The sequence below is a fragment of the Primulina eburnea genome, chromosome 7, assembly GCF_022965805.1.
Source record: "Primulina eburnea isolate SZY01 chromosome 7, ASM2296580v1, whole genome shotgun sequence".
NCBI classification, from domain to species: domain Eukaryota; kingdom Viridiplantae; phylum Streptophyta; class Magnoliopsida; order Lamiales; family Gesneriaceae; genus Primulina; species Primulina eburnea.
In genome coordinates this window covers 29,957,133-30,029,221 of record NC_133107.1, presented here as the reverse complement: position 1 = coordinate 30,029,221, position 72,089 = coordinate 29,957,133, and the positions used below count along the sequence as shown (strand labels likewise).

Sequence of the window (72,089 nt, the reverse complement as noted above, 5' to 3'; positions counted from 1 at the left end):
GCTAGTCGTCCTGATATTGTGTTTGCTGTCTGTATGTGTGCTAGATTTCAGGCAAATCCTAAGCAATCACATTTTGCTGCTGCCAAACGTATTTTGAAATATCTTAAAGGCACACAAAATGTTGGGTTATGGTATTCTAAAGACTCATCTTTCAATTTAGTTGGTTATTCAGATGCAGACTATGCAGGATGTAAACTTGATCGAAAAAGTACAAGTGGATCATGTCAGTTTCTAGGAGACCGACTGATTTCTTGGTTCAGCAAAAAGCAAACATCCATAGCAACTTCCACAACTGAAGCAGAATATCTTGCTGCTGGAAGCTGTTGTGCCCAACTGCTCTGGATTCAGCAACAACTGAGAGATTATGGAGTTGATGCTAAAGAATCACCTATATTTTGTGACAACACAAGCACAATTGCTATAACCTACAATCCAGTTCTTCACTCTCGAACCAAACACATAGATGTCAGACATCACTTCATCAGAGATCATGCTCTCAAGAAGGAAATCAGACTGGAATACGTCTCAACTGAACAACAAGCAGCTGATATCTTCACCAAACCGCTACCCGAGACTAAGTTTTCTCATTTTAGAAATATACTTGGTTTAATTGAGTTATCTTAAATCAGTTCAATGGACGTACATCAGCTGTTCATTTTTTTTTTTTTTTTCGCTTATTAGTTTTGTTTTGTTCTGTTTTAGCATCTTATCAATTTCTGAGACTGATAAAACTGATCGTTGCATATTATAACAAAACTAAAAATACTAGCTTTTCATTAATAACTGTTAAAATTGTTTTTGATTACATCCTTCAGTTCTTGATCAACAGACTCCTTCCAGTTCTTTAACCATGCTCCCAAGTCTTCAACCTGAATGGAAACAAAGCTGGGTGATGCAGCTACACTCTCCAGGAGTTTCTTCTCTTTACGGAGCATTAACTCGTAAAGATTGTCAGGTCTGAAAACGTCTTCCACGTTGAACTCATGCAGTCGGGCTCGATACTTCTCGAGCTTTCTCTGTTGTTTAGGAGTGGTAGCCATTTCATTCTCCCAGAGGACATGGAGCCCCTGGAGATTTTCTTGATATTGAAGGATATACTGGAAAACTTCGTCTTCTACTTGCATCTTCATGCGCTCCAAAGCTGTCTTCATTATCTCTTCTACCTTCATCAAAGTTTTAGAAGTACCAGCGTCTGCCATTTTATTCTAACCTTGTTTCTTAAAGATATTTGTTACTAACCGCTTCAATCTTATTTATAGAACAGGATGAGGAAGACGAAAGGACGCTACTTTTTCAACGTCGATCAATCTTCTATATTTCAGGATTTATTTAATCTGGTCTTTAGTGTTATCTTTCTTATTAATGCTTGTATTCAGGGGGAACATTAAGGGTTACGAAATTAACTGACAAGACAGCAGTTGATAAATAAGAAACAAGATTCATTCATTAACAGGATCTGAAGAAATTCTCTCTGATTACATCAAGATATTTTTGTTCCATATAGATCATCCATATGGACACCCATCCTCTTATTGCTGGAGTAGAACTCTTGCCATAGCTGTGTGAGCGGATGAGCTTCCTCAAAGCTCCTCTTTCTTTGTACACCATCAACTGATAGATATGCGGGTCATCAAAGAAATCAAAAGTTTCGGAAACGTGCAAACGTTCCCGGTACTTGCTTATTTTGGCCATCAGTCGTGGAGTATTCACCTCTCCACTATAGTACAGCACCTGAAGTTCCTGCAGTCTTTCCCAAAGGCCTAGCACCTCATCATATATCTGCTCTTCTATAGCAGATCTCATTTTGGCCTCAGCTGCTTCCATGAAAGTCGTAGCATCGTCAGGAACTCTTGAACTTCCAGCTCTTGCCATTTGTGTTTGTTGATTAAATGATATATGTTTAAATCTAACTGATTTACTTGTATTTATAGCACAGGATGACGCAAGATAAATTGATGACATCAGCCGACGATTAATCTCCTAAGCAATAAGATTTTCTTCTGTTTTAATGCTTCAACCTTCAGTTCCAGCATGTTTTAAGGGGGAATAATCTGATTTAAAATGATAACTGAGAAGTCAGTTGTTAGCAAAGTCTCGACTGAACTCGCTCAATTTTTATTAATTGACAGTTCAGTTGAGAATTTTTCTAATCTTCTCACATACGTTATTCATTTAATCATATTTTATTCAGATATACCAGCGTGACTGATTTACCAGCATTAAATGCTCTCTGACAACCACTCAGAGGTTGCAGCGTGACACTTTCCCAATCATTTGAATTATCCACTTGCTTAGTACACACATACACACGTTTTTTTTTAAATTTTTCATGGACTGACACGTGTCCGATAATTCAAACAGTCACACATTTCATTACTTTACCCGCTTCAATTCAGTTCATCGTCCTTACGCTTTCAGCTATTTCTAAGTTCTCAGAGTTTATCACCAAAACTTATTCTCTCTTCGTTTCAGGAATCTACGCATCTTCAGAAATGGCGAATCAAACACCAGCATACATAATGAATGCAATGGCGATAAATTTTGGATCCATTCTATCCTTTGGGGACACTGAAGTAAAGAAAGTATTTCAGAAACTAGATACAGCTGGATTGAAGAAATTCTTGGGCCAATATTCTCAGGAAATATACGTAAAGGAGATTCAAGAATTCTATTCTTCTGGGCAAATCAATGATGCTGGAGAAATTGTTTCAATAATCAACAACCAACAACTGATCATATCCGAGGATTCATTCGGAGAAGCCTTTCTACTGCCATCTGATGGCATGACACTTCTATCAGAGGTAAAAGCATCAGACATAGAGGAAATGCAAACTAAACAGTCAACTGATGGGCAGAAGATTAAAGTCTCAGACCCAAAGAAGGAACTCAAGCAAGAGGTACAGTTGTTAGCAGATGTTGTTGCAAAGGGTCTTCTCGCTAAAGCAGGTTCTTTCGCTGCTTTGACCCTTGAGAAATTTCAAGCCATGGCGATCATCATGACGGAACGGAAGTTTAACTGGAAACATTTTCTGTTTACAATTTTGAAGAATATGTTTGTCTCACCGAAACAGTCTAAAGGATTTGCTGTGCAGATCAGTTATTTGATGAAAGTCAAAAGTTTGGTGGGTAATGATTCTGAGACAACGGCAAAGTTCAAGGTCTTTAATGCCAAAAACACCCAGCCCATCAAAATCAAATTGGATATCTCCCCTGTTAACTTTATTGCAGTAAAGAAGGAGATAGGAGATCAACAGACTGCTCCAAAATCAGTTAAGAAGGCCAAGTCTTTGGCTCAATCGAAATCAGTTAAGAGAAAACTGATAATAACTGAATCTGAGTCCGAGGAAACTCCTTCACCTACAATATCAAAGAAACCAAGGACTCGTAAGTCCAAACCAGCAAAATTTCAGGTCAATATTCTTGCTGAAAAGGCTCCCTCTTCCAGTACTCAAAAGCCCATTGAAGCAGTGCCCTTAAAAGTGGTTATTCCGGGCCAAACTGAAAAATCAGTCTTGATCAAAGCTCCTCTGACTAAGGTCAAGACCCCTGCTGTATTAGCCCAGGCTAGGCCAAAGGGTATTTCAATTATTGAAAGAGTTGAAACAACGAATACTGGACTTGATATTCCTCATATATTAAGTTCAGACAAGGGAAAAGAGAAGCTGATTGAAGAACCCAGACCCACCAACTCCATTCAAACTCACATTGATCTTGTATGGGAACAAGTCAATGATTTTGCTGCTACACAACTTGTGGCATATGATAGCTGGACAGCCTTCAGGACAGAAGTTTTTGCTAAACAACTGAAGAAAAAGTCCCAACTGGACAAATTTATTAAGTTGGAAAACATCGTTCTCAAAACTGTCAAGGCAGCTACAATTGTCCAGGCTCTGCATCGCAGAAATTATTTCTTTGATCAAGTAAGGGCCAAGAAGTTGGCTCAGATTTTGGAATCTCTGAAAACGAACTACACTCCCACTGATCCAACTGCTTATTCCGATAGAGCCGTGATCACTCAGCTGGATACTGATCTAATCGGAATTCAATCACAAATCAAATTTTGGGAATTAGATCAGGAATTGGTATTTCACAAAGGCACGTCTGCTGATAATGAAAGCAATACAGAGATGGTGACTGCGGAACCACAGCAGCAAACTATAAACACTGAACAGGTTTTTCCTTCAACTGAACTGCCAGTTCAGACTTCACCAACTGCTGAAAAACAACTATACTCTGAGGCTGATCTCTCTTTTGCCACCATCGATGAAATAATCCAGACAGTATTGCAAGAATCTCCGAAGGATGCTCTTAGAACTGATTCAGTTGATCACTCCGTTGATCACTCTATTCCACAAGATTCTACATTAGCTCAGCTAGATGTATCTGCTGAGAAGTTGTCTCCAACTGAAGTGCCAGTGACCGAAACTGATCAATCTAAAGAGGTACCAGTTGTAGAGACCACTGGATCGCCTACTCTTCACATTCTCTCTTCACCTCATTCAGTACAGGCAGAGATTGTTACAACTGATGTCAACATTTCTCATGAGATGGACAAGACTGATAAATCGTTGATCATTTTTGATCAAACTACAAAAGGATCAGATTTCTCTCATCCTCCAGAAGTCTCAGACATGGATCTAGTTCTTAAAGAGATCCAAAATATGCAGAATAACATGAACACAATGGTGACAGCAATGACGAATATGCAAAACACTCAGCTGTCCCACACCTTGAAACAAGATCAGTCTCATGAATTCACTAAAGAGCAGTTGACTGTAATACAGACGGACATTCGTTTATTAACTGCAGCAGTCCTCGAAGTTCAAAAATTCAAAGGAATAGCTGCTTGTATTACTACTTCTCAGAAGTCTTCTAACAGTAAAGTTGATGAAGTTCAGACACTTATGTCCTGGAAAATGGATGCGCTACAGCTGCTCATCCAGACTTCAATCGAAAATTTTTCTACCTCCATCTCCGTTCTATCAAATCACGTGCAGAAATTATCAGTTCAAGTAGCCCTGTTTGACAAAAAGGGGGAAGAACTGAAAGAGCTAATCAGGGATGAACTGAAAGAACTACTGAAGAAACAGAGAGAAGCCTAAATCTCTTGTTTATTGTATGATTCAGTTGACTAGTGAATATTTTATCTGAAATGAGAATCTTTTCAGTTTATGTTATCTACAATGGAGTCAGTTACTATTTCCTATGTTACTAAGTTTTGTCAAACACCATAAAGGGGGAAATTGTTGGAAATCTTATTCCGGAGTTTGACAAATTAACCAACTGAACCAAGTAACTGAATCAAGCAACTGATTTACGCATCGAAGTTACTAACTGGTTACGTAACTGATCATTCAGCTACTATTTAAGCGCCTCAACCATCGATCAGTAAAGTGTGTTCCTAACTGAACACGTCATCAATTGATTGCAACAACCGACATATAGTACAGTCTAACTGCAACAGTAGTAGTGGAACGCCGCATATCAGAAAGTTGCAGTGTACGATCTGTCAGAGAATATCGACGTGGCAAACAACGGCTGTTATTCAAATAAATGTTACCGTTGAAACAGAAGCCTATAAATAGTCGAAGAGAGCAGCTGAAGAACTACCGATTTTCTGAACTACTCATTTTACTTGCTGTTACTCTGCGAAAATATTCTCTCAACTTCAAATCAAAGCTCAAGCTTATCAGTTTTATCAGTAGCATTCAGGCTACGTTTTGAGCTAGAAAAAGCACTTTGTAACCTTTGATAAATTGTACAAGTTGTGCTAAGATCAGTTGTGATCTGTAAAAGAATTGTTAACTAAGAGTTTCAGTTTTGGCAATAGATAAGTCCAAACTGAAGTGGGTCAGTACACGTTACTGTATTTGATCAAAGTCTTTTAGTGTATATCCTATCTTTGTGATAGAAGGGGTGACGTAGGAGTTATTCAAGTCTCCGAACATCCAGAAACATTTCCTGTGTTATTTACTTTCAGTTATTCATTCTATCTTTCAGTCAGTTAGTTTTCCGCAACTGTTTTATTCAGTTTAACTGATTGATATCGACCGACGAGATACTTGAGTCAGTTTGTAACAAAACTGAACCCAACCTTTCGAAGAAGTTTTAATCTAGCAAGTGTTTATTCAACCCCCCCCCTTCTAAACACTTTCACCTTGAGTTAACCGATCCTATCAAAAACTCTGAACTGTTTTCCGCACAACCAGTAGTTCTAGTTTTCAACCGTTTGAGAAAATATTTTTCAACCGCCTAAAAACGGTTGATATCAAAATTTCAAAAACAATAAAATTTGAAAGATTTTATTCACCCCCTCTAAACTCTTTCCCGATCCTAACATAAATATCATATCAAATAACAATCTTTCTTTGGGCCGATTTATTATTCACATGAAAAACCGAACAACTATCACATATTCACCACCACAAGTGCATATGTAATTATATTAAATATTAATCTTCCTTTGGGCCGATCAATATTCATATAAACCACATATACCTAAAACCATTTTGTATTTCAAAATAAAATTAATTTCCATAAAAAAGGTCACGACATTTTTTTTCAATTAACCAATTTTAAAAATACATATAACCTTATCATTATTTGAATTAATGAATATTTAACCTTAACCGAATAAACCTGAATCGAAAAATGTTTTTTTAAAAAAAATTCGGAAATTCCGTACGGTCGGGTCGACCCAGTTCCATACGACCCGATCCGAATCCGTAAGGGTCGGGTCGGGTCCGTACGACCCGGCCCAAATTCGTACCTTTTTTTAAAAAAAACTTTAATCCGAATTTTCGATTTTCCTCTAAATTATTTTGTTGAACAAAACTAGAAGGAAAATCAAAATCTTATACCAAATCTTTAAAATTTACAACCAAATCTTTTTACCAAGCCTGAAACTTTAAAAGATTTGGTTTTTTTAACCAAAATATTTTCCAGATCTGAAGCCATAATCCTGAATTGTTTAGAACGTGTCTTGATTTTCCAGATCTACGCGTTCTTTCCTTGAGAGAATCCTTTAGTTTCTCTTCAGAACTATTTTCTTAATGGAGGAGAGAATAGTGAAAGTGACAACACGAGATCTGGGGACCATGGTCCCATATTTATAGATAATGTTTATCAATATCTTCTGATATTTTCGTTTTAGCCTATCAAAAAAACAGAAATTACACTTATGTCTCTACACATTAAAGGCCCACAACCCATTAGATACATTAAAGCCCAATAACCCAAAACATTAATTGATCACTTTATTTTGGGCTTAACTTAATAGACAACCCACACACATAATTATTCACATATAAGCCCATATAAATAAAATTGATCTAACATATGATTCTTCAATGCTCCAAAACATCTAAATTTTGATAATATACAAATTCAAGCTTTGGCTCCCCCAAATAAAGATCTAATTCAGATTTTCCTGCACTTCTAATGGTTTGACTCTCATATGCCATGATTTCCTACATCAATTAACTTATGGTAAAACATTATATACATAAAGAGTGGGTCTTATGTGAGACCGTCTAACGGATCCTAATATGTGAGACGGGTCAACCCTACCCATATTCACAATAAAAAATAAAACTCTTAGCATAAAAGGTAATACTTTTTCATTAGTGACCCAAATAAGAGATCCGTCTCACAAATACGACCCGTGAGACCGTCTCACACAAGATTTTGCCATACGTAAAACCAAACCAAAGAGTGAATATAAGAAATAGAAAAGAAATAAATCATTTTAATACTTGAATCATAGATTCTTTTGCCTTTATTTTTAATTTCTCTTCCACTTTGAGTATATGAAATTGTAACAAAAGATGTTCTTGGTTGTGAAGAACTTGTCTGATTGGTGTTAGAATACTGCTCAAAAACTTATACAACTTTGTCTTCACAATCAACATCTTGTCTTGGCATTTGATAAGATCATCATCAAGCTTCGAATAAAAAAACTCTAACATAGAAAGCTTTATTCGTGGGTCAAGAATAGCCCAAAATGCAAGCATCACGCTATATTGATTCCAATACTTATCAAACTTCTCTTTCATCCTTTTACACATATCACTTATCTCCAAATCTTCATTTGAAAAGTTCTCATTTAACAAAACCTCAATCTTCCAAACTTGCATGAAGTACAAATTTTATGTAGGATAAGAAGAACCCGAGATTAAATTAGTAGTATCATAAAATGGCTCAAGAAATTCACATATATTTTCTCCTCTTTTCCACTCTTCAATTGAAGGACGATATTTATAATTATAATCATTCAATTGAAGAGAAGAAAATACATTTTTATGTTTGATGGCACTATCTAACATCAAATATTTTGAATTCCAACGAGTAGGCACATCCAATCTCAAGTCAATACCACTGTCAATGTTACCAACTACTCTCACAAATTCTTCAAATTTTCTCATCCTACCCTCCGAGCCTTTCACATACTTGACAGATTCTCTAATTTTATTCAAAGCTACATTAGCTATTTTGAGACCTTCTTGGACAATGAGATTCAATATATGAGCAGAACAACGAACATGAAAAAATTCACCATCACAGAACAAGCTATCATGCAACAAGAGTCGTTCTTTCAAAATGGCTTGCATATTATCATTACTTGATGCATTATCCAATGTCAAAGAGAAAATTTTTTTCTCAATCCGCCATTCCTTCAAAAATCCAAACAAATTTTTATGCCAATTCGACTCCTGAGTGTGGAGGAGGCATATGAGCAAAGCTAAATATTTTACTATTCAATTTCCAATCATCATCAACAAAGTGGGCACTCAAGCAAATGTAGCATTCACTAGTGCATGCAGTCCATACATCTGAAGTTAAACAAATTCTATTTTTTATGTTAGCCAAAGTTTGCCTAAGTTTCTCTTTCTCTCTCATGTAGATTCTTGAAATGTCAGAAACAAGAGTATTTCAGGAAATACAAAGCACGTCAAGATTTATATATTTAACCCAAGCTCTAATACCATCATACTCGATAAAAGAAAATGGCAAATCATGCTTAAAAACGGCAACAGCTAATAACTCATGTGAAATTTTTTGATCTATTTTTTTGACCTCATGTTCCCATCATGATCAATAATCATTTGTCCAACATCATGAAATTTTACCATTTTGCAATTTTGAAGATGACGCCTTAATGTAGAAGTCCCATATTGTTTTCCCCCACATTTATACTCTTTCTTGCATGCGTTACATTCGGCTCTTTGTATACCATCTTGAACAATCTCTTTTTTCGTAATATAATTCCAGACATTAGATTATTCTTTAGGCTTTTTTGATGTAGTCTTCTCCTGACCATGCTTGTTGTTTTCAATTTTCTCATATTCATCTATGTTAATATTTTGGTTTATGGCAGAATCCATAATCTACAAAGACAATAGTGAAAAATATTAATAATTTCAGTCATTTCAATCAAAACATTCTCCAAGAAATCTTCATTCACACCTTTTAGATCAAAAAATTATTTTCAGATTACAAGATTGAGACAAGGAAGCAAACCATATATAGACAGAATTACTACATATTTTGATAGGTCATCAACAGAATGATACTTGTCACAGCCATGGAAATAGTGGATGTGATTAGCATCCTGTGGCACAAGACGAAAACAAAGCCATATAAACTAGGATGACAAGCTGCCATTAGCTCAACTAATAGGCTATAAGGTCCTTTGCAAGTCGTTGCGAAAATTACTGCTATAAAAAAATCAGAATCTTGAATTTGAAAGGCCCGATGGACTTTGAAAGCGAGCTCATAAAGGGAGGAGATTTTAATTCGAGTTAAACATTACAGAAACTAAGAAAAGGGATGAGAGAAAAAGGAGGAAGAAATTAAATAAGAGAGACAAGAGTGATGTACTGATGGAGCCGCAGGAGAGTGATGGAGCCGCGCAGGAGAGTGATGGTCTGATGGAGCGAGGCGCAAAAAAATAAGGAAAAATAATTTTAAGTAACCGGCCCGACGGGCCTAACCCAATTTGACAAGTCTAATCTGAACTGATCTTGAGTGAGGCTGGTGAAATCAGTTGACTCGTCAGTTGAACTGATTTCACTCTTTCAGTTAAACTGTTCAGCTGGGTTCTTAATCAGTTGAACTCTTCATCAGCTGGGCTGGCTTCTGAAGATCTTCTGCTGAATCATCCATCATTTGGACACTCAGTTAAACTGTTTTTTTATATGTCAGTTGAACTGATTCAGTTTGGTCGATCAGTTGATCTTTTCAGTTAGCGTCTCAATAGCTTCATTTTTACTTCGTTTAACTGATTAGTTCGAAGCCTGATCAGTTTCAGCTACCTGCGCACTAATGTAAATCATTAGAAACAAAATAGCAAGTTTTGTTAACATCAAAATCAAGATTGCGAACATGAAATTTTCCAACAATCTCCCTCTTTTTGATGATTACAAAACTTGGACAGTTAAAACAATTTTAAAAGAAAATGTTAAGAGAAAATTCTTCAGTTTATGGGATAGCAGAAATAGAATCTCCCCTCAACAACTGAATGAAAAGATTTGAAAACAGTTTTTCAGTTCGAGGGATAATTCTAAACAAAACTCCCCCTCAGAAACTGAATTAAAAACTCTCCTTCAAAAATATAATCATTTATGCGATTAATGAAGTTTTAGTATCAGTCAAGCACTTTGGGCAACAAATCTTAAGATAGCAGTTCAGTTATGTAAAGACTAACTGAATGAACAAGATGTTTATTTAATCAAATAAGCGTCACTTGTATTATACTTCTGCGCATATCAACAAATGTAAGGGAAATTGCTACTCCACTAGCAGACTTTAAAACATCAAACATCAGTTAGTTTACACATAATAGAACTGAATATACTAACAACTGGTCGCCTTGAATGCTTTGAATGTTGCAAAGATTTCGAGTCTCTTTTGCCAGAAGATCAGCTAATTTGCCTTGTACTTGATCTCTGTGCTGGCTAACTGATCGAGCTGGCTCAAACTGGACTCAACTGGTGCTAAACCGCATTGATCATCTATATTTGATCTGATATGGCAATGAAGCGACGACACTTCTGATGATTAAGTTTCACTTAACTCATCAGTTTTAGCTGGTAGTTGGGTTTCGTCTGTTGATCAGTTGGACTGGTAGACTTGCAACTGAAATTTTGTCCGTTGAGCAATTTAGTTGAACTGCTATCAGTTGAACTCAAAGCCCAGCAACCACTTAAAACAACAAAGTTAATGAATCGAGAGAAGTGGCTACATTGTTAGTTGCTTAGCCAAGAACCTTCTTTCTCCTCATGACAAACACATAAAATATTTAAGAAGATTTTGAAATCCATTTCAAATAACATTTTGAAACATATTTAAAAATATCAGTTTTCAAATGTCCTTCTTAGAACAGCTAGCTCTGATACCAAGAGCACCTTGAGGTGCTTCAAACAAAATATTCTCCAAGAGCTGCAATAGCTCGTGTTCTAAGAATTTATACATAGATGAATTAGATCGAGTTTGGAATAGAACCAAGCGGAAAAAACTCAAAATAATCATTCCTTAAGAAACACTGGTATATTTTGTATATCCTGTGTAACTGAATAACTGAAAAACGGTATATTAGTTTTTGCATTCATCAATTTAGTTATGGTGAGAACTGAACTGACACATGCTCTTACTGGTTAAATCAGTTTGAAAATAATAGTTAAACAATTAAATACACAAGATATGTTTATGGATGTTCGGAGACTTCAACTGCTCCTACGTCACCCCTTCTACCACTTCGGGTAGGATTCACTAGGAGACTTTGATTAATTACAGCAAGTGTAATATCCCACCCAGCTTAGGACTTACCCACTGTCTAACTGAACTCCTAGACTAGACTGAATTTAGCACCTTCCAGTCAACACTTGTTAAACGTCTATGTGAGAAAGACTAAATACACAAGTTTATTGTCTTTGTGCAAGACTGTATTTGAGTGGTGGTGGTGTGTGTGTGTGTGTGTGAGGACTGATATCTGAAAACTACCCGAAAGTATTCTCACACACTGAGGGAAATATTCTTCTAAACTAAGCTGATATGTCTGAGTACTCCCTCTGGGCAAAATGCTTCTTGTAGGCTGATAAGTAAATTGGTGTGACCTTTTTTTTTATCTTCACACACTCTAGTATGTGCTCTCTCTCTCTCTCTCTCTCTGCTGATGATCTTGAGCTTGTATATATAGAGGCATTGAGACCGTACTTCAAGACTCATTACATGTGATCATTGCAGCTTTGAATTCGTTCCTTGGTATATGTGTCTTGACTTTTCTGACATGCCTTCAGGAATCTCTCAGCTTTAATCTTTGCTTGCAACGTCCATTATTGTACCTTTGATCATACAGAAGTTTGTATCTTTGTGCGTAGCTAGAAAACACTAAGATAAGCTTGTCTTGATCTGCAATTAAATGACTAATGTTCCTAACTGGTCATCTGAACTGATCCTCAGTTGGGCTGGTGAAATCAGTTGACTCGTCAGTTGAAGCGATTCACTCTTTCAGTTGAACTGGTCAGCTTGGGTTCTTCATCAGTTGAACTCTTCATCAGTTGGCCGGGCTTCTAAAGATCTTCTGCTGAATCATCCATCAGCTGGACAGTCAGTTAAACTGTTCTTTGATATGTCAGTTGAACTGATTCAGTTTGGTTGATCAGTTGATCTTTTCAGTTAACGTCTCGATAGCTTCAATTTTACCTCGCTTAACTTATCAGTTCGAATCCTGATCAGTTCCAGCTACCTGCGCACTAATGTAAATCAAGATTGCAAACATGAAATAACAAGTTTTGTTAATATTAAAATCAAGATTGTGAACATGAAATATTCCAACAGATTTTCTATGCTAATCCTGACATAGTTTGTTGTACAATGTCTTAGAACGGAAAAATAATAATAAACATCATATGCATGAATCATACGACACCCAAAAATATTTTGATTGTTAAAAACAAAAATTTCTTTAAAAATTTAAACATGCGACGTCTGGGGTGCAAGGAAACGGTACTTAAACAATGATATCAGAACCTTGGTTCTTGTATCATATGATTCGTTGTTTATTATTTAAATTATGTTGAGAATTTTTGTTACTAACCGCTGAAGAATTCTAAAAATAGCAAGCCATCAAATTAGATTTTGAAATTATAATAAAAAGCTTTGGGGCACGCGTTTGCTGGAGGCAGTTGAGATTGCCCAAAAGGTTTTCTAAATTAAAAAAAGTTTTATGTTCAGCTGCTCGATACAGTTCCGGGCAGCGCATGCACACAACAGCAATTTCCCAAATGATTTTTTATTAAAAAAAAATTAGTACCCTACACGAATCAAGGGATGCCCGAGAAATTCGGGCAGCGGTTGGCCCACAGGCTAGGTGCCCGAGATGGTCTTGGGTGGCCTTGGCCCATGGGTCGGAATTGTTTGGGCCACAATGCGATTTTTCTTTTTTTAAAATATTTTGTGTTAAGTTGATATTTCTCGAAAATTTGACTAATGTACTCAGTAAAATAAAGTGTTGATAAAATTATGTAATTTCTTATGAAACAAATAATTGAAATATGCTTTTTATTATTTACGGATGAAAGGTGTTTCACAAAGAATTTTAAGAAATTTATTGGATAATAAATATAAGTGTTTATTTAATTTATTAGTTTATTTTTATTTATGACCGTTAATGATAAATTTACAAGATACGTGATTTAAGTGATGATATTATGTTTTATATAATATGTGATATTATATGATAGAAAGATAATCGAGAGTTATGATCAAACTGTTAGGTGCATGTTAAGATATTTTACATTGTTATTTTTAAATATTTGAAATTATCAATTTAAGTTTGATTTATGGTCTGTTCCCACCGCTTATAATTGTATTACAATTTGCCATGTAAATATAATGAAAATATTATATTTTATAGTGTTAAAAAATCAATACACGTAAAACTCATGCATAATTATTAATTTAATTAATTAATTAATGATTTAAAAGGTGCATGCTACACAATTAAATTATTTTAAAGGTTTATATGTTTATTTTATGCAATTTAAAATATTTTCGCGAGTTTTAGCTTTTCAGACGAATATTCGATGTCAGAAAAAGGAGATCGGAGTCGACTAATGTGCTAAGATTAAATGTTATATTTTTATTTTAAGCCAAGAAATTATTTATTTTAAATGATTTGTGAACTTTAACATTTTAAATTCTAATTTAATCTACTAGAAGATTTAAAAGATTTTAAGCGTTTAAAATGTAAATTTCTGAAAATTAAGGATTTAATCCTTGAACTTGTTTTGAAATATTTTATAATGATTTATATTCCTTAATTAATTTATATAATTAGTATTTAAGTTGAATTTAAGATTTTTAGTATTTTAAATGGCAATTTTTGAAAACTTAATATTTTATATTGGAATTTATCCTGATCATGGTATTTAAATTTTAAATAAAAGTTGTTGGTTAATTTGATTACCTAACTAATGTTTAAATGAAAGCAAAAACTTGTGTGAGACGGTCTCAAGGACTGTATTTGTGAGACAGATCTCTTATTTGGGTCACTCATGAAAAAGTATTACTTTTTATGCTAAGAGTATTACTTTTTATTATGAATATGGGTAGGGTTGACCCGTCTCACAGATTATAATCCGTGAGACGGTCTTACATGAGACTAACTCTTAAATGAATTATTAGAGATTTATTTAATCCTAAACTAACCTAAAGTAATCACAAGAAAAACTCATGCACTCAATCGCGCCCACACCGTTGAACCATGATCTGCAAGTTTATTGTTATATGCTCGCATCTATATAGATAAACTGTAGAGAAAGTTTGTGAAAATAATAAATGCTACTGACATTCATATGCACATACAAGAGTTGTACAATGCTCAAACTCGTATAGTGATGTATACTACTAACAAGAAGCTCATGAATACATGCATGTAAGATGTGGCCTTGACCTATGATAAAATTGGATCCACTGAAATTGAAATGTGTTTTTTCGGATATTATTCTACCAAGAAGGGATATAAATGCTTTAATCCTTGAACAAATAATCTTTTCGTGTCAATGGACACAACTTTATTTGAGTCTCATGCCTATTTTACTCCTCTTAAGGGGTAGAATATACTTAAAGACTCGTTTCCTGGCTTTGATTCTCTTAATAAGAGCCCTTCTGATGTCATACAAATGAGCCTAGAGACATTAGCAACAACACCAGAGTTAGCTTCCACTAGTGATAGTGAAAATGCAACAGAAAAATGACAGTGAACGCCTGTTTGGTCAAGTCTATGCGAGATATTACAACCTCAGAGCAGGAAAGATCCAATGATGACACACGACCATGAGTCAGAATCGAGAAAAAAATCTGATGTCACAACTCTTTCAAGCATGGGTAATGAATCTGAGCCATCTCTAGATCTCCCCACCATTCATATAAAGGGCACTAGATCGTGTACTCAACATCCATTATATAATCATTTATCCTACAATAATATTTATAAGTCCTATTTCAGCTCATCTCCCAGTTACACAGTGTGGAAGTTCCTAAGTCTATGTATGAGGCTCTATTTGTGCAAAATTGGACGGAGGCTGTTCTCGAGGAAATGCATGCCATAAAAAGAATAAAATATGAGAGATAGTATTATTGCCAAGAGGAAAGAAAACAATAGGCAGAAAATGGGTATTCAACGTGAAGCTTGACTCTAATGGGTCCCTGGAGCGATATAAAACCAGACTTGTTGCAAAGGAATTCACTCAAACATATGTTATTGATTATCAAAAAACTTTTGCTCATGTGAAAAAGCTGAATACATTTGGAATAGCAGCGAACTTGGATTGGCACCTACACCAATTAGATGTGAAAAATACTTTTCTCAATGGGAATTTGGCAGAGGAAGTGTACTTGAATATGCTCCCCTTGGTTTTGAGGAGCAATTTGGAGAGATAATTTGAAAATTTAAAAAGTTACTTTATGGACTATAACAGTCCCACAAGCATGGTTTGAAACATTTTCCAGATTGGTAAAAAAAGCAAGGCTATAGTACTTGAAGGACAATCAGTTCACATAGTGTGTGTGAAAAATACCAAGGATGAAAAGGAGGTTGTCCTAATTGTGTATGTTGATGACAATTTTGAAGAAATAGTATTGAACAAACAAGACTGAAAGTATGTCTTACATAAGAGTTTGAGGTCAATGACTTGGGTCCCTTGCATTATTTCCTGGGAATTGATTTTTTCCAGATCGAGAAATGGAATATATGTCTCACATAAAAAGTATATCTTGAATCTACTTAAAGAAACTGTGATGAATGGATGCAGACCTAGTGATACTTCTATATACCCAAATTTGTGATTAAAGAAACTCCTGTTGATACAAGGAGATATCAATGACTGATGGAAAATTTAATTTATCTTTATCACAAAGGTATTGCCTTCGTGCTGAGTATGGTGAGCCAATTCATGCACTTTCCTTATGAGGAACACTTGGAAGATGTCTACAAAATCTTGAGATACTTAAAGAACACCATGGGAAATGATTACTATGCAATAATAGTGATAATAGAAGTATAGAGGGATTTACAGATGATGATTGGACTGGATCAACCACAGACAGAAGATCAAATTCAGAGTACTGTATTTCTTTGTGGGGAAACCTAGTCACTTGGAGGAGTAAAAAAATGTTGTAGCAAGGAGCAATGCTGAAGTTGAACTAAGAGCTATGTTTAATGGAGTGTGTGAATTACGTACTATGGCTCAAGATTTTCCTTGAAGAATTGAAGCTAGAAGTAGAAAAGCCTATAGAATTGTTATGTGACAACAATTCAACTATTAGCATGGCAAATAATCCAGTCCAACACAACATAACCAAGCATATTGAGATTTATAGACATTTCATCAAGGAAAATTTAGAAAGTGGGGTGATATTTATGCCTTATGTTACGTCTGAGAAACAAAATTCAGAATGTTCAACTAAAGGAAAATTTCAACCAAAGTTTGAAAAATTCACCAGCAAGTTGTGCATGATCATTATATTTGCACCAACTTGAGGGAGAGTTTGGAGAAAAGGGAAACATAATAAGTTAATTGTACAAGATTATTTGAGAATATTTTGTACCTATTGTGTAGATAATAATTAAGGAAAGTCAATATTCTGTAATGAGGAACTTTACTTTGTATAATAACGAAGATAAGAACAATATTATTCATACCACCGAGATAATGCTCTTCACTCTTGTGCACATATATTCCGAGTATTTTGCATGTTCACATAAGGCTTCTTGAAATGGTTGCCACATGATTGCTCCAGTGGGTTGTTGCGATGAGTTCTTTTGGCCATTTCCTACATGCGTGAAAGTTTCTAACATGTTTGCAAGACATATGAAATAATAATGGCTCAAATATGAAATCAACGTAAATTTTTTTTATCGGTTTCAAAGGAAATGATTAATGAAATTGTAAGATCCGATTTTTTTTAAGCCATGCAATTAATAGTTGTAAGGAAATTTTAGGATTTAATTTTATATTGGCAAAAACTTGTGTGAGACGGTCTCACGGATCTTATTTGTGAGACGGATCTCTTATTTGGGTCATCCATATAAAAGTATCACTTTTTATGCTAAAAGTATTACATTTTATTGTGAATATGGGTAGGGTTGACCCGTCTCACAGATTATGATCCGTGAGACGGTCTCACGTGAGACTCACTCTTTTATATTTTATATAAAAACAAGATATGCACCCTGGGGAAATTAATTTCTGAAAAATCTTTTATCAAGTCAAGGATACCTACAAAAAGGGCATGTATATTTTCGAATTTAGGAGGCATATTTTCGAAATATTGAGGGGATTTTGACAAGATTGGGATATCCTTCACAAATTAAAGAATTAAGGTATAATATTACATAGGAATTTCGAAAATTTCCTTAGGATAAATGCCAAAATTTGTGAGGATTAGATGCTTGGTTAACTTGGAAGGGAATCATCAAATCCTTGCACCAAGACCGTTGGATCTAGCCACCATATTTTCAAGATAAATCAAGGGCTATTAGATCAAGAAATCTCACAACTTAGGGAAGCAAATTTTCGAAATTTAGCAAGGGACTTTGAGCCAATATTGAGAGATTGAAGCCAATTTTGGACATAATTTGGCTACCTTGTCTAGCATCCTCCCTTCACCTATAAATATGCCATCACTCCCACTCCTCAAGCCACCCAAATTTTCGAAAATTCAGAGCTGAAAGATCCGAAAATTTCAGCAACTCCCTAGCCAAACTCTGCCCGAAAATTGTCCAAGAAATTAAGCCGAAATTCTGTCCGAAGAAGGAGCAAGAAGCGACCCTATTTCTGAGACGAGCATTCACGTTCTTTAGCAACCAAATACTGTAAGTGGGCTTATTTTTAAACTTTAAAATTTCGGATTTGGGTATGCATGTTTTCGATTTTTTTCAAGAAAAATAAATAGTCGAGTACAATCTTCTTTCTACTCTTTTCTTGTATTGTCATACGATTTCAAAAGTACTGTGAGGAGTCGACTGTATACGGGAGGGAATCCCAACCACGACGTACCCTTACGCAGTGGGAGACATAACCGCTATGCGGCCTCGCCCCCTTAGAGGAGTAAAAATTAGGGACTGACGTCAGTAAACCGTAGAAAGTAGATGAGTCGCAGTGCTGGGTCAAAGTTTATGCATGTGTTATGAAGTACGTATGAACTCATGATTTATGATTCGAAATTTATGTATGTTGTCTTTATTGTGCTCAATTTTTCCCCACTTGCTGAGTATTCCCCAAATACTCACCCCTTTACAACCTTTCCCAGATAAGTCCGAAGAACAGATTGAGGAAGAAGAATCCGAGCAGTTTTGGGGATGGTGAATGCAAGGAAATCGATTATCTTTACGTTATTATTAATTAGATTTATGTTTTCGCATTAAAAACTTTGTCGTCTTAATTATTTCAGTTTTGTAAAGACAATGTTATTTCATTGAAATTATGATATATAAACTGGTTCGGTTTATACTGTGCTACGAAAGGCTTATTGTTTCGATTGTGTGATTGTTAAACAACGCCGGTGTCAATCCCGAGTTTCGGGGCATGACATTTAAGTGGTATCAGAGCCGCCAGGTTCATAATCCGAGTGGAAAAAAAATCGATTTTCAAAAAAAAAAAAGCCGAAAAATTTTCGGATGAATTTTGACTCGAGGCCGATGCTACCCCCTCCGAAACGGCCCAACGAGCGAGGCTCACCACCCTAAAGTCGTGAGCACCAGGCTGAAATCGCGAAAATCCTTCGTTTAGGCCTCCGAAACGTCGTTTTTGCCGTTTTAGGAAATATTCGTAGACCCTATAACTTCTCGTAGGAAATTCCGAATTCGATTCCGTCAATTGTTCCGGAATCCTCTCGACATATGTTTCGAACACATATGTCAAATTCCAAACTTTCCATTTTTTGAAAAAAAAATATATTTATTTAAATTTCGAAAATTTCATATATATTGCATATTCTCACTTGTTATATACTGTCTATTTCGGATTCTGAGCATTTCCATTTTATGATTTCAGGAAATGGCTCCATCTACCCCTATGCGACCCCACAACCGTGCCCAAGCTGCCATTCGTCTGAATGAGCTTGCCCTTCACTATCAGTCCCGTCAGATTCAACGACTTAGAGCCAGATTGAGTGAGAGGAGGAGTGAGGTCAAAACCTTAGCTGCTGAGAAAGAAGAGGTTCAAGTCCGCCTTAACCAGTCGATCTATCAAGGTGAACTAGTTAGGAGTGACAACATGGACCTCAGGATGTCATAGAACAGTGCAAATATCAAAATGGAAAGTTGCGAGAGGATGTGGAGCGCTATCGCAAAGAATTGGTGGAAGAAAAACAGCTGAATGACAGGAGCACAAAGAGACTCGAAAATCTAAGTGAGGCTATAAGCTGCATTGCCAAAGTGAACCATCAGCTGACTCAACAGGGTGAAGCACTGAAGAACAAGATCAAGGAGAATAAGAAGGGGTACGAACTACGCCACCAGAGTACCATAGATCTGTTGGACGAGGCAGAGGCAGATGTTCAGGGGTGGAAGACACAGGTGGCCCAGCTTAATGCAGAGAATGCCCAGCTCACCCACATGGTGGAGCTACTGCAAGAGGAGGAGCCGGAAGAAGAGGAACCGATAGAGATCGACGAGCCTATAGTTGCCATAGGAGATGGAGAGATAGATGATTAGAGTTTCTTAGTTACCTTTCCCTATTACTAGGAGTTTATCTTTCCATTGTTGCTATTTTATTTCAGTCAGTATGATTTATTTCCATTCAGTACGCTTTGCTCATTTAGTTTTTTCTTTACATTCAAAAAATTAATAAAATTATGATTATTTATTAATCTCAGTTGTTCATGTATATTCAAGTTATGCGTACTTATTAACTTCAGTTGTTCCAGCATAAATTCTCTATTCAATCTTGTTATATATACAACAAATTCTTAGAAGCATTTCACTTGTAGGAAATGGCTGGTAGACCACCAAGACAAAACCGCAACCCCCGCTATGCTAACAACAACGGCAACAACAACAACAATGCCAACGAAGAAGGAAACGTACCTCCACCTCAGTTCAGCCTTAATCAAGCAGACTTGATGGCTATAGCCACGATCGTGGAGACAACACTCCAAGGGTTAGTGAACCTGAATGCCAATCAACCACCACCACCTCCACCACAGCACGGAGTCAAGTTTCATTATGAATCACTGCGCAAGGACAGGTGCCCAACTTTCAGTGGCGCTGCCGACCCCGAAGTTAGCCAGAGCTGGCTCAAATGCGTGGAAACTCAGTTGAGACTGTTGGAAGTCCCAGATACACTAAAATTGGACGTGATAGTGCCCTTCCTGAAAGACAAGGCAGCTAAATGGTGGGAAGCAGTCTCGCCAGCCATGACCGCTGCTGGACCAATCACATGGCGAATCTTCTGAGAAATATTTCTGAAACAGTACTACCCGGCAGAAGTCAGACTGCAGAAGCTAAGTGAGTTGGAAAATTTCAATCAGGCTCCAGATATGTCTGTAGTGGAAGATACCTCTCAGTTCAATGCCCTTGGATCATATGCTCCAGCGATTATGGCGGACAAAGTTCTGAAATTGCATCGTTTCAAGAAGGGGTTGAATAGCAGGATTCAATCTGCTCTAGCAGTCTACCAACCTGCCAACTTTTTTCAGAACTAATGGGTGCGGCTATCCGAGCCGAAGCTGATATTCGTCGAAGAGAAGGGGAAAACATGAACAAGCGACCCCCTGTCAGCCAGCCTTCCCAGGGAAAACCAGTGTTCAAGAGGCCCAATCAGTCAGGTGGACCTCCCTCAGGGAAATTCCGCGCCAATAACCATCAAGGACTCAAGCCATGCTCAACATGTGGCTTCAAGCACTCCGAGGAATGCCGAAGGGCCAGCGGTGTATGCTTTGGATGTGGAAAATCGGGGCACAGAATTGAAGAGTGCCCTACCGCCGCCAACCTACCAGCAGGGCCGAACAGAGGAACTGGGCCAAATGCAGGAGTAGGCCCTAGTAAACAAAAAGAAGACAAACCTAATGCCAGGGTCTTTGCCATGACTCAGGAAGAGGCTGACGACGCAACTGAAGTCATGTCAGGTACCATTCTAATTCAATCAGTACCTGCCTACGCATTATTTGACTGTGGTGCTACACATTCCTTTATGTTTAAGAGGTTTGCTAAGAAGTTAGGAAGTAAGCCTGATAAACTAACTGTACCTTTCCGAATAGCCACACCTACTAATAGAGCCGTTGAAACGGACGAGATTTACAGAGATTGTAAAATCAGTATTAGTGACCATACTTTTAGCGACGATTTGATACAGTTGATCATGGTCGATTTCGACGTAATCTTAGGAATGAATTGGTTAGCAAGAAATAGTGCAATAGTAGATTGTAAAGGGAAGAGAGTTAAACTCCTAACCGCAGAGCAGAAGGAAGTCGTGTTTCATGGTAAATCCAAGGAACGGAAGTTGCTACTTTCCGCAGCTCAAGCCTGGAATGCCATGAAATCAAGAGAGGACATCTACCTAGCTATGGTCAGTGAAATAAAAGAAGAATTCGAACTGAATCTGGAAGACATCCTGATAGCGAGAGAATTCCCAGATGTTTTTCCAGAAGAACTCTCAGGGACTGTTCCGGACCGCAAAGTGGAGTTTGAGATCAAACTGATTCCCGGTGCTGCGCCAATCTCTAAAGCACCTTACAGAATGGCACCAGCCGAACTCAAGGAGCTGAAGGAACAACTCCAAGAATTGCTAGATAAAAGGCAAATTCGATCGAGTGTGTCCCCCTGGGGAGCTCCAGTACTTTTCGTTAAGAAGAAAGACGGGAGTATGAGGTTGTGCATCAACTATAGAGAGTTGTTTCCATCCTTCAACCAACACCGATACCCTTTGACACCAGCCGGGTAACCTAGAAACACGCATTTCTTTGATCTAGGTTCCAATTTTCCCTCATTTACATGGACATAAGCTGGAGACCCAAAAATTCTGAGATTTGTGTAATCCACTGGTCTACTTGTCCATATCTCATCAGGTTCTTTAAACTCTAGAGCTGTGGAAGGTGACATGTTGATAATATGCACTGCAGTTGCCACAGCCTCTCCCCAAAAATGCTTGTTGAGTTTTGCAAAGTTCAACATGCACCTAACCTTTTCAAGGATGGTTCGATTTATCCTCTCTGCCACACCGTTTGTTGAGGGGTGTGTCTCACTGTCTTGTGTCTAACAATTCTAGAGTTTCTGCAAAATTCAGAAAATTCTTCACTTAGATACTCTAGTCCATTATCAGTCCTAAGTCTCTTGATCTTCTTTCCAGTTTGATTTTCAATCAAGCACTTCCACTGCCTAAATGTTGTAAATGCTTCACTTTTGTGTTTCATCACATATACCCACACATTTCTAGAGTAATCATCCACAAAGGTGATGAAATAACTGGCTCCACCTAATGTCTTTACTGAAGCAGGTCCCCAGATGTCTGAATGAATATAATCTACCGTACCTTGAGTGTTGTGGTTAGCAGTATTGAACTTCACCCTTGTTTGTTTACCTAGAACACAATGTTCACAGAATTCCATTTTGTGAAAACAATCTTTGCCAAAAGCACCTTGCTTGTTTAATTCATCAATACCTCTTTGGCTAATATGTCCTAGCCTCAAATGCCATAGTCTTGTCATATCTTCTTTTGTTTCAGTAAGTAAACCGCTGACTGGAGGTAGGGTGTTTCATTGTAGGATGTATAAGCCATTCCTTTTGATTCCTTTCATTATCACCAATGCTCTTGATGTTATTTTTAGGATCCCACCCTCAGCCCTGTATGAGTATCCCTTCGCATCGAGGATTCCAAGTGATATCAGGTTTCTCTTCAAGCCAGACACATATCTCACTTCTGACAGGGTTTTGGATGAGCCATCCTCCATTTTGAGCGTTATGGAGCCAATTCCAGTTACTGAACATTCAGCATCATTTCCCATAATCACTCTTCCCCCATCAAATTCTTTGAAGGTTTGAAACCACTCTCTTTTTGGGGTCATATGAAAAGTACACCCCGAGTCCAGAATCCAATCATTTTCTACTCGATCATGTGTAACAGCAAGCACTTCTGAATTTTCGTAGGCATCTGATATCATGGCTTCGTCTGCTGAATCTTCCTTTTTCGTTTTCCCTTTCTTCTTCCTTTCAGGACATTCTCTTTTGAAGTGTCCTTCTTTATGGCAGATGAAACATTTTAAATGAGCACGAGATTTGGACCTGCTTCTTCCCTTTCTTTTACTGTTATTGTAATCCCTCCTTTCTTGTCTTCCCTCCTTTCTTGTCTTCCTCTTGTCACCAATGCTTCTCCATCACCTTGTTCCTTCACAGCCCTCCCAGTCATCTCTTTGGCCCTAAGTGCAGCATATACTTCATCCAAGGACAGAATATCGTGAGCATATTTCATCGTGTCAACAAAGACTGAGTACGCCTTAGGCAATGAATTCAAAACCAAGATCGCCTTGTCTTCATCTTCTATCTTTATATCAAGATTTTCCAGGGAGATGATTATCTTATTGAATTCATCCAAGTTATCCTCCATAGACACGTCATATGTCATTGTAAACCCGAATAGCTTTCCTTTCAGATGAATTCGATTGTATAAAGTGTTTTTCATGTATAACTTCTCGAGTTTGAGCCAAACGCCTGCTGCAGTAGATTCTTTGTCTACTTCTCGAAGAACACGATCGCCCAGATGCAGAATTATAGAGTTGTACGCTTGTTCCATTATATCGGTGCTCAAGGATGATGGCAATTTATCGAATCCTTCAAGAGCCTTTGCAACCTTCATTTGAAACAAGATTGCTTTCATCCTCTTTCTCCAGATCGAGAAATCTGTCTTGCCATCGAACCATTCAATGTCTGCCTTGGTTACTGCCATTCTTGACATCTTTACTTGAACCACTAGAACCAAGCTCTGATACCAATTTGTTATGTTATGATCCCAGTATGTGTTCAATCAGGATTGATCTCAGACAAATTATAGATAACCAAATGCACAAAATCGAATTGTAATCGAGCACTAACAAGAAACAAGAGATTTATAGTGTTTCGGCTAGATAACCTACATCCACTGTCAAACCAGAAGCAAGTAAACTTTATTCATACTACAAAGGGAGATTATAGAATGGACCGACTCTCTTCTCAAGTGATCAGGAATTTTCAGAGAGACTCTAGTAAGGAGAAGAAGTACACAGAGAGTATATTGACTTGTTTTTTTTCTTTGGGCTAACTACCGTAAGTCTTATAACCTACTCTCCTAACAGACTCTTAACCACTCTTGTGTTTACTTAGCCAACTCAAGCTCACATTAATTTCCTTCTTGGCTCGAGCTGATTCCCTTCATTGCTTTCAAGGGCTGGAACTGATTCATTGGTCCATTAACAATATGATGAAACCGAAAGGAAATGATAATGGAGGGGAAGGTGTCGGTTGATTCAATCAAATAGATGTAGGGTAGCAAATAGTAAAACTTTAAATAGTTAATAATTAATATAATGAACCTTAATTATTAATTAAAAAGTTTAAAAGAGTTTTGAGTCCAATAAACTTAAAAGTAGGCCCATTAAATCCAAACATATTCCCGAAAAATATTTCGTGTTGGAAAGTTTTTGAAAATATTAGCCGAACCCTCAAAAAATTCTCCGATCCGATAAAATTTACGTATCGATTAAAATAAAATCATGCGAGTCAAAATACCCAATAAAATCTCATTTCTTAAAAATAACTTTAAAACACCTTATATTAATTAATAAAAATTAACCATGTAATAAAATAATTTCTCCTGAAAATTCTCCGGTCTCTATTCCTCGTTCGAGCGCGAAATGAAACTTAAAAATCTTTAATGAATGAACCTTTAAAATTTCATGAATTAAATTCTACTATGCATGAATTATGTATAAAATGCATAAAAAATAATTAAACATCATTTAATTAAATAAACAAGCATTTAATGCTTTAAAACAATTTAATAAAATACCAAAGAAATTTAATAACTTGCATGCATGTTGTTGACGTGGACCTTCAAACTTTTGGGACGTTACAATATTAATCAGTTCCTAATTGTTCCTCCTCTAAGGGGGTGAGGCCATATATTGGTTATTATAACAGACCGCGTCAGGGCCTTATCCTATCTTTTAATGTTTCGAATATTTTCTTACCACTTTTAATTTGAATCCTAACAGTGTATTTTTTTTTCAAGATTTCATAGCATAACAAAGAAATCGCGTGGAAGGAAACATATCTGGATGAAAGAGCATGAGTGTACGATCAAGTTTCCTCTTTTATTGTGTTGTTACAACTTGATCAATTTAATTTAAAATTATGGTGATTAAACGGAGAGAACAAATTCTGCATATTATATTATAAAACTGAATTGATTCAAATTTTCACATTAGTGACGATTGTTTTCTTTCAGAATAAAAATTAAGTTGTTATGGGAATTCTAATTACATTATAAGTACCCGAAGGAACTTATTATATTTTACACATAAAATGCATAATATTTAGGCTATGATTTGCAAAGAATAAACCCACACACTAGGAGAAAACATAGATCCATGGTGACTGAAAAAATATTATTTTATTACATAGCATAATAATAATATGGTTCCAACGAGGACTGTGTAATAGTCAATATCGTCGACTTTGAACGAAACCCATGTCAACTATCACCAGTCAACTTGGCAAAGCGCTAAAATATCTTCAAACCAAACCTAAGAATCAACCTGTGTATCCATCTCCAGGATTATGGACAAAAATATCACGGAGACACTCTTATTTCCCATGGCCGTTTCATTTTTCGCGGTACTCTGTTGTTCTATATCTGTAACACTTGCGAGAACAAATCTGAATTTTTCTACAGATGAAGAATCTCTTCTCGCATTCAAATCAAGAATAATTTCAGACCCTTCTAATGTATTGGCAAGAAATTGGTCGACCAGCAATGGGGATTCTTTTTGTTTCTGGGTCGGTGTTTCCTGTGGACCTGACCAGAGGATCACAGCTCTGGACCTCCATGGTTGGAATCTTGAAGGCACCATCGCCCCACATCTTGGAAACTTGACGTTTTTGAGATCTTTGGACCTGAGTTCTAATAGCTTCCAAGGTCGAATACCAGAAGAATTATCAGGTTTGCGTAGATTGAAAGTGTTCAACTTAGGAGCCAACAATTTGACAGGTATCGTTCCGTTGTTTCTTGGTACCTTCAAAGAACTTGAGCAAATCAAGTTGTTTGAAAACAATTTTGTCGGTAACGTCCCTACTTTATCCAACCTTTCAAACTTAGAGATATTTGACATGTCCCATAATTCTTTACGTGGAACTCTTCCACAAGAAATAGGTAATCTTTCGAGTTTGCAAATGTTGGGCCTCAGTTTCAACCAATTGACGGGAACAATATCATATCCGATATTCAACATTTCGTCCCTCCAAAAGATATATCTCACGAATAATAGCTTTTCAGGCACGATTCCGATGAACTTGTGTGACAATTTGTCCAAACTATACATACTCGGGTTATCTTTGAACCGCCTCTCCGGTGTCATTCCTTCAAACATATACAAGTGTAGATCCTTGGAGATATTATCCTTGTCGATTAATGAATTTAATGGAAGCATACCAAAAGAGATTGGGGAGTTGACAATGCTCAAGAGATTATATCTAGGCGGAAACAATCTTGTAGGAGGGATTCCAGTGGGGATAGGCAACCTCTCCCGAATAGAGATGCTCACCGTGATGAACAACTCGATATCATGGGAAATTCCATCTGTTATCTTCAACTTATCTTCTCTGATAGTGCTTGATCTTTCTTCCAACAACTTGTCTGGAAGTCTCCCATTGGACATTCAGCTCCCGAATCTTGAGGTGCTGGAACTTGGATCAAATCGCCTGACAGGACAAATCTTTCCCAACCTGCTTAGTTGCAGAAAGCTTTCGATTCTAAGTCTGTCGAATAATAAATTCACAGGCGCTATACCAAAGCAAGTTGGGAACCTCACTCAGCTCAAGAGCTTGGATTTAGGAGATAACAAGATTACGGGTTTTGTACTTCTCAAGCTAATTTCTTTCATATTATTACTATTTCCGTTGTTGCGAGTTTTAGTCTATTTTCTATGCTACCTTTGTTTGCAGGAGAGATACCCTCAGAGCTCGGTAAGCTTAAACTTGAGATGCTTTACTTGTCTACAAATGGCTTATTTGGGTCCATTCCTGTATCCATTTTCAACATTTCAATGCTAACAGAACTGGAACTTTCTAACAACCACTTTAGAGGTCAACTTCCCAGAAATATGGGGATTTCACTTCCAAATTTAGAAACACTCACTCTAGGTAGCAACAACCTCTCTGGAACGATCCCAAATACGATAAACAATGCTTCTATGCTTACTATAATAAGCATCGAAAACAACTCATTTACGGGTATGGTACCGGATTTTGGCAATTTAAGGCTTCTTAAGTGGCTATTTCTTGAAGGAAATAATCTAAACGGGGAAAATCCTAATCAAGAATTGAGATTTATCTCTTCACTGGCCAATTGTCCTTATTTTGAGAGTCTGGATCTTTCATTAAACCAATTGAACGGCATCCTTCCAACTTCACTTGGGAATTTATCCAAATCTCTTTGGTCTTTCGTTGCAGCTGGATGCCACATAAAGGGATCCATTCCTCCTACAATTGGAAACTTGACAGGCCTCAAATCTCTAAATTTAGATGGGAATGAGTTAACTGGTTTGATCCCGAAAACTGTAGGGGAATTAACACAAATTGAACAGTTATTTCTCAGACAAAATAGACTGCAAGGGCACATACCCACAGAACTTTGCCAACTGAACAGATTGAGTGAATTGTACTTGAGTGAAAACATGCTCAACGGCACAATACCAACATGCTTTGGGGATTTAAAGGCCCTTAGTAGAGTGTTCTTAGACTCCAACAGATTGACTTCTGTGATACCAAACTTATGGAATATTGCAGGTCTTTTTGAACTAAACTTGTCCACTAACTTCTTAAGTGGTAACATACCATTAGAGATCCCGAATTTGAAGTCACTGCAGAATCTCGACTTGTCTTGGAATCTATTTTCGGGTGATATCCCCATCAATATTGGATTCTTGCAGTCTTTGGAGAACCTATCTTTCGCACACAATAACCTTCAAGGAAGTATTCCTCAGTCTACAAGAGACTTGCGAGGCTTGGTATCTTTGGATCTTTCACACAATAATATCTCTGGACATATTCCAAAGTCGTTAGAGTCACTTATGTTTCTAAGTTATCTTGATCTATCCTACAATAGACTAGAAGGAGAAATCCCCAATGGAGGACCTTTCTTGAACTTTACTGCTCAATCGTTTACAATGAACTATGCACTTTGCGGTGATGTTCGACTGCAAGTCCCACCTTGTCACCTTGAAGATGTTGATACGTATAGCTCAAAACATGTTTCCTTTGTCAAATACATCTTAGCTCCCACTGTATTAGCTATCGTGGCCGTGTCCTTGTCTATCTGGATACTACGAAGACGTAAACCTAACAAAAAACAAAATCAAGTTGAGAACTCATCAATTATTTCTTGGAGACGGATTTCTTACCATGAACTCCGACAAGCAACGAAAGACTTTAGTGAAGTCAGCATTATCGGAAGGGGGAGCTTTGGTTCAGTATATGAAGGGACACTCACTGATGGCTTAAACATTGCGGTGAAGGTTTTCAACGTGCAACCAGAACGGGCCATCAAAAGCTTTGAAGTTGAGTGTGAAGTAATGAGCAGCATTCGTCACAAGAATTTAGTTCGTATCATAAGTTGTTGCACCAACATGGATTTCAAAGCATTGGTTTTGGAGTATATGCCTAATGGTAGCCTTGAGAAATGGCTATATTCCTCTAATAATTCTTTGGATTTGCTACAGAGATTGAACATAGCAATAGATGTTGCACTAGCTCTCGAATATCTTCATCATGGGATTCTGTTACCAATCATTCATTGCGATTTAAAGCCTAGTAACATCCTGATCGACAAAGATATGACAGCTCATGTTGGCGATTTTGGAATAGCCCAAATCTTTGGAGAAGAGGAGGCTTTTCGACAGACAATCACATTGGCAACCATCGGCTATATGGCACCAGGTGATCATAACCTTTTTATTTCATTCAACACCATAATTTTCATCTTTAATATGACTATTTAAACCGTCAACTGATGAGTTTTTTTGAATTCTTGGTATCAGAGTATGGATCAGAAGGGAAGGTATCAACTAGCTGTGATATATACAGTTATGGCATCATATTGTTGGAGCTATTTACGAGTAAGAAGCCGACTGAAGACATGTTTACTGAAGAAATGAGCTTAAAGGATTGGGTGCATAAAGCATTACAAGAAAACATAGTAACCGAAATTGCTGCCGCTGGTTTACTCGAACAAGAAAACCAACATTTCTCAGAAAAGGAGCAGTGTCTCTCGTCGATTTTCGACCTAGCAATGAAATGTTTGGCCATTTCACCACGGGAGAGAATTAAAATGATTGATATAGTGATGACACTTAGAAAGATTAAATCCTCATTTCTAGCAATCACGAGGTAGAAACTGGTTCAGTTTTGAGTTTATGGTGTGTTGAATAGAAAAAAGAATGCAGAGCTCTTTCATGTTTTCATAGGTGACATTTTCCCATTCAATTTCGGATGAAAAATAATGGACGATTAGTTTCTCTACTAAATTAAAATTAGTAACAATATAAATTAATAATTATAGTAATAATTTTTTTTTATCTAATCTTATTAAATCATTTTTAATCGAAAAATTAATTTTTACGTAAGATGAGTTTTTTAATTAAATTAAAACAATTTTTAATAATACAACATGATAATGATAATGCTCCATATGAAAAAGTATATTAATGAATAAAAGTACTTATTTCGTTCAGTAAGTTTTTCTATGTTTGATGAACAGTATTAGTTTTGGTCAAAATTCATTGGATAGCTATCACATCTATATATGGGGCTTTTTCACTGTTATAAACAAAAAAAAGAAATTAAATAAATAACGTATGTGGGAGAAGGTTAATAATATACCGTATCATGCCGATGCAGATGGCGTGAAAGTTTTTCGATCAAAAAATCATGCCATCTGGCGTGACTTGATTTTTTAAAAATTAAATTAAGTCACGCCATCTTGGATTGTGTGACTTGATTTTGGTTTTTTTGTTTTTATTAATAATTAGAATTGTGGTTGGAGAGTGATGGGATGTCACGAGCAGCTCAAAATAATTTGCGGTGACAGATTGATGAGATGTATCAGTTCAAATCAATTAACACGCCCTGTTAGATGGCGTGTTTTTGTCTTAATATTGAAAAATTGCTTATAAAATCGATGAACATATAGAGAACATTTGTTATCATCGTTCTTCGTTGGTATGAAATTTTTTGAAGTGTTCTTCAAATTGTTTCGACCGATTGAAGTGATACATTTTGTTTCAGTTTTGAATATACTTAATTTTTTAAATTACTCAATATCAATTTCTTCTTCCACATACGAGGTACTTATACTCCATATTAAATTTTTTAGTTTGATTGAAATTGATAAATTATTTTTTTGTGATTAATTTTTGATAGATGAAGTTTTGATTATTGTTAATTTTGTTCTTTACTATTTAAATACAAATAAATATTAAATTTAATTTCATTTCTTATTAATGTATTTGACATGCGTATTATGAAAATTTATTATTATAAAAATTATCATTTGTAGTATTATTGACTTATAAAATACAAGTAAGAAATACAATTTTTGTAGTTTAGAATACTAATCAACATTTATTTAGAAAATAATAATAATAATACTTATATTTATAATTATTATTGATATTGTTGTTTTATATAAGTAGCATATAAAAAATTAAGTATTACAGTTAATTTATTTTGTACAAGTGACATAAAATTTATTATTATAAATTCTATATTTTTGTTCTTAACGTATTGTATACAAAATAATTTGCGTGATTAATTTATTTCATAAGTATATTGTGAAAAGTTATTATTTTATTATTATATGTACTATTATTAACTTTTAAAATACAAATAAAAAAAAGATTTTTTATTTTAGAGTAACAATAATTATTATAATTGTAATTATTATTGTTGTTGTTTTATTTAGGCATGCTATAAAAAAAATTAAGATAATGGTTGATTTATTTTACAAAAATAATAAAAATCTATTATTATAAATATAATTTTTTGTTCTTACTTTATTAAATAAAAAAATGTAGTATGATTTTATTATTAATTTTATTCGTATTTAATATGACAGTTTATATATTGTACAGAATTAATATAAATATTATTATTATTATTAAAAAAGTGTACATTTAAATTATTTTACTATTCAATTGTAATATAAAAAATTTGTTATCACCTTTTTATGTGACCTATTGAATTTTATTTTATAGAAATGGATACTGTGCCATTGCTTTTATTCGTATGTGCTAAAGTTATTATAGGACATCACACTGTAAAATATAGTACCACAACGTTTAAGGCAACACGAATATCAAGATCTATTAATTTTCATGAATTGAAGAAAGTAGTGTATCGTCTGACAAATATTGAAAAATCAAAATTTAACTTAAAATTGTCAACAAAATATTCGTACATGGATAAGTCAAATTGTGTAGAAGTGCATCTTGACATCAATGATGACAACAATTTACAGTTTATGCTGGATTCTATTAACGAAATGCGATGTATTGAATTGTATATCGAAACGGATTTTGTCGAGCATAATGTACATCTTGAGGTTCCTGAATCATACATTCCATGTATAACTGAAGGGTTCAACTCGATGGGATTTAATGGTGAAGCCAGTACTTCCGCTAATGCTTTTTTCAAACCAGTAGATGAAAATCGATTTAATTCGGATGATTGGACTGGGGGATGGGATCGGTATATTACTGGCACCGTAGAAGAAAATGTTAACTGGCCGATTTCCACATGAGGATGAGATTCTGGTGCAAAAGGATGGTACTCGGTTGACACAAATCATACAGGTTTTGATTTTTAACCGAGTGTGCATCCTAGTGGACCGAGTCATGTGTTGACACCTATCGTACCTGATGAACAAAGATCATGTGAGTTGTCATTAGATGTTCACCTTCACGCCACCGAAATACTTACTGAACCTGATACAACTGCAAGTGAAACATATGAGGATGAGCATGAAGACGAAAATGCCACGTTTGTTGATATGCATTCATATCCTTTTGAAGTCATTTCAAATCTTGAACACCGACCCGATGCATTACTATTATCTGTCCCACCTGTCGGTCTATCCTTGTAACGTCCCGAAAATCTGAAAGTCCACGTGAATTACGTGCATGTAAATTATTAATTTTCTTTGGTATTTTATTAAATTCTTTTAAAGCATTAAATGCATGTTTATTTTATTAATTTGTGTTTAATTATTTTTATGAACTTTATGCATGATTCATGCATGATAGGATTTAATTCATGAAATTCATGCATTAGGATTTCTAGGAGCATTTCATGATCGAAGAGGAACGGACACCAGAGAAATTTCAGGAAAATTATTTTATTAAATAATTAATTTTTATTAATTAAAATAAGGTGTTTTAAAGGTATTTTTCAAAATAGGATTTTTATGGGTATTTTCACCCGCATGATTTTAATTTTTATCGGCACGCAAATTTTATCAAATCGGGAGACTTTTTAAGGGTTCGGCTAATATTTTCAAAACCTTTTTCAAGAAGAAATATTTTTCCGGAGCGTGTTTAAATTTAGCGAGCCAACTTTTAAGCCCATCGGGCTTAAATATTCTTTTTAACCTTTAATTGTCAAGATGAGAGGCCATTAACCTTTTTAATTATTATATCATTAAACCTAATCACTCCTTAACCTCCCGTAACCCCCCACAGCCGACACTCACCCCTTTTCCATTCAAAATCCTCTCGGTTTCTTCATATTCCAGCTGAAAGCTTCGGTCATCTCCTTTCTTGCTAGAAGATCATTCGGCGTTGCATTGTTGCTTCATTCTTCAACCGTCTTGCGTTTGCACGTCATAAGGCACGCTTTGTATTATCTCTTGCTGCATCATACACGTTTTTATATGCTGGAGAGTGCATTCATGCATGACAATTCCAATCTAGCTTAGTTCATGAAGAAATTTCGGTTTTTACCTACGTTCTTTGTAGTGACCCGTTCCAGAATCACCTACTAGTCAAAAAAACTAAGCATGCAACTAACTTAATTAACAATAATCAGAGATAACAGCGGAAAAAGTCGACAACTATAATTATACAACCCAATCGAAGTCTAGAATAACTCAAAATAAAATACCCAATACAACCATATCGAATCAAAACAATACCGATAAACTAAACCAACCAGCTACTCAACGTCCTCCTCCTGCTCCTCCTGAGCTGTCCAACCTGAGGCCTGCCCCGTAGGAATGGGGTGTCCAAGAATAAACAAAACCGAGGACGTGAGCGATAAGAACGCCCAGTACAAAAGTATGAGTATACAGACCTATATGAAATGCACATGCTATGATCATGATACCGGGGTAGTCAAGAAACAGGAGTCACAAAAGGATCTCAACAATGCTCAGTCTAGAGGCGCCAAGTGGATAGTGCCGCGCGGTACACCTCTGGGTCACTGCATCCACTACAAGACAGACGTGGACCTAAAATGTCCCGGACCACCGAAGCCCTCCCGACCCGTCGGCCACTGTGTACTCTCGGTGTCCATGCGTCCACAAGACAGGGCTGAGCGGCCCCAAGATATAGCTTATCTCGAAAGAGATACAGCTCAACAGTAAAGGCTATCTCGAAGGAGAATACGGCTCAACATGAAATGCAACGTGCAGTAATAAACGTGACATAATAGCATGCATCATATGACATATATCAATGCACCACATAATCATGCAACACATATAAGAATGTATACTCAACCAGGATATCTCGGATAGTACTTTCGTACCTCTATCACAGCAAGCCTAGCCTTACGCAATACCGCTAATCAGGTTTAGCACAAGCCTACGCATCAAAAGCATACCCAATGAACAATACTACCATGCTCAACTAGCAAAACCAGTACTCCCTAGTATTACCAAAGGTTTAGGGTTTACCTTCGTCCGTCGCTAGCCCGCTGATGCCGCTAGCTCCCAACTAGAGTACAGCTCTGCTACAAGACCAGCAGCTCCCCGCTAGTGCCCAAATCTCGGAACACGACTAGAACCTGTCAGAAACGACTGAAATGCTATGGAATTCTCTGAATTGGCGAGTCAAAATGAGGAAATCCGACCACTATTTATAGGCCATGTTCGGATCGTCCGAACCCTCTTCGGAACGTCCGAACTCTTACGTGTCCATCAGCTCTTGACAGCTCATGATCGGATCCTCCGATCACACACTTCGGACCGTCCGAACATGCACGTGTCCAACGACTCTTGACACCTCATGTTCGGATCCACCGAACTCACTTCGGACCTTCCGAACTCTTCGGTGCTACCGAACCATCTTCGTTCCGTCCGATCATGACCACGGTCAAAATTACACATTAAACCTTCTTAATCACCAATAATCCGTTAATTACCCAATTTGGGATTCGGGCTACTACATTCTCCCCCCCTTAAAAATGATTTCGTCCTCGAAATCAGGCTTAGAGAATGAACAAAACGAAACAACTCTCCATGCGCTCTAACCAATCCTCAGCATCATCGGGAGTCTCACCACCAACTAAAAGCTTAGGCCCCATCTGAATAAAACGATGCAAATCAAAACGCCTAGGACCATCCCGACGATGACGATGCTCACGATGACGTCTACGATCGTCCTGGTCGCCCCAACGACCTACACTTCCCTGACTACTCTCATCACCAAAGTGGTCAGCCATCGCTACAACATAGAATGGGGAAACTAGTAAATTGGTCAACGGAAATCCCAAAACAGAAATCTATATCCCAAAATCGTACGCATGCTCTGATACCATAAATGTAGTGACCCGTTCCAGAATCACCTACTAGTCAAAAAAACTAAGCATGCAACTAACTTAATTAACAATAATCAGAGATAACAGCGGAAAAAGTCGACAACTATAATTATACAACCCAATCGAAGTCTAGAATAACTCAAAATAAAATACCCAATACAACCATATCGAATCAAAACAATACCGATAAACTAAACCAACCAGCTACTCAACGTCCTCCTCCTGCTCCTCCTGAGCTGTCCAACCTGAGGCCTGCCCCGTAGGAATGGGGTGTCCAAGAATAAACAAAACCGAGGACGTGAGCGATAAGAACGCCCAGTACAAAAGTATGAGTATACAGACCTATATGAAATGCACATGCTATGATCATGATACCGGGGTAGTCAAGAAACAGGAGTCACAAAAGGATCTCAACAATGCTCAGTCTAGAGGCGCCAAGTGGATAGTGCCGCGCGGTACACCTCTGGGTCACTGCATCCACTACAAGACAGACGTGGACCTAAAATGTCCCGGACCACCGAAGCCCTCCCGACCCGTCGGCCACTGTGTACTCTCGGTGTCCATGCGTCCACAAGACAGGGCTGAGCGGCCCCAAGATATAGCTTATCTCGAAAGAGATACAGCTCAACAGTAAAGGCTATCTCGAAGGAGAATACGGCTCAACATGAAATGCAACGTGCAGTAATAAACGTGACATAATAGCATGCATCATATGACATATATCAATGCACCACATAATCATGCAACACATATAAGAATGTATACTCAACCAGGATATCTCGGATAGTACTTTCGTACCTCTATCACAGCAAGCCTAGCCTTACGCAATACCGCTAATCAGGTTTAGCACAAGCCTACGCATCAAAAGCATACCCAATGAACAATACTACCATGCTCAACTAGCAAAACCAGTACTCCCTAGTATTACCAAAGGTTTAGGGTTTACCTTCGTCCGTCGCTAGCCCGCTGATGCCGCTAGCTCCCAACTAGAGTACAGCTCTGCTACAAGACCAGCAGCTCCCCGCTAGTGCCCAAATCTCGGAACACGACTAGAACCTGTCAGAAACGACTGAAATGCTATGGAATTCTCTGAATTGGCGAGTCAAAATGAGGAAATCCGACCACTATTTATAGGCCATGTTCGGATCGTCCGAACCCTCTTCGGAACGTCCGAACTCTTACGTGTCCATCAGCTCTTGACAGCTCATGATCGGATCCTCCGATCACACACTTCGGACCGTCCGAACATGCACGTGTCCAACGACTCTTGACACCTCATGTTCGGATCCACCGAACTCACTTCGGACCTTCCGAACTCTTCGGTGCTACCGAACCATCTTCGTTCCGTCCGATCATGACCACGGTCAAAATTACACATTAAACCTTCTTAATCACCAATAATCCGTTAATTACCCAATTTGGGATTCGGGCTACTACATTCTCCCCCCCTTAAAAATGATTTCGTCCTCGAAATCAGGCTTAGAGAATGAACAAAACGAAACAACTCTCCATGCGCTCTAACCAATCCTCAGCATCATCGGGAGTCTCACCACCAACTAAAAGCTTAGGCCCCATCTGAATAAAACGATGCAAATCAAAACGCCTAGGACCATCCCGACGATGACGATGCTCACGATGACGTCTACGATCGTCCTGGTCGCCCCAACGACCTACACTTCCCTGACTACTCTCATCACCAAAGTGGTCAGCCATCGCTACAACATAGAATGGGGAAACTAGTAAATTGGTCAACGGAAATCCCAAAACAGAAATCTATATCCCAAAATCGTACGCATGCTCTGATACCATAAATGTAGTGACCCGTTCCAGAATCACCTACTAGTCAAAAAAACTAAGCATGCAACTAACTTAATTAACAATAATCAGAGATAACAGCGGAAAAAGTCGACAACTATAATTATACAACCCAATCGAAGTCTAGAATAACTCAAAATAAAATACCCAATACAACCATATCGAATCAAAACAATACCGATAAACTAAACCAACCAGCTACTCAACGTCCTCCTCCTGCTCCTCCTGAGCTGTCCAACCTGAGGCCTGCCCCGTAGGAATGGGGTGTCCAAGAATAAACAAAACCGAGGACGTGAGCGATAAGAACGCCCAGTACAAAAGTATGAGTATACAGACCTATATGAAATGCACATGCTATGATCATGATACCGGGGTAGTCAAGAAACAGGAGTCACAAAAGGATCTCAACAATGCTCAGTCTAGAGGCGCCAAGTGGATAGTGCCGCGCGGTACACCTCTGGGTCACTGCATCCACTACAAGACAGACGTGGACCTAAAATGTCCCGGACCACCGAAGCCCTCCCGACCCGTCGGCCACTGTGTACTCTCGGTGTCCATGCGTCCACAAGACAGGGCTGAGCGGCCCCAAGATATAGCTTATCTCGAAAGAGATACAGCTCAACAGTAAAGGCTATCTCGAAGGAGAATACGGCTCAACATGAAATGCAACGTGCAGTAATAAACGTGACATAATAGCATGCATCATATGACATATATCAATGCACCACATAATCATGCAACACATATAAGAATGTATACTCAACCAGGATATCTCGGATAGTACTTTCGTACCTCTATCACAGCAAGCCTAGCCTTACGCAATACCGCTAATCAGGTTTAGCACAAGCCTACGCATCAAAAGCATACCCAATGAACAATACTACCATGCTCAACTAGCAAAACCAGTACTCCCTAGTATTACCAAAGGTTTAGGGTTTACCTTCGTCCGTCGCTAGCCCGCTGATGCCGCTAGCTCCCAACTAGAGTACAGCTCTGCTACAAGACCAGCAGCTCCCCGCTAGTGCCCAAATCTCGGAACACGACTAGAACCTGTCAGAAACGACTGAAATGCTATGGAATTCTCTGAATTGGCGAGTCAAAATGAGGAAATCCGACCACTATTTATAGGCCATGTTCGGATCGTCCGAACCCTCTTCGGAACGTCCGAACTCTTACGTGTCTATCAGCTCTTGACAGCTCATGATCGGATCCTCCGATCACACACTTCGGACCGTCCGAACATGCACGTGTCCAACGACTCTTGACACCTCATGTTCGGATCCACCGAACTCACTTCGGACCTTCCGAACTCTTCGGTGCTACCGAACCATCTTCGTTCCGTCCGATCATGACCACGGTCAAAATTACACATTAAACCTTCTTAATCACCAATAATCCGTTAATTACCCAATTTGGGATTCGGGCTACTACATTCTCCCCCCCTTAAAAATGATTTCGTCCTCGAAATCAGGCTTAGAGAATGAACAAAACGAAACAACTCTCCATGCGCTCTAACCAATCCTCAGCATCATCGGGAGTCTCACCACCAACTAAAAGCTTAGGCCCCATCTGAATAAAACGATGCAAATCAAAACGCCTAGGACCATCCCGACGATGACGATGCTCACGATGACGTCTACGATCGTCCTGGTCGCCCCAACGACCTACACTTCCCTGACTACTCTCATCACCAAAGTGGTCAGCCATCGCTACAACATAGAATGGGGAAACTAGTAAATTGGTCAACGGAAATCCCAAAACAGAAATCTATATCCCAAAATCGTACGCATGCTCTGATACCATAAATGTAGTGACCCGTTCCAGAATCACCTACTAGTCAAAAAAACTAAGCATGCAACTAACTTAATTAACAATAATCAGAGATAACAGCGGAAAAAGTCGACAACTATAATTATACAACCCAATCGAAGTCTAGAATAACTCAAAATAAAATACCCAATACAACCATATCGAATCAAAACAATACCGATAAACTAAACCAACCAGCTACTCAACGTCCTCCTCCTGCTCCTCCTGAGCTGTCCAACCTGAGGCCTGCCCCGTAGGAATGGGGTGTCCAAGAATAAACAAAACCGAGGACGTGAGCGATAAGAACGCCCAGTACAAAAGTATGAGTATACAGACCTATATGAAATGCACATGCTATGATCATGATACCGGGGTAGTCAAGAAACAGGAGTCACAAAAGGATCTCAACAATGCTCAGTCTAGAGGCGCCAAGTGGATAGTGCCGCGCGGTACACCTCTGGGTCACTGCATCCACTACAAGACAGACGTGGACCTAAAATGTCCCGGACCACCGAAGCCCTCCCGACCCGTCGGCCACTGTGTACTCTCGGTGTCCATGCGTCCACAAGACAGGGCTGAGCGGCCCCAAGATATAGCTTATCTCGAAAGAGATACAGCTCAACAGTAAAGGCTATCTCGAAGGAGAATACGGCTCAACATGAAATGCAACGTGCAGTAATAAACGTGACATAATAGCATGCATCATATGACATATATCAATGCACCACATAATCATGCAACACATATAAGAATGTATACTCAACCAGGATATCTCGGATAGTACTTTCGTACCTCTATCACAGCAAGCCTAGCCTTACGCAATACCGCTAATCAGGTTTAGCACAAGCCTACGCATCAAAAGCATACCCAATGAACAATACTACCATGCTCAACTAGCAAAACCAGTACTCCCTAGTATTACCAAAGGTTTAGGGTTTACCTTCGTCCGTCGCTAGCCCGCTGATGCCGCTAGCTCCCAACTAGAGTACAGCTCTGCTACAAGACCAGCAGCTCCCCGCTAGTGCCCAAATCTCGGAACACGACTAGAACCTGTCAGAAACGACTGAAATGCTATGGAATTCTCTGAATTGGCGAGTCAAAATGAGGAAATCCGACCACTATTTATAGGCCATGTTCGGATCGTCCGAACCCTCTTCGGAACGTCCGAACTCTTACGTGTCCATCAGCTCTTGACAGCTCATGATCGGATCCTCCGATCACACACTTCGGACCGTCCGAACATGCACGTGTCCAACGACTCTTGACACCTCATGTTCGGATCCACCGAACTCACTTCGGACCTTCCGAACTCTTCGGTGCTACCGAACCATCTTCGTTCCGTCCGATCATGACCACGGTCAAAATTACACATTAAACCTTCTTAATCACCAATAATCCGTTAATTACCCAATTTGGGATTCGGGCTACTACATTCTTGCACTTTCTTTGATTGCTACTTACTAATTCCTTAATTTTGTTGCAAGGGGCTGTCGTGTGTCATGTTGAGGGGTTTCTTATGCCAAGGGTATTGTGGCGCCCGGTTTAGGAATTCATAATTATTCCCTTACTAGGTGCCACATTTACCTTCAATCTTTCTTTATTGAACCTCTATTTTTATTTTTACCATTATTATTATTAGAAAGATATTGTGGATAAAAATTTGAATATCTTCTACAATAATTTAAGGATTATCTACAAATATTTACATTCTTATTTCAAATATGTACAATTATTTTACAGCGGAAGTCTAACATTCATATGTACAATTATGTTACAGCGGAAGTTTAATATTCATTTATAAACAGATCATCTCAACTTTCCAACACTCTTATTTCAGCTTCAGTTATTTTCCTCTTGTTCCAATTCGGGGGTTCCTGTGTCTGGAAATTACAATAGACGAAAAGAAACAGAGGGTTAAGTCTTTGAGGACTTAGTGAGTTTAAATCAATATATGGTTTTTAAATAACACTTCATCATAATTATACATGAAATAATAGGCATAAAAATTTAGATATTATGAATGATATGCAATGAAATAATAGATAAATGAAAATTCCATAAAATAACATTGGTGGCTCTAATTGAGCACTTTTTACGAGCCGGGTGAACCATTCTCCGGACCGAAATATTCAGTGCGCGTTGTTCAGATGAACCATATACTCGGGACTTTTGACCCGTTGTTCATTGGACTCATTTTCCGGGCCGAAGCCACGTTGTCCAGTGGACTCAATTTCCGGACCGAAATCCGTTGTCCATGACTCCATTCATTCATTCATTCATTCATGATATATCAATCCATTCATAAATATGCAAGAAAATATATTAATAATTGAAATGAACAGTGGATGATATTTGAACATTAAATAAATGCTATTGAAATTTCCAGGCCAAATGCCAAGGGCTTTAATAGAAGAATGAATAGTAATTTCCTCACCTGATAACTTACAATTTAGGCTTGATTAATACTCCGAGTTCCTGGAGCAAGTCCTAAAAATATATTATGAATGATATTTATGTGTTAGAGTTTTTAAGTAACTAGCTGATCATTTCCAGATTATTTTTTTGTTCCAAATTTAATCCGGTTGATATTAATTAAATTTCAAAAATTCATATTAATTAGAAGGTATATCCAAATATTACGAAAGTTGGCCAAAAAGTCGGAAATATCACCAGCAATGATCGGCCACGGGAAAATCTCCGTTCCGACGGCGCGTGTACTACACGCGCCGACGGTGCCGGTGCGTGGCTAGCCGTCTGGCGGCCACGCGCGGCCCATTTTTTTCCAGTATGTATAACTTTTGAAGATCTTGAATTCTTTAGTTGAAAGTTTTGTCAAATTCCTAGCCGATCAATACCAGAATTAAATATCGTCGTATGGCTAACTGAGGTACTCCGGCATTCCGGAAATCTCAGTTCCGGCAATATTTTGGGATGACGGGCTGTATGTATTTCATCTATACAACAAGAGGTACAACTTTGTTATTAAAGCCGACCTCTGGTTTGGTGTGTAGCTATAAGAAAAATGAGCGAAAAGTACCTAGCCTGAATACGGGATACAGTTGCCGTTTGGTGGAATGTCTTTATTTGATTTTCTGGTTTTCGGTCGATCCTCTTACGTCACCTCCAGCGCTATATTGTTTTATGATATGAGGTGAATAGTTGGTGATTTATTGGGATTTTTCGGAAAGGGTATAGCTTTTTCCTCCTATTTTTTCTCTCTGTTTTTTTTCCTTCCCTCCTCCTTCTTCCGTTTCCTTCTCTCTCTCGGTTTGTTTCGTGGAAAGTGAGGAAATGGTTCAGCTATTTATAGCTGAACCTCAAGATTATTTTATTATTTTTAATTATTTATTTTTTTATTAAATAGAAAAAATCTCATGTTTATCCAAACTTGATATTATTATATTCGTGTATCTAATTATTGAATCTAATTATCTTATATCGAACTTAATAATTATTGTAATTAATTACTTAACATATATGTCGAGTTTAATTATAATATTTTATTATATTTTGGGTATTTGATTTTGAAATGAGAACCTTATAGTGCTTGATGAATTTTTAAGTGTATTGTGATGTATTTTAATGTATTTCTAGACACTTTAGACAAATAAAATTTGTACCAAAAAATAATGTGATAAAATTTTAAAAATGAAAATAATAAAATTTATACTAATAAAAATATATTTATGCACCTTTGTTTTTAGGATGTTACAATATCCCCTCATTTTAAAAATCTGGTCCCCAGATTTAGGAGTTATTGGAATAAATGAGGATATTGACATCTCATATCTTTCTCTGTTTCCCACGTTGCTTCTTAAATGTTGTGGTTTTTCCATAAGACTTTTATCAACTGAATTGGTCGACCACGAAGTTCCTTTATTCTTTGGTCCAAAATCTTCACAGGTTGTTCTTCATATGTTAGATTTTCTTCCAGATCTATCTGTTGGTGGTCAATCAATTGGGCTGAGTCTACTTTACATTTCCTTAATTGTGATACGTGGAATACGTTATGTATACCAGAGATATTTTCAGGTAGAGATAGACGATAAGCCACAGTGCCTATTCATTCTATCACTTCAAAGGGTCCAACAAATCGAGGATGCAACTTTCCCTTCTTTCCAGTACGCTTGATTCCTTTTCTTGGTGATACTTTGAGTAATACGTAATCTCCGACTTCAAATTTCAAATATTTCCGCCTTTTATCTGCATAACTCTTATGACGACTTTGAGCTGTTTTTATTCGTTGCCTGATAAGTTGTATTTTGTCGATAGCTTCTTGTATAATTTCAGGCCTGATTGCTCGTTCTTGTCCATTCTTTGTGCCTCTCCATTCATCCATATCCCAGTTAAGAGGAGAGCGACATTTTCTTCCATATAATGCTTCATATGGCGCCATTTTTATTGAGGATTGATAACTATTGTTGTATGAAAATTCAACTAGAGGCAAATGTTTTCCCCAGTTTGCCCCAAAATCCAGCACACATGCGCGAAGCATGTCTTCCCATATTTGAATGGTTCGTTCAGATTGACCATCTGTAAGGTCCAAAATTAAGACGGCGTAATCCAACGGCATGCAAATCTAGGGATTCTGAAAATGATTAATTAAATTATTTTAACTGCTTATTTGATTATGTGACATACATGTTTATATGTTAATTATGATTTTTATCATCATGCATAAAATGGAATTTTAAAGGATTATTCAAGAGGCGATCGAGGAACGGGGACCGAAGACTGAAAAACGTAAAAAGTTTTTATCAAAAAATTATTTTTAACTATTTGAAAAATGAGCGTTGCTTTTTAGTATTTTTAAAGTTGAGGGGTTTTGAGGTGATTTTATACGCCGGGACGTAAATTTTTATCGGTGTTGGTTTTTCAACTAAAATACGAACTTTTTATAAACTGGCTAATAAATTCACAAACTTTATTAAACAAAATAATTTTTAATATTTTAATTAAACACTAATGGACTAATTGGGCTTAATTAATTTGATTAATGGGCTTAACCAATAATTAGTGTTTAATTAGTATTATCTTTACTATATAAACTACAAAACCCTTCCATACAACTCACAATCACTCGGCTACTCAAGTTTGAAAAAAATAAAACTCTCCCCACCCCTCATACAACACACACACACGGCACCATACAAGTTTCCAAGGAGAAAATCGAAGGCTTCAAGTGATCAAGTCCAAGTCGTCTCTCCGTTCTTCGTCGTCAACGATAATCCGAGCGTTTAAAACGCAAAGGCACGCCTATTCTTTTCTTCAAACCATCACCACATCATATTATTTGTTGTATGCATGTAGAGTTTGCAAAATAATACACACTTTATGAAATTTTCGTTGGTGCATGAAACATGAAATTTTCAAGTAGGTTCTTTGATCCAAATTGTGTTGTTTATTGTATAAAGGGGCTGCCATGTCTAGGAAGTGTTAAGGAATGGTTTTACATGAATTTCAGACCCTTAAAACATCACCCATACCACACATAGGAACCTGTACACAAAACATCATGCAAATTGCTGTCATGGGCGGTAAGGGTTCGGGTCTTATGTTTCAAGGGTGGGGCTAGGTGCGGTTGGTTCCAGGGGTTGGACAGGGTCACGAGGGAGTCATGGGAAAGGTCTTGATCATGCCAGGGTTCAAACTAAGGGGCTGGGAGGAGTCCTATCAACCATGGACTCCTACCCGCGGAGATGCTGTCAAGCCTTGCGCAGAAGTGCGCGGGCTTCCAGGGGAAAAAGGTCTCGGTCCAGGGGGCCTGGGCTGGGTCAGGGAGAGTCCTTAGGGTCCTAGGTAAGTGAGGGAACGGTGGGTTCAGGGGCTAAGTCGGTAGGCTGGGTCTTAAGCACAAAAAGGGAGAGTCCATGTAACTTGGGTTTCTCGGCCATAACATGGAGTAATTCACATGGTTCCGTTCTGCACCTAGGGGTGGTTTCCGTGGGCTCCAAGGGTCCAGTAGTGTGTCCTAAGGGGTTGGGTAGAGTCTTGTTCATTATGGTTCGGGGGTGGCTCGATAAAATCGAAAGATGACTCGGGTTGAACCTTCAAGAGTCAATTAAGAGTTTTAATCACTAAATAAATTGAAATATGGCTCACGGGGGTCGAGTCGTGGTTCACAAGGGCTAAAATAATATAAAAAGACTAAATTTGGAATTTAGGAATTTTATATTAAAGTTTGGGATTTTTCGGAATTAAAACGCCTTCAAAACGTCAATTTACGAAATAATTAAAAAGCCTAGTTTTTAAGCTAAAGAAAATTATGAGAATTTTAATTTAGGCTAAATTAATTATTTGGGACATGTGAGAGTCAAGAAAATCAAGAAAAAGTCAAAAACGTAAAATGTCACTTCCAGGGGTAAAACGGTCTTTTTACACCTAGAAATTAGTAAATGTCATGGCAGTGTCCTGAATGCTGTTTTATATGTTAATATGATTGTTTTCAATGATTATGGATGATTATGAACTTTGACATGTTAAATTATGATTTTTATATGTTAAAACGTTTAAGTTAAATGTTCATGGAATTTTATGGATTAATCTTTGACATTTAAAAGATATGTTGCATGCTTGGTTTCGAAAATAAAACGATATGTACATACATGATTTTTATTAAGTGATGATAACATGTTGAAGGATGTGAAGAGATTGTGACTACTGAATATGTTGGAAATATCGTGAGGGTTATGGTCCCAGTGGGAGCCCGACGATCGTGTTTCCTTGGATACGGATACGAATACGAATACGTGATACGAATACGAATATGTTAATACGTAGGCCAAGGCCCAGTTGACCGGTGAGAGTGTTGCTGGTGTCCCCGCCGCCCAGTACTGTGGTTTTCTAGATGGATCCATCGCCCATTAAGATTAAGAATACGAGTCACAATAACGATCTGAATTCAACAGACACGAACATGAACACGAATACGAATATGAATATGAATACGTTCATGTTTTATGAAATTGTTTTTAGGCATCATGAAAATGTTTACGAAAATGCTTAAGTTTAAGTTTATGCATCTTCATGAAAATGATATTTTAAGTATAAGTATATTTCACTGTTATATGTTAACTGTATTACGTATTACTTGTTATCAAAGATAGAACGTGTTGAGTCTTTAGACTCACTAGGTGTGTTGATGCAGGTGATATTAATAATTATGATGTTGGAGGCCTTGACGAGTGACTTGCTGGACTGTCGGTGCACACAACCCGAGGACCAGCGCTTCTATTTCCGCATTTAAGTTTATGATTTTAAGTTGAAGATTTTTACGACATTTTATCTATGTTTTGAGAGATTTTGAGAGGTTTAGTATGGGCTACACTTTTCAACATTTATTGCTTTCTAGGTTTGGTAAAACATTTGACGACTTCGTTTTATGACTATATCACTTGATTTTTAAATGCTAGTTGGTCGACGTTTTATTTCAAATGGCAAAATATTTTATAAAAATATTTTCATATGGTAAATGTACATGGCCAAGGGTTGAGTGAGAGAAAAAAAAATTCTAGTACTTTTAAAGCAATAAAAAGGACAGGACGTTTCACCATCAGTTTGCGGATGTGCTGCTGTGCTAAAATTTAATTTGGTACCAAGGCATTCCTGAAGTTTGTTCCATAATCTTGATGTAAACTTTGGATCTCTATCAGATACTATGGTAGTGGGGATACCATGTAACCGTATGATTTCCTTCTGATAGAGTTCAGCCAGTTTTTCCACCCCATATTTGGGACTTATGGGTATGAAATGTGCTGACTTTGTCAAACGATCAACGATTACCCATATGCTATTAAAACCTCCTGGAAGCTGGGGTAATCCGGTCACAAAGTCCATAGATATTTGATCCCATTTCCATTCTGGTATAGGAAGTGGTTGCAAAAGACCTGCTGGTCTTTGGTGTTCAGCCTTTATCATTTGGCAAGATAGGCATTGTGAAATGAAATCTGCAATATCTCGTTTCATTCCTTTCCACCAGAAGTGGTTTTTAATCTCTTGGTACATCTTAGATCCTCCTGGATGAATGCTGATCCGAGACTGATGTGATTTTTCCATTATTTCCTTTTTCATTGAGCTAAGCACACAAATGCGGTCATGATAGCATAGTATTCCTTGTGAATTGGTGACAAAATTGGTATCAACACGGAGTTTTGAAACTTCTTGGTCCAATTCTTGATTTTGCTTAATTCTGGTATGAAATTCAGGTTCAATTCTTAATCCGGCCAAGTGCCCACGAGAATGGAAGTGTACCCATTCTCTTTTTTCTTTCATTCCCAAACAAGCCATGCTAACCTTTCGGCTTAAAGCATCAGCCACTACATTAGATTTACCTGATTGATAAAAAATGGAACAATCGTAATCTTCCAAAAATTCAATCCATCTTTTTTGCCTCATGTTCAGCTCTTTTTGAGTAAATAAATACTTCAGGCTTTTGTGGTCTGTATAAATATCAAATTTGGAACCGTACAAATAGTGTCTCCATTTTGCTAATGCAAACACTATTGCTCCTAATTCCAGATCATGAGTGGGATAATTTAACTCGTGATTCTTTAATTTTCTAGATGCATATTCAATAACTTTATCGTTTTGCATTAATACACATCCAAAGCCTTCTTTTGAGGCATCTGTGTAAACCACAAATCCTTCTGTTCCTTCTGGTAACGCTAATATAGGTGCACTGGTCAGCATTTCTTTTAATTTGCAAAAACTTTTCCCACACTCATCATTCCACAAGAAAGGGCTGTCTTTGCGAGTTAGCTGTGTCACGGGAACAACAATTTTCGCAAAATTTTTAATGAATCTTCGGTAGTATCCTGCTAAGCCGAGAAAACTTCTAATTTCTGTGATGTTGATTGGTTGTTTCCAGCGAGTTATGGCTTCTATTTTTGCAGGATCTACTTCCAGTCCTTTCTTAGAGATAAAGTGGCCAAGAAATGACACTTTTTCTAGCCAAAATTCACACTTACTGAATTTGGCATATAATTGATGCTTTTTCAAAGTTTTGAGAATCAATCGTAAATGTTGAGCATGCTCCTCGTGATTTCTTGAAAATATCAAAATGTCATCTATGAATATGACAACGAATTTATCCAAGAATGGTTGGAATATTCGATGCATCATATCCATGAAAGCTGCAGGAGCGTTGGTTAATCCGAATGGCATTACCACAAACTCATAGTGTCCATAACGGGTATTAAAAGCCGTTTTGGAGATGTCATCCTCCTTAATCCTCAATTGGTAATATCCTTGCCGCAAATCAAGTTTTGAATATACTTGAGACCCTTGTAAAACATCAAACAATTCTTCGTTATGCGGGAGAGGATATTTGTTTTTGATGGTAACATTGTTAAGTTCTCGATAATCAAAGCACATCCTTAGAGTTCCATCTTTCTTTTTGACAAATAATACAGGAGCACCCCATGGCGAGGTACTAGGTCGGACGTATTTCTTGTCCATGAGCTCTTGTAATCGAAGTTTTAATTCTTTTAACTCTGAAGGTGCCATTCTGTATGGAGTTTTAGATCTGGGTTGTGCTCCAGGTATTAGATCAATGGAACACTCTACGTCTCTCTGAGGAGGTAAAGTATTGATCTCTTCAGGAAAAACCTCTGGAAATTCTTGTACAACTGAGATTTCTGAGATCTTGAGTTGATCTTTTGGCTTATTTATCAAATAAGCTAGAAATCCTTGTCCATTGTCTTTTAGTATAGCTCTAGCTTCTACGGTTGATACTATTCCCATGGTATGGTTAGCTTTGGAAATGATTGGATGAGAAGTTTGAAGATAAACTTCTTTGGTATAGCAATTGAGCTGGGCTTGGTGTCTAAATAACCAGTCCATTCCAAGATTAATATCATAGTTCTTGATTGGTAATTCAATCAAATCTGCTAGATATTCTTTTTCTTGGAAGTTTAAGGGACAGTTTTTGTAAATGATGTCAGTAATCATTGTTGTCCCTAAAGGTGAGTTAATTTCGAAGCTATATGGTAGCTGCTCCGGCAACAGTGGTAATTTATGCACAAAAACTTTTGAGATAAAAGAATGAGTAGCTCCTGGATCAAATAAAGTTTTTGCAGAACTGGATAATATGGTAACAGTACCTTCTACGACTGCAGTGGGGTCAACTTCCTCCTCTTGGTTTCCTAAGAGGGCATAAGCTCGAGCAGGTATCTTTGGCTTTGTTGTGGGTTGAGTCTTTTGCGTTCTTTTTGGACAATCTTGAATACGGTGTTGCTCACTTCCGCAAATAAGACATTTCCCACCTTTTCTCCAGCACTTTTCTTCTTCATGATTTGGTAATCCACAATATCCACACTTTTTATTGTTGTTTCTTGGAACTTTTCCTTTGACAGCTTCTCCTTGCCATCTTGTTGTGTTTTCTTTTCAAATTTTCTTTTCCGTTTATCCTCAAAAAAGTTGGGCTTTCTGATTTTCTTTTCTTCTTCCTCTTTTTTAAGAAGTGTCTTGATGTCTTCTTCCACTCGTAGGGCTTGATTAACAGCAGAAACATAACTGGTAACTTCTGTGGACAGTGTTGCCCCACGAATATCGAGCTTTAATCCTTGAACAAATTTTTTCATTTTTCTTACCTCATCTTCCATGTAGTGTGGTGCATAATGTATAAGACGGTGGAATTCTGCCTCATATTGAGCTACGGTCATGTCACCTTGGACTAAATCCATAAATTCACGTTCTCGGGTATTTAATATAACTTGAGTTATATATTTACCTTCGAACTCTTGCAGAAAATTTTCCCACGTTTTTGGGGTGTGATTCTTTGTCCACCTATGTTCCACTGTACGCCACCAGTTATGAGCTGCTTCTTCAAATAAGTAAGTGGAAAAATTTACCTTTTGTTCTTCAGAATAATTGAGAATAGAGAATATTTTATTGATTTTGCTTAACCAAGATTCTGCTTGATAAGCATCTGGTTTTCCTTCAAACTTTGGCGGTTTGAATCTCAAAAATCTCTCAAGAGCTCTATCATTCGCCTCAAGGTGATGTTCTTGAGCTTGATCATGAGGTCGTTGCTGATTTTGCTGACAAAACTGCACAAATTGATGCATTATTTCAAACATATTTTGTATGTTTTGTTCTTCGGGGGGATTGTGTTGAGCGTTTCTGGAATTTCCACCAGTTGCCGAGTTGTGGTCATCTTGAGGAGGGATGTCTTGTCCAATTCTGGCTTGAGTACTATTTTGTGAAGACGTCATTCTAAATACATAAATATAAAATATGAACATATCTTGCAATGAATGTACATAGTTATGTCAGAGGGGAAACAGTCAGTTTTATTTATAAACAAGACATGTTTCAAATATTTACAATACCCAAGCAAACTGAGTAATCCTGAAAAGAGACATTTCAATTATGAGGAAAACATAAAAATTAATGTATGATATTATAATAAACTTAAGGCTCTTGTCTCTAGACTCTAGGCTCTAAGAAACCTAGGCTCTGATACCACCTCTGTGGCGCCCGGTTTAGGAATTCATAATTATTCCCTTACTAGGTGCCACATTTACCTTCAATCTTTCTTTATTGAACTTCTATTTTTATTTTTACCATTATTATTATTAGAAAGATATTGTAGATAAAAATTTGAATATTTTCTACAATAATTTAAGGATTATCTACAAATATTTACATTCTTATTTCAAATATGTACAATTATTTTACAGCGGAAGTCTAACATTCATATGTACAATTATGTTACAGCGGAAGTTTAATATTCATTTATAAACAGATCATCTCAACTTTCCAACACTCTTATTTCAGCTTCAGTTATTTTCCTCTTGTTCCAATTCGGGGGTTCCTGTGTCTGGAAATTACAATAGACGAAAAGAAACAGAGGGTTAAGCCTTTGAGGACTTAGTGAGTTTAAATCAATATATGGTTTTTAAATAACACTTCATCATAATTATACGTGAAATAATAGGCATAAAAATTTAGATATTATGAATGATATGCAATGAAATAATAGATAAATGAAAATTCCATAAAATAACATTGGTGGCTCTAATTGAGCACTTTTTACGAGCCGGGTGAACCATTCTCCGGACCGAAATATTCGGTGCGCGTTGTTCAGATGAACCATATACCCGGGACTTTTGACCCGTTGTTCATTGGACTCATTTTCCGGGCCGAAGCCACGTTGTCCAGTGGACTCCATTTCCGGACCGAAATCCGTTGTCCATGACTCCATTCATTCATTCATGATATATCAATCCATTCATAAATATGCAAGAAAATATATCAGTAATTGAAATGAACAGTGGATGATATTTGAACATTAAATAAATGCTATTGAAATTTCCAGGCCAAATGCCAAGGGCTTTAAAAAAATATATATAGTAATTTCCTCACCTGATAACTTACAATTTAGGCTTGATTAATACTTCGAGTTCCTGGAGCAAGTCCTAAAAATATATTATGAATGATATTTGTGTGTTAGAGTTTTTAAGTAACTAGCTGATCATTTCCAGATTATTTTTTTGTTCAAAATTTAATCCGGTTGATTTTAATTAAATTTCAAAAATTCATATTAATTAGAAGGTATATCCAAATATTACGAAAGTTGGCCAAAAAGTAGGAAATATCACCAGCAATGATCGGCCACGGGAAAATCGCCGTTCCGGCGGCGCGTGTACTACACGCGCCCACGGTGCCGGCGCGTGGCTGGCCGTCTGGCGGCCACGCGCGGCCCGTTTTTTTCCAGTATGTATAACTTTTGAAGATCTTGAATTCTTTAGTTGAAAGTTTTGTCAAATTCCTAGCCGATCAATACCAGAATTAAATATCATCGTATGGCTAACTGAGGTACTCCGGCATTCCGGAAATCTCAGTTCCGGCAATATTTTGGGATGACGGTCTGTATGTACTTCATCTATGCAACAAGAGGTACAACTTTGTTATTAAAGCCGACCTCTGGTTTGGTGTGTAGCTATAAGAAAAATGAGCGAAAAGTACCTAGCCTGAATACGGGATACCGTTGCCGTTTTGCGGAATGTCTTTATTTGATTTTCTGGTTTTCGGTCGATCCTCTTACGTCACCTCCAGCGCTATATTGTTTTATGATATGAGGTGAATATTTGGTGATTTATTGGGATTTTTCGGAAAGGGTATAGCTTTTTCCTCCTATTTTTTCTCTCTCTTTTTTTTTTGCCTTCCCTCCTCCTTCTTCTTCCGTTTCCTGCTCTCTCTCGGTTTGTTTCGTGGAAAGTGAGGAAATGGTTCAGCTATTTATAGCTGAACCTCAAGATTATTTTATTATTATTTTATTATTTTTAATTATTTATTTTTTTATTAAATAGAAAAAATCTCATGTTTATCCAAACTTAATATTATTATATTCGTGTATCTAATTATTGAATCTAATTATCTTATATCGAACTTAATAATTATTGCAATTAATTACTTAACATATATGTGGAGTTTAATTATAATATTTTATTATATTTTATTATATTTTGGGTATTTGATTTTGAAATGAGAACCTTATAGTGCTTGATGAATTTTTAAGTGTATTGTGATGTATTTTAATGTATTTCTAGACACTTTAGACAAATAAAATTTGTACCAAAAAATAATGTGATAAAATTTTAAAAATGAAAATAATAAAATTTATACTAATAAAAATATATTTATGCACCTTTGTTTTTAGGGTGTTACAGGTATGCTGTCATATGGTTGGGTCTGAGTTGTAAGGGAGGTACGCTAGGAATGGTTAAGACATAATGGAGTTTGTATCGGTTTTGGGGTAGAGCGTGTGCAAAGGACCGATCCATCAACACAAGAACTGATCTGAGCCATGGATTAGATTCTTGAGGATCTGAGACAAGGCCTGAAAGAGGCTTGATACTTGCTGGAAGGTGGGATCGATCGGGCGAAGGGTAGTATCGATAGGTGCTTTTGGGGGCTTCACGGTTTTTTTTTTATTTGAGGCTAGAGGCGTGCATGGGGGCGATGGTTTGGTTCTGATAGGTGGCTTGGGGTCTGGTCTGTTAACACTAGAGAATAGCGGGCTGATTCATTGACAAAAACGTTGTCTGGAGTGAAGTTAGCTACCATGCGTCAACTACTCGGAGTTCGAGATTTGGAGCCAAGTCAGGATTAGGGGGAGTAATGTGAGCAGATAATCCAGACAAAATCAAGCTAAGATAGTCCAAATCCCGATCCAGTGAAAGGCAGAAACAACCCAAGCTATTTTCCTCTGTCCCTTGTTATCTTTCTGTTTTGATTAGCGTATCTTTTGATTTAGTTTCCTTTTTCTATGATCTTTCTGTTAAGCTTTTTTTTAGTATAAAAGGCAATGTAATTCAGTAGTTTTATTTACCACGAATAGAGTTCATTTTTCTCCTAAAAGTGCATCTGTGAATCCTTATTTTCTTTTCCTTTGGACGTATGTTCTCTGGCCTAATGTTAACAATTGGTATCAGAGCTTCAGGTGTAGAAACGTCCAAGCATTCACAGCTTCACTAAAATGTCGATTACCAAACAGAATACAGCGAAGGAAAACGGCGGAATGTCGTTTCACTATCCAATGCTGACCCCCCACAATTACGCAACATGGGCAATAAAGACAGAGGCGATCCTTGATGCTCAAGGAGTTTGGGAGGCGGTGGAGCCGACGGAAGGAGCATGAGTGGATGGAAAAAAGGAAAAGGCAGCGCGGGCATACATCTTGCAGTGTGTTCCAGAAGACATCCTGCTCCAGATCGCAAAGAAGAAGACAACAAAAGAAACCTGGGATAGTCTCAAGACAAGGTACCTGGGTGGCGATCGAGTCAAGAAGGCGCGTGTATAGACACTAAAGAGAAAATTTGATTCTCTTCGGATGAAGGAGACCGAGACGATTGATGAATTCGCTGGAAAACTCAGTGCATTAACCAGCAAGTTTTCCACTCTTGGTGATACACTTGAAGACTCCTCTTTGGTCAAGAAGCTGCTCGACTCTGTTCCTGAAAAATTCTTCCCCCTCGTGGCTGGGATCGAACAGTTTTACGACCTCGAGACCATGCCATTTGAAGAAGCTATAGGGCGATTAAAGGCGTTTGAGGAACGAACAATGCGATTACGTGGCAACACCAACGGTAATGAGGGTCAACTTTTATTCACTCATGCAGAGTGGCAAGCGAGACAGAAGGGGAGTAACGGTGACACCTCGTTAGGAGGAAAGGGGCGTGGGTCCAGCGGCCCTGATCGTGGCAAATGGGGTGGACGAGGGCGCAGTCGTGGTGGGCTGCAGCAAAGATAATACAGGAGGAACTAACAACACCGGCAGTGGTACTCGTGACAAGAGTCACATAAAGTGTTTCAATTGTGAGAAAATGGGACACTATGCGTCTGAATGCCGCAGCAAGCGTCGTGAAGATGAAGCCCATCTTACTCGCGCCACTGATGAAGAGCCGGCATTGATGATGGCCGTATCCCAGGAGGTGACGCACACTAGGCATGAGCAGCAGGATGCTATACTACTCAGCGAAGAGAGGTTAGTGCCAGAAATGTACCGTGGTGACAAGAATGGAGAAAACGAAGACGTCTGGTACCTTGACAATGGTGCAAGCAACCACATGACCGGACATCGCGAGAAGTTCCAAGAATTGGATGAAGCTGTCACCGGGAGAGTGAAGTTCGGCGATGGATCAACTATCCAGATCATGGGAAAAATGACGGTTGTGTTTAATTGCAAGAACGGCGATCAGAAAGTTCTCCAAGAGGTATACTACATTCCCAAACTTTGTAGTAATATTATAAGTCTTGGACAAATGACAGAAGCCGGGAACGAGGTACACATGGGAGGAGATACAATGAAGGTGTTTGACAGGAGTGGGAAGCTCTTGATATTGGTAAAACGAACACAAAATATCTTGTACAAGATAAAGTTGAAGACGTTCAAGCAGGTTTGCCTCCTAGCAAGCCTAGATGACCCAGCATGGTTATGGCATGCGAGACTCAGCCATGTCAACTTCCATGACTTGAAGCTCTTGGGGGAGAAGAAAATGGCAGTAGGTGTCCCATCGTTATCCCAGCCAAACAAGTTATGTGAGACGTGTGTGATAGCCAAGCATTCAAGGTTGACGTTCCCGTACCAAACAAAATACAGAGCAGAGAAGCCATTGGAACTCCTCCATGCTGATATTTGTGGGCCAATCTCACCATGTACACTCGGTGGTAGTAAGTATTTTCTTTTAATTGTTGATGATTTCACTAGGTGGATGTGGGTGTATGTTTTGACAGCAAAGAATGATGCTTTCATGACATTCAAAAAATTCAAGTCTCTGACAGAGAACAAGACTGAGTACAAGATCAAAACACTCCGGACGGATCGCGGTGGCGAGTTCCTATCCACTGAATTCACCCGTTTCTGTGAAGACGAAGGGATTGAGAGGCACCTCACAGCTCCCTACACACCGCAACAGAATGGCGTTGTGGAACGCCGTAACCGCACAGTGATGGCCATGACAAGATCTCTACTCAAAAGCATGCATGTACCTGCAAAATTCTGGGGAGAGGCAGTTAGACATGCAGTGTATTTGCTGAATCGTCTCCCAACCAAGGCACTGGGAGAGCGCACACCATTTGAAGCCTGGATGGGAAGAAAGCCTCACCTCGCACACTTGAGAGTGTTCGGCTGTGTGGCCTATGCGAAAAACACAGTTCCTCATCTCAAGAAACTTGATGACAGAAGCTCGCCCATGGTATATTTGGGTGTAGAGCAAGGTTTCAAGGCTCATCGCCTGTTTGACCCAAGCCATAGCAAGCTACAGGTAAGCAGAAATGTCATTTTTCAAGAAAATCTCAAGTGGTCATGGAATACAGGTGCTAGCAATGAAAGGCCATCGTCAGAGTTCATCATGTTGGATGCATTCTATTCTGATGAATCAATTGATAATACAGACGCTGAAGATGTCACATCACCAGGGACCGAAATGTTAGGTTCACCTATACTTCAGTCAAACGCCCATGAGGCTACACCGCCCCTGGTGACTATCACCCCTGAGTCCAGAAACAGACCTGTCCGTTTTAGGTCAATTGATGAGATTTACGCCAATACTGAGGAAGTGGTTGCTATCGATGAAGAAGAGAATGAGGTGATGATGGTGGTGTCTGAAGAACCAACCTGTTTCCAAGAAGCTGGAATCGAAACCTGCTGGTACGAAGCAATGAAGGAGGAGCTGAAATGCATTGAAAAAAAAACATGGACCCTAACTGAGCTCCCATTAGGCCACACACCCATTGGCCTAAAGTGGGTGTTCAAGCTAAAGAAAGATTCAGATGGGCAGGTCGTTAAGCACAAAGCAAGATTGGTGGATAAAGGCTACGTACAAAATCAAGGCATCGATTTCGAAGAGGTTTTTGCACCTATAGCTAGACTTGATACTATTCGAGTCATCCTTGCACTTGCTGCAAATCAAAGCTGGGAGGTACACCATCTAGATGTGAAATCAGCATTTCTCAATGGGGAGTTGGAAGAAGAAGTATATGTCACCCAACCAGAAGGGTTTGAGGTACAAAACCAGAAGAATAAGGTGTATAGGCTGTCAAAGGCCCTCTATGGTTTACGGCAAGCTCCACGAGCTTGGAACATTCGTTTGGATAGGAGTCTAAAAGAGCTAGGCTTCAGAAAATGTACTCAAGAACAGGCACTGTACATAAGAAGTAAAGGAGAAGCAAGAGTGATTGTTGGAGTATATGTTGATGACCTAATTGTAACAGGAAGAAGCATCGAAGAAATCTATAGTTTCAAGCAGCAAATGATGACACAATTTGAAATGAGTGACTTGAGCCTTCTTTCTTATTACTTAGGGTTCGAGGTGGAACAACAGAAGGGTCGAATATTAGTTAAACAATCAGCCTATGCAAGGAGAATCCTGTTTGAGTTCAAAATGGCAGATTTCAATGCCACAAAGTATCCAATGGAGCCCAAGACACGGCTCCACAAAGACTTGGAAGGAACTCCAGTTGATGCCACAGAGTTTAGACGTATTATTGGTTGTCTCAGGTACTTATTGCATACTCGACCAGACATCTCATACGTAGTAGGAATGGCAAGCAGATACATGGACATGCCTACAGTAATGCATCACAAGGTGGTGAAGCAGACTCTCAGGTATTTGAGAGGCACAATTCATTTTGGACTTGCTTATGTGAAGGGACCCCAGGAATTTGGTATATTCGGCTACTCGGACAGTGACTTAGCCGGTGATCGCGATGGGAGAAAAAGCACAAGTGGAATGGTTTTCTACTTTAATGAAAATTTGGTGTCCTGGAACTCACAGAAGCAGAAAACGGTGGCACTTTCATCTTGTGAGGCTGAGTTCATGGCAGCAACAGATGCAGCCTGCCAAGCACTGTGGTTAAGGAGTCTTGTTGGTGAGTTAACCGATATAGAGCCGAAGCCGGTAACTTTATTTGTTGATAACAAATCTGCTATAGCCCTTATGAAAAATCCAGTATTTCATGGTCGCAGCAAGCACATAGATACAAGGTTTTATTTTATCAGAGAATGTGTTGAGAAGGGGCAGATTGTGGTGGAGTTTGTTAACACTAGAGAACAGCGGGCTGATTCATTGACAAAAGTGTTGTCTGGAGTGAAGTTAGCTACCATGCGTCAACTACTCGGAGTTCGAGATTTGGAGCCAAGTCAGGATTAGGGGGAGTAATGTGAGCAGATAATCCAGACAAAATCAAGCTAAGATAGTCCAAATCCCGATCCAGTGAAAGGCGGAAACAACCCAAGCTATTTTCCTCTATTCCTTGTTATCTTTCTGTTTTGATTAGCGTATCTTTTGATTTAGTTTCCTTTTTCTATGATCTTTTTGTTAAGCTTTTTTTTAGTCTAAAAGGCTATGTAATTCAGTAGTTTTATTTACCACGAATAGAGTTCATTTTTCTCCTAAAAGTGCATCTGTGAATCCTTATTTTCTTTTCCTTTGGACGTATGTTCTCTGGCCTAAAGTTAACATGGTCTAGGTCCTCGTTAGGTTGTCTAATGGCTGGTGCGAATGGATAGTTTGAGGCGTGTGGGAGAGGAAATAAATGCATGAGGTGGTGAACTAGGATAGGACCGATGGTTGGGCAAAGTTCTGGAAATTCAGCCGTGTGTTTGGGGGGCCTACTATCATTGTTTTAGGACCTCTTAAATGTTTTAAGTTATGACAAAAGGTTGGGAAAAATTTGGTAGAGTTTCGAGTCGATTCGGGATAAAACCGGGACCTCGGTCTATGTTTTAAAACGAATCGGTTAAGTTATAATATTGGCTCGAGTTTACATCTAGGAACGCATATAAATATGTTTTGGAATATTTTAGGGAGTTTGGTAAGCTTCGGGTCAATTTTAGAGGTCCAGGGTTGAAACGATAATTTTCAGGTTTCCAGGGGCAAAATGGTCATTTTGCACCCGGGGTGAAATTTTGGTCAAGGCAGCGCCCTGAGCACAAATATATGATATTTTGGATGACTATGCATAATTTTTACGATTTTTACGCAATTACGATAAATACGATGCATGCTTGTTTTAAAGGAAAAGTTACGCATATACATGTTTTTATTAAATGATGAAAATGATGATATTTTTGAAGGATGGGAATTGGTTGTGACTGACGATGTTTATGTATACGATGACATGAGATATGATGAGTTGAGGCCCGATCTCAGTGGGCGGATAATGCTGTCGCTGATGTCCCCCGCCGCCGGGTAACACGGTTTTTATAGATGGATCCATCGATAGAGCTGATACTAATGTCACAACTAATGAACTGAATTCAATCAAATAGAAAATGTATACGTTTATGACGACATGATTTGACACGAGAATGAAAATGTATATGTTGGAAACTAAATTCTGGAGTTTGACAAAACATAAAATCAACTAATACATGAAAGCATATTCGGCAGCTGAACATTCAACTAAAATCAGTTGACACAAACTGATCAGTTGAGAACTGATCAGTTAAAACATTCAGCCGAAAACATTAAAGCTTCTCAACTGAAGTACCTCGGGAAAGATCATTCAACAGACAAAAAGACATATCAGACAGCAACTGAATATGGAAAGCCGCACTGCATAGAAAAACGTATTTCGGCTATTGAGATTAATACGCCGTCTTACAATAAATGATGAAGCGGCAATCAAGAACTTTGTCCAAGAAATGATAAGGTGGCAATCAACGGATACGAGAATTTGAAATTACCGTTGAAAGATAAATCTATAAATATGACTAAAGAGCAGTTGACAGATATACGATTGACCAATCTCAAACTTGCCATTACCTTGTCAAAATCTCAGCTCACACTTATTAGATCTATTCGTAGCAATCAAGGCTACACATTGAGCAAACTAGCACTCTGAAATATTGATAATTCGATAAGTGCTAAGTCCAGTTACTTACAGAGATCATTGTATTATACTAAGAGTTTCAGTTCAGGCAATAGATAAGTCCTAACTGAAGTGGGTCTGTACAAGCGTTGTACTCGATCAAAGTCTTTTAGTGAACAACCTATCTTTGTGATAGAAGGGGTGACGTAGGAGTTATTCAATTCTCCGAACATCCAGAAACATATTGTGTTATCTTTACTTTAGCTTTTTATTTCCAGTCAGATATTCTATCTTTCAATCAGTTTATTTTCCGCAACTGCTTATTCAGTTTAACTGATTGATATTGACCGACGGGATACTTAGTTCAGTTTGTAACAAAACTGAACTACCTTTTTCGAAAAACATTTAAATTCCTAGAAGTGTTTATTCAACCCCCCCTTCTAAACACTCCTTAGTCAATAACCGATCCTAACAAGTGGTATAAGAGCAAGGCATATCCTGTCAAAGATTATCTATCCTCAATCTAATCACTATGTCTTCATTCAATAAGATTCCAATGTTCTCCAGGGAAGATTTTGATGATTGGAAAATCAGAATGCAGGCTCATCTAGCTGCACAAGACGATGACATGTGGTATGTCATAACTGACGGACCCATGAAAATTTTGAAAGCAAACACAGCTGTTGCTATTACTGAAGGGGCACCTCACCGAATTGAAAAGCCTCGAGATGAGTGGACTACAGAGGACAAAAGAAAGGCAAATCTAGACAATGTTGCAAAAGACATATTGTATAAGACACTGGACAAAGTCACGTTCAATAAGATCAAAATGTGCAAAACCGCCAAAGAAATTTGGGAGAAGTTAATTCAACTTTGTGAAGGAAATGATCAAACAAAAGAAAACAAACTTTCAGTTGCCATGCAGAAGTTCGACAACATCAGAATGAAGATGGGAGAAACAATGGATGAGTATGATGAAAGAACAAGCTGTATCATCAACGAACTAAATGCACTTGGAAAAGTATATACAAATAAAGAAGTAGCGTTGAAAGTAATCAGAGGACTTCCCAAAGAATGGGATGTCAAAACTATGGCAATGAGGGAATCCAAAGATCTTAACAAAGTTGAACTTCATGATTTATTTGCAGATCTAAAAGCATATGAGTTTGAACTTCAAACTTGAGAAGGAGAACCATCTACTCCAGCAGCAACTACCGCCTTGACTGCTGTTAGAAATGAATCAACTGGTTCAGTTGAGAAAAATGCTGATCAGCTGAGCAATGATGCCATGTCTCTATTCATTAAGAAATTTGGAAGATTCATGAGGAAAAATCAAGGAAATTTTCAGAAGAATTATCAAAGAAACAACTCCAGAGAAGAGTCTAATGTATGTTTCAACTGTGGCAAATCCGGTCACTTTATTGCCAACTGTCCAAAGCCTAAAAAGGATAATCAAACTTCAACTGAAAGAAAGAAGAAGATGTATGAGCACAAAAGAAGATCTAAGGACGAAAAGAAGCCTTACAAGAAGAAACATGAAGTACTCCTAGCTGAAGACAGCAAAGCCAAATGCGCAGAAACTGACAGCGAAGAGTCAGATCCAGAAAGTTCTTGCAGTTCAAGTGAGGATGAGGAAGAATTAACATGTCTAATGGCAGATAACATAGAAGATCAATCAAGCTGCGAGCAGGTATTTGATTTTAGCTCTATTGATTTTACACGAGAAGAACTTATCTCAACTCTTCATGACATGGTCAATGAGTATCAAAAGCTTGCTTTATCATTTGAAAAACTCAGAGCAAAGCAAGATGATCCCAAAGACAATAAAACAAAAACTGATGAATCAGTTGAAATGTTGAGTCTAAGAAGGGAGATTGCTGAACTCACTGATGAAAGAAGCAGGAATCAATCAATGATTCAAAAAATGTCGCTTGAAAATACAAAGCTCAATGAGCTCATTCAAGTTTGGAACAAATCATCTAAAGCTTTAACTAATATACAGAATTCTCAGAAATCAGTTGATGATAAAACTTGTTTAGGATTCTGTAGTAAAGATGATTTGTCTTCCCAAGATACTCAACCAAAACTGAATATGAACAAAGGGAAATATATTCACTTTGTAAAATCAGTTATGGTACAAAATCAAGAAGAGTCGAGCAAACTGATTGAACAGCCATATCAGAATATGATTAAAGGCATAAGATGTGGAATTGGATATAATCCAAAGGGTAAGACTGACTCATGGAATCAGCAACCAAAAAATCTCAGCAGAAAACATTCATATGGCTACTCAAACTACTACAACAGTAAGCCAATTCAGAAAAGATATCGGCTGAACAATCAGTTGAAAAAGAACAAAACACATGTTGTATCATCCACACACCATACACCAAGCACACACAAACAGGGAAGGACCATATGGAATACAGCAACAGGACGGTCAGTTAGACTAATTCAAGTCTGGATTCCTAAAGGACTAATCAACTTTGGACCCAAATAGAAAAGGGTACCAGAATCTTATTTTGTGTTTCATTACAGGCAATAGAAACAAGCATTGGATCAATATGGTATCTGGACAGTGGATGTTCACGACACATGACAGGAGATTCAAAATTATTGTCTCAACTGGTTAAATACAATGGTCCAAACATCAGTTTTGGGGATAATTCCAAAGGTAAAACTGTGGGTAAGGGTAAGCTTATCCATGGTAACTTCACCATTAATGATATTTTATTAGTCGAGAATCTTAAGTATAATCTGATAAGCATTAGTCAGTTATGCGATAATGGATTCTCAGTTCAGTTTGACAAACACTCTTGTTCAGTCAAAAACTCAACTGAAGAGATTATTCTAGCTGGCAAAAGGTGTGGAAACACTTACAAAGTCAGCTGGAATGATCAACCTTATACACCAGTATGCTTTATTGCGTCTAAATCATCTCAAAACTGGTTGTGGCATAAACGGTTAAATCATTTAAACTTTAAATCTCTGGCCTATCTGAGTAAGCATGAACTTGTAACTGGTTTGCCCAAAATAAATTTTTCAAAAGAAAAACTTTGTTCAGCATGTCAGTATGGAAAACAAGTTCGATCCTCTTTCAAAAACAAAGGCTGTAAATCTTCATCCCGATGCTTAGAATTATTGCACATGGATCTCTTTGGTCCAATACCAGTCATGAGCTTAGGGGGAATGAAATACACTTTGGTGGTCGTAGATGACTTTTCAAGATTTACTTGGGTTATATTTCTCAAATCCAAAGACCATACTGCTGCACAACTGATTAAACTCTTCAAAAGACTTTTAAATGAAAAATCAGTTGGGATTGATCGAATCAGATCTGATCGAGGAACTGAATTCATCAATCAAACACTTTCCAACTTTTTAGAAAATACTGGAATCAAGCATGAATTCTCAGCAGCAAGAACACCTCAGCAAAACGGTGTAGCTGAGCGAAGGAATCGGACTCTTAAGGAAGCTGCTAGAACGATGCTTGCTGATTCAGGCATTTCTCAAAGATTTTGGGCAGAAGCAGTAAACACTGCATGCTACACTCAGAACAGATCAATGATTAATAAAAATCACAAGAAAACACCATATGCGATCTGGCATGGAAGAAAAAGCATAATCACTTACTTCAAAATATTTGGCTGTAGATGTTTTATTCATAACAATGGTAAAAATTATCTAAAAGCATTCGATGTCAAATCAGCAGAAGGAATATTCCTTGGATATTCATCAGTTAGCATAGCTTACAGAGTATTTAATAAGAAAACCTTGAATGTTGAAGAATCTGCACATGTTAACTTTGATGAAACTGCACTAATCGATAAGCCAACTGATCAAGTTGAGCTAGCTGATCGATTTACAGATATCAGTCTGGAAGATGATGACTCAGACGAAAGTTGTAATAATCGGAATATTTTTCATACACCTGAACCTGAGATATTGGATCAACCAGCTGAATTGGAAGCAAATCTTGACAATCAGTTAATGGAGCAAACTAATGGAAATCAATTATCAACTGAATCAGCTCCAACTGAAACTGAGAACATTCAATTACCTAATGAAGAATTTGCTGGCTGTGAAGCACCCAACACTGAATTTAGATGGAAGAAATCACATCCTCCAGAACTAGTAATAGGTAACCCATCTGATCCAGTAAGAAAAGAAATTAGATGCTCAATTTATTTATTCATTCAGCTTTTGTATCTCAAATCGAACCAAAGAAAACTGACGAAACTCTTGCTGATCCTAATTGGATTAATGCAATGCAAGAAGAGCTAAATCAGTTTGTTCATAACAATGTCTGGAACTTAGTTCCAAGACCAGCTTCTAAAACTGTTATAGGTACAAAGTGGGTATACAGGAACAAACTGAACGAAGACGGTTCAGTTGTGCGCAACAAAGCAAGGCTCGTAGCACAAGGCTATAGACAAGAGGAAGGGATCGATTATGATGAGACATTTGCACCAGTTGCAAGACTGGAGGCAATCAGAATATTTCTTGCCTATGCATCCTTCAAGAACTTTAAATTCTATCAAATGGATGTGAAAAGTGCATTTCTAAATGGCCAATTGCAAGAAGAAGTTTACGTTGAACAACCTCCAGGTTTTGTCAATCATAATTTTCCTAATCACGTTTATCATTTGAACAAAGCATTATATGGTCTCAAACAAGCTCCACGAGCTTGGTATGAAACCTTATCAAAATTCCTAACTGATCATGATTTTACTGTTGGATCAGTTGATAATACTTTGTTTAAATTCTCGAAAAATGATCATATCTTACTTGTTCAAATTTACGTTGATGATATTATATTTGGGTCAACTAACTACAAATTATGCAAGAAATTTGCTAAGTTGATGCAGGAAAAGTTCGAAATGAGCATGATGGGTGAGCTGACATTCTTTCTTGGTTTACAAGTGAAACAACTGGACTCAGGAACATTTATCAGCCAAACCAAATATACCAAGGAATTGCTGAAGAAATTTGGCATGGAATCTTGTTCAACAGCAAGTACTCCAATGAGCTCATCAGTTAAATTAGACACTGATCAAGGGGGAATATCAGTTGAGACGACACTTTACAGAGGTTTAATAGGTTCTTTATTGTACCTAACTGCTAGTCGTCCTGATATTATGTTTGCTGTATGTATATGTGCAAGATTTCAAGCTAATCCTAAGCAATCACATTTTTCTGCTGCCAAACGTATCTTGAGATATCTTAAAGGCACGCAAAATGTTGGATTATGGTACTCAAAAGACTCATCTTTCAATTTAGTTGGCTATTCAGATGCAGATTATGCAGGATGCAAGCTTGATCGGAAAAGCACAAGTGGATCATGTCAGTTTCTAGGAGACAGACTGATCTCTTGGTTCAGTAAAAAGCAAACATCCATAGCAACTTCCACAACTGAAGCAGAATATCTTGCTGCTGGAAGCTGCTGTGCCCAACTGCTTTGGATTCAGCAACAACTGAAAGATTATGGTGTTGATGCAAAGGAGTCACCGATATTCTGTGACAACACAAGTACAATCGCTATAACATATAATCCAGTTCTTCACTCCAGAACCAAGCACATAGATGTCAGACATCACTTCATCAGGGATCATGCACTGAAGAAGAACATCAGATTGGAGTATGTATCAACGGAACAACAAGAAGCAGACATCTTCACAAAACTACTACCAGAGGCTAAGTTTTCTTATTTTCGAAACATTCTTGGTTTAATTGATTTATCTTAGATATTATTAGAAATATAACTTCTTCAACAGAATTAAATACAGAAAATAAGAACACAACAAATTAAAAATAATATTTCATTAAGAATACCAACGTTCCCAATTTATAGAAGAAATCATAGACCCAACTGTATCTAGCCATGCTCTAACCCAATCATTCAACTCATAGATTCGAACTCTGGCAAATGCCCTAGACTTCAAAATCTTATCAACAACATGCCACTCCTTCCACAGCAGTGCCTCAAAAAGACATTTATCTTCAACCAACTCTCTAACATGGCTAACCTCAAAACGAGCAAGATATTTCAGTGCTCTCCTTTCCTGAGCACGAGTAGGAATGACACCACTATCACTCACATTCTTCAACTCTTGAATCTTTTCCTAGGATGTCAATACCTTTTGAAAGACATACTTCTCCATTTTCCTTTTAATTTCAGCTAAACGAGGAGCTGACTAATCAGTCACATGGACATGAGTGCTACTGCCTGTATCAGAATCAGACATATTGAAAGTTTTACTGAGAATATATCACATTGTGATTACTATTTATAGGAAAATGAAGAAGCCAAAGAGTTTTAAGTCATTAAATATGTCTTTCCTATTTACCAAGGACTTTAAGTTATAAGATTAATCATTAATTACTCATATTAGTTTGAATCTTATAACCAAATTATTAAAATTAATCCTTTATCAGTTTATTTGTTTATCACAACTGATATCAGTTAGCGTTTAAGTGTTTATATCTCATCGCAGATCATTGTGCACAAAAACAAAATAAAATGACACATTAATCAAAATAAATATTTCATTCATCCATAAATATTTGACAGGATTACATGATCATAAGTTTCCTTCACACTAGCTATCCACATGTTCATCCAAACAGCTAGTGCTGAGGAAGAAGTTTTGCAGAAACCATGAGAAGATGCGATGCTGTTAAGAGTCTCCAACTCCTTACGCAACATCAATTCATAAAGGTGGCCCTCCTTGAAGGCATCCACCTCTGCAGAAATTTTTAAGTGCTCTCGCACTTCTCTCAACTGGGCCATCCGCCTAAAGGTGGTGACCGTTCCTGAGTTGTACAGAAGCTCTAGCTCCTGTAACTCTTCCCAGTAGGGAAGACTAGCATAGAAGACCTTGTCTTCTATCGCAGCTTTTTGTGCCTCAAGTGAAACTGGAACGACATTTGAACTACTTGCTCCTGCCATTTCTTCTTAAAAGTTTTCTGCTGATATTTGTGACTAACTTTTCAGTCTTATTTATAGGACAAAACAAGGAAAACGAAAGGACACTTCTCTCTGTGACGTTTGATATGCCAAGCACTATACTCGTCTTTAATCATTACTGTCTATTACCGTCATTTTTTCTTAATGCATTTATTTAGGGGGAATGATGGTTTAAGAGATTAACTGAGAAGACAGTTGTTAGTGAATTCCTAACTGAAAGGACTCAGTTTTTCCTAAACTGATCGTTCAGTTGAAAATTCTACTAATCTTCTCATCAAAGTTAATAAATTAAACCTATTATATTCCAAATCAAATGACGTGACTATCTGCTAAATCATGATGAATTTAAGTTTACAACGTGTACACGTTTTTAACCGCTCAAAATTGCACACACATGGCACGCGTACATTATTTAAAAAAAAACACAAATTATTTACGGACTGACACGTGTCCAAAAATTTGAATAGTCACGAACATATGTACAATTGCCCGCTTCATTTCTACTTTTTGATTATTCACAAACTGCCGAAAGTAAGAACAAATATCTTCTCTAAATTTCTCTTTCAGCAAATCACCCAGTACGAAATGACGACTCAGATTCCCGCTTACATGCTTAATGCTATGTCAATCAATTTTGGATCCATTTTATCTTTCGGAGATGATGAGGTCAAAAAGGTGTTTCAAAAACTCGAAAATGCTGGACTGAGAACATTTCTGGGACAATCATCGCAGGATATATATCCAAAAGAACTTCAAGATTTCTATTCCTCTGGCAAGGTTGACTCAGAAGGTATCATAAATTCTACTGTCAATGATCAGTCGCTAACTATATCTGAAGATTCTTTTGGGGAATTATTCTCTTTACCTTGTGACGGATTAGCACAACTTTCGGATGTCAAAGCATCTGATATTGATGAAATGCAAATCCTTTTATCTGCTGATGGACGGAAAATTAAAGTTTCCGATCCTAAGAAGGAACTGAAACATGAAATTCAGTTGCTTGCTGATATAATTGCTAAAGGGCTCTTAGCAAAAGCAGGATCATTTGCTGCCCTTACATTGGAAAAGTTTCAAGCCATTACTGCTATTATGACTGATCAAAAATTCAACTGGAAACGGCTCATCTTCAACATACTGAAGAATATGTTTTTATCGTCAAAACAATCCAAGGGTTTTGCCGTACAAATCAGTTATCTTTTGAAAGTAAAAGGTTTAGTGGATGCTAACTCTGAAAGATTATCGAAATTCAAAGTGTTCAATGCAAAGAACACTATGCCACCAAAAATCAACCTGGACATTTCTCCTGCCAAATTTGTCAAGATTAAGAAAGAGATTGGAATTGATCAGGCGACTAAAAAATCAGAGAAGAAAATCGAAACTCTACCTCAACGAAAGATTACTAAAAGAAAATTGATTCTGAGTACAACTGATTCAGAGAGAACTCCATCACCTCAGATTATCAAGAAAGCAAGAACTCAAAGAGTAAGGTCGGTTACTGAAGTCACCATTGTTGCTGATCAGTCAATGACTACTGAGAGTCAGCAACCGATAGAAGCTGTTCCCTTGAACATCATTCCACCTGACGATTCAGCTAGAACAAAGAGGGAATCAGTTAGGGCCAAAGCTCCCTTAACTCAGATATCTCGACCAATTGGTGTCGTACCCGCACGCCCGAAAGGCATCAAGTTTGTAGAAATGGTGGATTCAACTCGAACTGGGTTAGAAATTCAACACCTCATGAGTTCTGACAAAGGAAAAGGGAAGATGATTGAAAAACCTCGACCAACAAATCCGATTCAAACCCACATTGACCTTGTTTGGGCAAAGGTTAATGATTTTGCAGCTTCAAAAATTCAGGCCTATGATGATTGGAAGGCCTACCGAACTGAAATTTTTGCTAAGAAACTGAAGAACAAATCTCAACTGAATAAATTTATTAAACTGGAAGATTATGTTCTGAAGACAGTAAAAGCAGCCTCCATTACTCTAGCTATGGAAAGGAAAACCTACTTATTTGATCAAGTGAGAGCAAAGAAGTTGGCTCATATTATCAGCAAATTGAAGAACAACTATATTCCCACAAATCCAACTGCCTATGCTGATCAAGCAGTGATCACTCAGCTAGATTCTGATTTGGTTGGGTTGCTCTCTCAGATTAAATTTTGGGAAATGGATCAGGAATTAGTCATTCATCAAGGAAATTCAGACACTGATGAAGAAAACGAAGATGACGAATCACTCACTGAACAGCAGCAACCATCGTCTGAACTGGCTCTTGTTACAACTGACGTACCAGTTCTAGAAAAGCTTCAGTCACCTCCTACTGAACAACAACTATACACCGAAGCTGAGCTTTCCTTTGCTAACATCGATGAGATCATTTCAGTAATCGTTCAGGATTCTCACTTGAGTAAATCTACAAATGACAATATTGATCATCCAGTTGATCAAACCGATGAAGAGGCTCCTATCTCTGCAAAAGAACCAATTCAGCAAGCTTCATCTGCTGACATGAATACTTCAACGGACGATCCTCTTGCTTGTCAAGATCCTCCGCTACAGGAACCGGTGCTCAATTCTCCACCATCTGTTATTCTTAAGACCAATTATTCTGCTGAACAGAATTCATCTCCTCCACTTACAGTTCAAGGAGAAATAATTGAAACTGATGTTTCGATTCAAAATGTTGATGATCCAGTCTCAACTGACCACAAATTATTCGTTTCTGAACACATCACCAAAGAAGCAGGATCCTCCTACCAATCTCCTCCTCAAAATTCTTCAGATATTGATCTTATTCTGGAAGAAGTTCAGCATTTACAGAATAATATGGAGCAAATGATCTCTACCATCTCTAAAATTCAGAACACGCAACTATCTCATACTCTAAAATTGGATCATTTAAATGAGTCCAACTTAGAGAAAATGAATGCTCTTAGAGTCAAAATGGACTCCCTTGTCAAAACTATGGATCAAACAAAGCAGAGGTTACTCGATTCCTTATCTACAGATCAAGATGTAAACAGTCAAAGATTTCAGCGACTGGAAACCTTTGTTTCAAAGCAAATGGAGTTACTACAGACCTCCTTCACCACTATTGCCTCAAGCATCACATCAGATGTCAAAATTCTCTCCCTTCACGTTAAAAAGCTATCGGACAAAATGGAGGTATTTGACAAAAAGGGGGAAAACAGCTAAAGAATTATCTGAATGAATCAGATTATTATCAGATTATTATCAACTGATGTTATTTTCTCCAACTGATGTTATTCTCTCAGAATTTATATTATCTACAAGGAATTCTGCAATCTTATGATTCAGGAACATAATCTATTATCAACAAAGAGCTGAGTTAAAACTCTTGGTTTTGTCAAACACCATAAAGGGGGAAATTGTTGGAAACTAAATTCTGGAGTTTGACAAAACATAAAATCAACTAATACATGAAAGCATATTCGGCAGCTGAACATTCAACTAAAATCAGTTGACACAAACTGATCAGTTGAGAACTGATCAGTTAAAACATTCAGCCGAAAACATTAAAGCTTCTCAACTGAAGATACCTCGGGAAAGATCATTCAACAGACAAAAAGACATATCAGACAGCAACTGAATATGGAAAGCCGCACTGCATAGAAAACGTATTTCGGCTATTGAGATTAATACGCCGTCTTACAATAAATGATGAAGCGGCAATCAAGAACTTTGTCCAAGAAATGATAAGGTGGCAATCAACGGATACGAGAATTTGAAATTACCGTTGAAAGATAAATCTATAAATATGACTAAAGAGCAGTTGACAGATACACGATTGACCAATCTCAAACTTGCCATTACCTTGTCAAAATCTCAGCTCACACTTATTAGATCTATTCGTAGCAATCAAGGCTACACATTGAGCAAACTAGCACTCTGAAATATTGATAATTCGATAAGTGCTAAGTCCAGTTACTTACAGAGATCATTGTATTATACTAAGAGTTTCAGTTCAGGCAATAGATAAGTCCTAACTGAAGTGGGTCTGTACAAGCGTTGTACTCGATCAAAGTCTTTTAGTGAACAACCTATCTTTGTGATAGAAGGGGTGACGTAGGAGTTATTCAATTCTCCGAACATCCAGAAACATATTGTGTTATCTTTACTTTAGCTTTTTATTTCCAGTCAGATATTCTATCTTTCAATCAGTTTATTTTCCGCAACTGCTTATTCAGTTTAACTGATTGATATTGACCGACGAGATACTTAGTTCAGTTTGTAACAAAACTGAACTACCTTTTTCGAAAAACATTTAAATTCCTAGAAGTGTTTATTCAACCCCCCCTTCTAAACACTCCTTAGTCAATAACCGATCCTAACAGTATATGTATATGATGTTATGAGATGACATGATTTGACACGACATGATTTTATACAACACGTTTACGTTATGATTTTAAGTTCTTGAAATATATGTTGAGTATGATATTTTTCACTGCTGTGTGCTATGTATATGTACTTGTTATTCCTGGTACAGGTGTGTTGAGTCCTTAAACTCACTAGGCATGTGTGATGCAGGTGAGCTTCATAATGAGGAGACTGGAGGTACCGAACACTGAGTAGGCAGACCTGGTGCGGCGACACGACCCGAGGACCACATGTTTTCCGCATTACGATTTATGAGATTGATAGGAGATGAAAATTTTTATACGTTGATAATTTTAAGATTTTACTCATTTATGTTTATGCGTGATTTTGGGATGAGTTTGGTTAATTTAAACTGCATTGTTTTTACTGTCAAATAATTACGATAATTTTTAAATGTTATTTCAAAACTGCGAGCTTTAAATAAAAAGATATCCGCACTTATAAAATTAGTAGACGTTTCAATCCTTATATGACGTACCTCAATTCTTTAGTACAATATATGATGAGCAATGCCCTGATTCTGTTTTAATTCTATATGCATCGAATTTGAGTTATTACAACGCAGAGAGAAGAGAACTTTGCGCGAACATGATTTTTAAAGATTAATAACATTTTTTAGTAGCAGTTAAGGACTTTTCGGTTAGAGTTGCTCGACGTGAATATCAAGTTGTGGAGAGTACAAAGACTTTGTGGAAAGTTCGTTGTAAAAATAAATATTCAAATATCAACTGTAGGTGGGTTCTTCGTGCATCGTTAAAATTAAAATTGGGGTATTTCAAGATCACGAAATATGGTGGTCCACATACATGTATGTCTTGCCAGGTGGGGTTAGACCACCATAACTTGGACAAAAATATGAATGCAAAAACACTTGCCGGTATTGTTCGGTGTGATCCTTCGTGTGAGATTAAATATGTTATCCAACTTGTCAAAGATCGATATAATTATCAAATCTCATATGGTAAGGCATGGTACAGTTTAAAGCAGGCGGTGGAAAATTTATATGGTACATGGGAGAGTTCAGTACGTCTTTTGCCAAGGTACATGGTGCTCTTGTGAAGTACAATCCAGGCACTATTGTAGAGTGGAACCATTTACCGAGATACAATTCTGAATTGAAGGTGTTAAACTATGTGTTTTGGGCCTTCCGACCATGTATAGATGGGTTCGGACATTGTCGAAAAATAATTAGTGTTGATGGTACTCATTTATACA

General features: G+C 37.6%; 2 protein-coding genes across 3 annotated transcripts; both read left to right on the top strand.

The window, feature by feature from the left end:
- Positions 1-21,206: 21,206 nt before the first annotated feature.
- LOC140835847 (uncharacterized) lies at positions 21,207-22,445 on the top strand. The gene has a single exon (XM_073201257.1). The coding sequence runs from the start codon at positions 21,207-21,209 to the stop codon at positions 22,443-22,445; it is 1,239 nt and encodes a 412-aa protein (XP_073057358.1).
- A 3,807-nt stretch (positions 22,446-26,252) lies between these two features.
- Positions 26,253-30,207, top strand: LOC140837404 (uncharacterized). 2 transcript variants are annotated; one of them, XM_073203541.1, is made up of 4 exons: positions 26,253-26,741; positions 27,246-27,602; positions 27,695-29,686; positions 29,788-30,207. In XM_073203541.1, exons 1-4 carry the CDS (start codon positions 26,312-26,314, stop codon positions 30,138-30,140), a joined length of 3,132 nt encoding a protein of 1,043 aa, XP_073059642.1. In that variant the 5' UTR covers positions 26,253-26,311; the 3' UTR covers positions 30,141-30,207. The 2 variants fall into 2 exon arrangements, with proteins under 2 accessions (XP_073059642.1, XP_073059641.1); XM_073203540.1 differs by having other exon boundaries at positions 26,255-27,602.
- Positions 30,208-72,089: the final 41,882 nt, after the last annotated feature.

Bases quoted from the DNA above. Each gene is read 5' to 3' on its own strand.
- LOC140835847 (XM_073201257.1), top strand. From the start codon at position 21,207: ATGGGTGCGGCTATCCGAGCCGAAGCTGATATTCGTCGAAGAGAAGGG.
- LOC140837404 (XM_073203540.1), top strand. From the start codon at position 26,312: ATGGACAAAAATATCACGGAGACACTCTTATTTCCCATGGCCGTTTCA. The intron at 27,603-27,694 runs GTTTTGTACTTC...CTTTGTTTGCAG, and splicing joins AGGAGATAACAAGATTACGG to GAGAGATACCCTCAGAGCTC. The intron at 29,687-29,787 runs GTGATCATAACC...TCTTGGTATCAG, and splicing joins CATCGGCTATATGGCACCAG to AGTATGGATCAGAAGGGAAG.